Genomic DNA, 63,816 nt, shown 5'->3' on the forward strand with positions numbered 1-63,816 from the left:
TCAAGCCCTATAGGTGTAGCTATTTAGCGGTTTGTAATTTCCAAATAATGCAGATGACCGTGTGTATTTTACTGCAGTAAAATTCGTTTTATTTTGGATATTGCATAAGAACCAGGTTGGCCCAGGATGCGTAGAGTAGTGCGGTCTCGTCAGAGCAGAAGGTTACCAAGTTTGAATCCCGGGCGAGGGCCATTCTGTGTGGAGGTTGCATGTTTTCCCCATGTCAGAGAGTTTTCTCTGGGTACCCTGGTTTCCTCCAACACTCCAGAGACTTGCAGATTAGGAGAGTCTAAATTGTCCTTGGGGTGTGAAAAGGTGAGCGAATGGTGTGTGGGCCCTGCGATGGATTGGTGGCCTGCCCCAGGGTGCATTTCCATTTCTCTATCAGGAGGATGGGATGATAATGAAAACTGTTGGACAGCAAAACAATCTAAAAATAAGTTATTAATAGCAGTTACGTTTTTGAAATGTCACTGTGTACACAAAGGCCATTATTATTTTTTAAAATACCAGATTCCATGGCACATAAATACATATATAAGAATGTAAGGCATGAAATGGTATGCTAAGCTTATTCTGAAATTCTGGGACCAAACTAATTTATGCTCTTGCCCATATTATTAACTGAAAGGCTATGCATGCATGCATAATTGTCATAGAACAAAAGCATTTTTTAAAGGTGACCAGCTGCATTCCAAGCAATAATGTATAAAATGAGCACGTTGCTAAGGTAATCATAGAAAGTCCATTTTCCCCCCTTCTTCACGGGAAGTCTATTAAATTACTGGATATTATTAGCATACATGAGTCTGATTATACCTTACTCAAGTGAGACCTGACTAGAACTTCCCGGGAAACGAATAGAAAAGACTGGATTTCTCTGTCCTCCTTGCTCTGTGTCTGATATGGTCCCACTCACCCTAATAAGAACAAGCTTGGATTAGGAACCATCAGTCATCTTACAATAAAAAAAACTTTCCTTTAAAACACATGAAGTGTAGGTTAAAATATGAAAACTACATAAACAGACATCACACTTGTACTAATATGTACCCTTTTATAAGAGCGTCATACTGAAAAATCCATCTAATATCCAGGTCACCTGCTTTCAAATTGGCCTTCAGTTGCAATTACAATAAAATTAATTGTCGTTGTAGAGGCCACTCATAGATCAATCATTTATAAACCTGTTTTTTGAAAATCATATAAAACACAACCCTCTGCAGCATATTTAGACAAGTCTCAGAAAATGTAATTCACCATACATTATTTATTAACTCATACTATGCCTGCATAAAAATGAATATAAAGTCATGGTCAGCCTGTTTAAAGAAAAGACTAAAGATTGCTAAACGTTTCAGTGAAAATGTTTCTAGGACAACCCAACAAAAATGACAATTTATGCTAACAAATTTTTGACTAGTGACAGTAGGCAAGAATAAAAAGCAGAAAGACAGAATACCAACATTAAAAGTGTAAGAAACAACACAGCATCAGTAAAACTGGTTTTTAAACTTATTTAAAAAGCTAAATGGTATCAGCTGCTCTTTCATCCTACTGGACAGACTACGCGATAAATGTACACAAGACATTAATGAAAACATGAACACACAGAGACAAGTTTCTTTCTATCAATTTATTGGATTTTGCGCATTCTGGTCAAAAATATTTTATACATTATAAGCGTGTTATTCAGATGAAGGCAACTACCTCAACAGATGGCCTCTGCTGATCAAAATCCAGGTAAATTAACAGCTGCACCACATTAAATAGGAACTTAAAACAAACAAATACAGTAAAATACACCATTGTGTAAAACACCAAAGCTTCAGAAATAAAATGTGACATTCTCAATTAAGCCTGGATAGAATGGTTTAACGTTATTGCTGCATCACTGAATGCAAATGATTGAAAAACATTTTATCTTTTTTGCAAGTCTCTCACATTTAAATCCCAAAGCTGGGAGAATGGCATGAGCTTTGCCTCTTGATTGAAATTTGGCTCATTACAATGTACTGTATACTACTGTAAGAATTTTGCTTTGTCACAGTCCCGCTGATACACACTGAACACAAACAGTCTCAATACAAAACTTTACGTAATAAGTATGACTGCAATCAGAAGGGAATCACTACTGATTTAAGGCACACCATCTACCATGTGCTGTACCCCTGACACAGTAACATCAGTTATATTTATAAAATCCCAGGAAGGCATGGCTGCAGACTTCATGGTGTTAATGCTGGCTCCCCTGAACGAGGGAACGATAACCTTGTTTATTACAACACCACATCTCTGAACGTAACTAACATGAATGTGCAGCGTAAGATGGTAAGAGTTATCAAAGTCATGTAACTTGTAATACAGTACAGGAAAGAACCTGTGGACTTCAATATATGTATTATAGGTAGGCAATTATTAACTGGCTCACTAGAGAAGTTTAAAGAGCTGGAAAATAATTTTAAGGGTTGCACCCGAACTAAAAACCCGGCTTTGGTGGTTGGTTCAGTAGGCCTTGAACGTAGACAATCTAAGACATGGTGTGGACATGGCTGTAGACCAGTGCTATACAAAACTGCAATGTCAAGTTAAGGAATTTATTTCAATAATAAAGCTAAATTACAAATCACAAAAACCTTTACGTACTCCAGAGAGTCTCTGGAAGATGTAACTCGCTGCCACTAGAGGGCGTAACAACATTGCTTTTGCTCAAGAAGTTGTCTGTAACCGTCTATGCTGTAGCTGAGAATGCATTTGAGCCAAATAGACATTAACACAAAACTGCTTTTTCAGACGTATTCACATCAAATTAACCTACCAGAAAACTGGATTAACACAGAAGTTTTCTGCCCCCCCACCCCTCTCTAAAAACAGGCTTTTTTAAAATGGTGCTATTCTCAAACTAAGCAGTTACCCCTGTATGGGAATGTTCTGGAACAAGAAAGATAAATTGCAGAGTGAAACTTTGCCATAGCCCATGCCACCGATTCAAGTTTTCTAAGACGTTGGGCGAGACTTCATTTTACCGCTTTACAACAAGCCGTGAACGTGCGGCTGCCCATTAAGAGTGAAACAATTTCCGTTCATTTCATTCTCTACGTAGGAATTAAGACAGAGAGCAGGGACCACACCATCTGTAAGAACGGTATTCTGACAGATAACATACCACTTCGGAAAATTAGAACCCCTTGAGGAAAACAGTTAATTCGAAAGGTTGACGGTAATTCCGGATGACAAACAAGAAACAGAATGTTTAAAAAGTTAAATCATTTCAAACAAGTATTAAGTGGACAGCTTATTGCTGGCTTGACAATTAGCATTATGCGACAGCTATTAAAATAGCAACCCAGGAGTGTTCTTCATGCATTTCATCAAAATAGGGTACACGGCTATGTATTAAAAACGCATCATTGGTTATCTGCTTACAATAACAAATGTTTGCATGATGGCTTTGCAAATATGGCATTAAAATGCTTAAACCTCAAACATTTAGTGTCATCACAAGTTCAGTGTCATCATTGGCCGATTAAGATGCAGGAGATAGTGTCTCGGAGAAACAAGAAATATTCAAGTAGAGTTGTTGGTGGTAACCCGTTAAGCCCCTCCCCCTCAGTCGTCCGCCACAATGGACAGAGCGCGCAGCTCATTGAGCTTGGCCTCGTTCTCCCGCTCCCTCTGCTCGTCTGTCAGCCCCGCCTGGTCGATCTGATCCGTCAGCTCACCGAAGATCTTGTGCATCTCCGTGAAGTACACCACCTGAGAGAGAGAGAGAGAGAGCATGAGCGAGAGTGAGACAGAGAGAGAGACAGACAGAGAGAGGGCATGAGGGAGAGCGAGAGAGAGAGCATGAGGGAGAGAGGGAGAGAGAGAGCACGAAGGAGGGACAGAGAGAGGGAGAGAGACAGAAAGAGCATGAAGGAGAGAGCACAAAGGAGAGGGAGAGAGGGAGTGAAAGAGAGAGAGAGATGGAGAGAGACAGAAAGAGAGAGAGAGAGAGCAGCAGGTCAATGCAGAGCAGCAGGATGCATACCGTGGGACAAACTGGCAGTAATTCCACACAACCACAATTCAAAATCTCCCACCAATTCAAACCAACAGAGACTCCAGCTAAACTCGCACAGACTGAGCAACATCCACTCTCTCTCTAACAGGCCAGAACGTCCGCCTTCTGTGCCCGATCACCCCTTCCAACGAACTTCTGATCGGGGGTAAAAAGCAAAGTTAACCCCACATCAAATGAAGGACCGAGACAAAAAAAAAAAAAAAAAACGGCTTCGGTGGGTAGTGACCCTGCCTCTTCTCCTCCAATCTGTACGAGAGATGGCGACTGTTCTCCGAAAGCTTTTTTGACACATCCCACCCCTGCTTCTTCCCCCGGTCCATGAGTCAGGATCCCAGGAGAGCTGCTTTGATGATTAATAGACTTTAATCACATTACAAGACTCCAGAGGAGTGGGCAGAGAATGAAGGCTTTGGGAAATACAACCCTTGCAAACCCACACACGCGCGCGCTGGGGCTCACATGTTTACTCACGCGCCGCCGCATACGGTGCGGTGCGCTCGGGCGAGCGTTTCACACGTCCGTGCCGCGGGAGAGCGCGCGCGTTCGAAACCGCAGCCGGAGCGCGAGCGGACGGCGCCGTGCGGGGGGGCCCGGGGACGCACGGGGCCGCTGGCTCATCACAGCGCGGAGGAGCCCAGCGAGCGTCTCAGTCATTTAATAATGATGAGGCTTAAACCGTCAACACTGCAGCACTTTGAATGAATCTCGCTTTAGCCGCCGCCGCGTCTCCGGGGTGACCTGGCCGTCCGGCTCGGCGTTTCCCAGCCGGCGTGCCGCGGCGCTCTGGTGTGCCGTCAGGCGAGGTCATTTGAACTTTTTAAATGTTCAAATGAATTAAAAAAACTTAAATGAACAAATCCCATTCACAAAAGCCAAAATAAATGTCATTAAAATGCATGTAGCTTAATTAAAACCCCAAAAGAACATTTAGGCCTACGTGTGTCCGTGTGTGGAGGGGGGCTGCAGGGTGTTTATTTTTTATGCTTTTTGAGAGTGGTGTGCCCTGAGATTCTGTAAATTTGGAAAGTGCAGCGGAAGGAAAAAGGCTGGGAAAGGCTGGTCTAGCTCACTGCAACGTGGGACAGACTGTGGTCCCAAACAACTGCAGATCTTACAAAAATACAAAAAAATAAATAAATATGTATTATTTAGCGATAAATGGAATGTGTGTCTGAAAGTACACACACATACACACAATTAAATACAATAAGTATTGGGATTTGATGCAATTTTTGTAATTTTGGCTCTGTACTCCAGCACACTGGGTTTTGAAATAAAAAATAATAATATGAGGATGAAGTGCAGATTATCAACTTTAATTTCAGTGTACTTACATCCATATTGGGTGATCCATGTAGGAATTCCTGCCCTGTTTATACATTATCGCCCCATTTGAATGGAGCAAAAGTAATTGGAAAATTGGATGCTCTGCTGTTTGTCACTGTCCCAAAATGTTTGTCTTGAACTGTGTGTGTGTATTTATTAATGTTATATTTAACATACCAACAGAAATACATAAATGGACTCAGAATACACAACATTCTCCAATACAATAAGTACTGATTGGCAAAAAAAAGTCTGAACTACTACAGAACTTATCATTTGCATTTGTGATTCTCCGGGCCGATCTGTTTTTGGTATTAAACTGTAATATTCAGATTATTTGTGCACATTGAATAAATATCCACATTTTCAAATAAATAACTGGCAGTTGCTAATAATAAACAGAACTGATGGCATCATACAGCGTTACATAAGTCATTTTTTGTTAGCTAACTAAATCTTATTTTAGCGTGATTCAAATCTCTACAATGAGCTCCCAAAATGCTTACTAATATACCCAACAGACTATGTTGGTAAAATGAAAAAATAAAGAGGCAGTTTGCATATAAATAAAATAATTTGAATCTGGATTGTTCTGTAAAGAACGTAGCGTCTTCAGACTGTGGACAGCTGGCTATATTGCATCCCAGTTAACCGCAGCTTGGTATGATCGCGGTTAGCACTGTTCCAAGAATGAGCAAGCAGGTGTGTCTTCAGTGGCAAATGGTATATCGGAATACATTTTTTTAACGTGTGCGCACTGCTTTGAATTTTTAATCAGCTTGCTGTAACGACAAACGCTGCGACATAGAATCACTACGCGTCAGGCGCCACGATATTTAAACCTACAATTTAACGTTCTGCACAGTTAAAACTAAGCTAGTCACATTACAATTGCTTTAATATCGCGCGCACACACACACACACACAGACATACACACACACGCACACACAGACACATACCATCAGTATGATTAGTAGATAGGAATTCTCCATGCTCTACCCTGAAGCAGTCAATTCTGAGAAGTTTGAAAGTACGGGGCAGGTTTATTGCCTTGAGTGGTTCCTCGAAACCCTGCCAACAGGCCACTGCAGAGGTGGACCGGTCCGATGGCACAACTCTGTCCTGTTCTGTGCAGCTCCCAACAGGGGTGTTAGACATTGAAAATGAAGGGCGGAGGGGGGGGGTGTGGGAGGATGTTCCGGAAAGGGGGGAACCGGGCCTTCGTGGGCACACGCAGCCTGGGAGGGGGGCGGGGGGGGTTTAGGCGTGACGGAAACGCGGAGCTGCTGCCCGCCCAGGACAGGCCAGCGGGCGCGAGCACCGGACCGGCTCTCTCCCCGACCTCGCTCCGGAGAAATCCGCGGTGAGTCAGCCCGCGCTTCCTGGACGGGAGGCCGCTCGCCGTCACCGGCCCCCCGAGAGGGGAGGGCCAGACGAGCAGCAGGGAGGGCCGCGCAGACCCGTCCCCCGCCAGCAGCCGCCGCTGGAGCCACCGCCGGAAACTTCTCCGCATTATCAGCTCCTCTTCAAATGACTCCGCGCTCAGGCCGGGCGCCAGAAAAAATATAATTACTGAGAACAAATGGTTGTGAAACTGCGCGATGACAAAATATTACTTGGAAAAGTGGTAAAGAGAAAATCTCGAGTCGGATGAGATCATCTCCTCCTCACTGTCACACTGGTTAGACTGTTCAGTAGTCAACTTCACTGATTTATTGCCGTTTCTCTGAATAAGATTAGGAGCACAAGACTCTATATTCAAACTAAAAGCTACAAATTAAAAGCTACAAGCACCTTTCTTAATGTGAAAATATATTCCAGCAGTCTCCTGTATTTAAAAAAAAAAAATATGAATGCAAGCTGGCTAGCTACGCCATCACACGCAATTACTTTATGATAGCGTACACTAGCCAATTACCCATTCCTCAATCTCAACTGACATCGCTTTCCTGTGACAAAATCCCCGACAGACAACCCGAAGGTTTACCTCACGGTTGCAATATCGAGTTTCCCCCCACCTCCCCCCCCCCAGAAAAATTGTGTAATCCCCATTCAGGTCATCGCCAAAAAAAAAAAAAAAAGAAAAAGCATGAACGAAACTGAAAAGGCCGGCCGAACCCGTTGCTGTGTGCGTGTGGCCTTAGAGACGGGCGTGTGAGCGCGTGTGAGCGCGTGCGAGAGGCTGGGCTCCGTCGCTTCGCCCGGTGAACAGGCGCTGGGAAAGGTAGCTCGTGAATCACCCACACACCTGCCTCGGTGTCACCATCCCGCTCTCTGATTCGCTCGCGGCACGGCACAGATGGCACGCACCAGCCGTAACCGCGCACTCTCACCTCGCTCTCCTAGCCCTCCTATTGGTGAAGAGACGTGAGGCCCCTCACATGGAGTCGACGGCACCGCGGGTCTCAAACACGCTCCTTAACGCTGTTATATAATGCATTATCGATGAGGCCGCTACGCTACGCCGGCAGGCTTTGCTTCTCCCGATGGGCTCCGTTAGCAAACCGCTACACTGCGTTTACCTGCAGAGCTTTACTGTAAAAGGGACCAGCAGGCTAATCCCAATCAGAGTTTAAAGAGATTACCAGGGGCCTAACAATACATGCTTATATTTAACATATATTTCTGAAACTTATTCCGTGTAGTACTTAACAGCTCAACAATGTCCGATGGATTAGTCATGCGGCAATATGATCAGTGCTCAAAAATACGGCAAATTGTTTGTATAAAGTAAGAACTAAAATTCTCTATGCTGCCATCACTGTTATCAAGATACTTTGCTTCTTGGTAAATCTCTCCCGTGGCCAACTATATGCTAAGCTATTTGTCTGAAAGAAGTACGATGAAAGTTTGGCTCAGCCAGGTGATGTCTGTCAGGCTGGTCTGCCTGTCCCCTGGCCTGTGCGTAGCCCCCCCCAGCCTGGCTAATCGGCCATGGACAAAGTGGGAGGGGCTAATCACATTAGGGCGGGGCAGAGAAAACCAGGGGATAACACAACGCAACGAGGAGGGAGCCCCACACATACACACATACACAAACTCCACTCTCTGTAGGAAAGAAGAGAAACCGAAAATCACATGGACCTTTTACAGCATCAGAGCAGAGCTTCTAAAGCAGACCACACCAAATGACCCCTCTGTTCCCAGCCTCCACTGGGCCTCATGAGCAGCTGTAATACCCGTGTGTGCCTCAGCGTTTTTCCGGAGCCCGAGGGGGATGCCTGGCTCACCTGTGCCCGGATCAGGGCCTCGAAGCTGGGCTGGAAGTAGTCGATGCGGCTGTGGTAGAACTTGGGCATCTCGTCCAGCAGCTGCTTGTTCTTGGCCTCAAACTCCTCCCTCACCGGCCTCAGCTCCTCCCTGGCCTGCGGGGCGAAGAAGGCAGTCGATTGGCCGACCCCACTCTGACGGACAGCCCTATCACGCAACAGGACCAACCCCACTGCCGCAGTTCACTCCAGCTTGCTTTTCCCCTCTGTGGGCCTGACGTACTGAAATTAGCCTGGAGTTTCAGGGCTTTGTAGTTAGCAGAATGCCTGTAACACAGGCTCTGTGCATCACCGCTAGAACTGAATGCTTTCGGGCCTAGCGCACCATATGAGCAAAAGCAAACAAATAAATAAATAAGCGAACGCCAGGAAATCACGACCGCTTGATGGAGGAGTGACGGGGCGTGTGATTTGTGGGCTGCGCTGCGCTCGCCGCATCCACAAGAGTCACCGGTCTGGGGGAGGCGTACGCGCGTTGGCGGGCAGAGGCTATCAGCAGGCGGCGAGCGCGCGCGCCCGCGCGTTCAATCCCATGATTCCCCCCGTGCGTCGTGCCTCTGGTGGGCAGACTTAGCGTGGAAACCTGCTGCCTCAGCTGCGCGTGCGATCGTTCAGGCCTTTTTTTCCCTCTTTTTTTTTTAGTTCCCTACAGTGTCTATTCTTGTATATTGTTTATCCTGGGTCTGTCTGAACGGGCGTGCGATGGCCTTGCTTATAGAACGCGCAGGGGATCATGGGAAAGCCGGGGGGGGGTGGGGGGCGGGGGGGTTGGTGGTCCGTGTCTCAGCGTGGGCGGGTGTGTCAGTTCGCGGGGGCGGCCCTGCCAGTGCCCGCCGGTCAGCGGCAAGTGGTACCCGACTGCGCGTGCGGCTTTCCAGGTTCGAGTGCAGGTACTGTGCGTTCCAGGTTTGAGTGCGGGTGCTGTGCGTTCCAGCCAGCGGGGTGCGATTAGGGCGCGTGCATTCGTGCGGCCGTGCGACTTTTGGAGGGCCCGCTGGCTCGCGTGGGTGACGGAGCGAGTGTGTGAGAGCGCTCGGCTATTTCTGCTCAGAGCCAGTCAGCGCACGAGCCTCGCTTTGGTTTTCCAAACCTGACACCGCACGGGATCCAAGAGGACACTCCTTACTCTGAGGTGGAACTCGCAGTGTCGCTGCTAGTGTACGCTGGTAAACAAGGATGCCAGCACTTAAAGAAAGAGATGGTGAGTGTGCTGTTTCTACAGTGAGTGTGTCAAAGAAAGAGATAAGGAAGAGAAAAGGAAAGTGTGCTGCTCCTGCAGGGTGTGGCTCACCTGGTGCAGTTTGACCACGATGGGCCCGGTCTTCTCCTTCTCCTCATACTTCTCCACCTTGGACTGCAGCCTCTTGTAGTCCTGGAGAGCCTGCTCCCTCCGCTTCACTGCCATGTTCAGACTGGGGAACACACTGCTGTACCTGAGAGAGAGAGAGAGAGAGTGTGAGAGATCGGCACGCAAGCAAACACACACGGACACACACACACACACAGATGCACACACAATGGCAGGTCAGATCAAGCAAGGCGATGGCGGTAAACGATCCGATCGATGAGACGCAGCTCTAAACTTCCACTCAAGCGTTCTCAGAAGGGCCGCTTCGTTTAATCGGGGCTGAACGCAGCGGGGCTACGACGAGCAGCCCTACGAGGAGGAGGAGGAGGGAGATAATATCCGTAACCTCAGACGAAGATCGTGTCCGGGGGGGGGGGGGGGGAACGAGATTATATATGCTTGGTGGAGCAGGACTCCCTGAGGAGAACTATGCAAGGGCACGCGGAAAGGGATCTCGGATCGATACAAACGCAGCAAAGCCAAACTACAAAGGCTCAGCCACCACACTGTCTCTGCTCCTAGCGACGGCCGAAAGACTTTGTGGCGACGGATCGCGCCACACGCTCCATGCATTGTTCCAACGGAAAGAGCCAGAAAGTATTTTCAATAAATAAACTCATTTCATTTATTCAAAAGCAAACATAATCTTTAGGAGACTGTTCTGAACTTCGGTAGACGCTAAAAATAGGAGGCAGTCGTCTGTAACTTAGCAACGAGAGGCATCGCCTCATCCTGGGACTTGGTCTCCAGCGGTCTGATGCCTCGGCTTTGCTGGGAAGCACTGCTGGAAGCAGGCTGGACCTTTATTTATCATGAATTTCAACTTCCATACCAATAATCAAGAGTTTCTGAGCAGGCTCAGGAAACGGAACATCAAACAGACCCAGAAGACCTCATTATTGATGTGTGTGCTGGGTTTTAGGTCAGGGACCAGATGAAGTTGCACCTTCAGATACAAAATGGGACACCATAGTTTTATTCTCAAATAAAGAACTTAATCTCAACTAATCATGTTTACTTTTACCATCTGCTTTAACAATGACACAGCCTCAGTAACAAGAACTACTTTACATGCAAGCTATAGAGTCATCCTAGATAAAATATTTGTTTCATTTGCTTTTATGTTTAAAGTTACGCAGTGCTGTGTTTACTGAATCCATTAATCAGTGTCCTATTCACAACACGAGCCACATGACCGAGAGCCTCCTAGCCCTCCAGCCTGCCGGGAGGTGGGCGTGGCCTCGGCAGGGAGTGGCTGTGAGGTCACGGTTTACTCTCAGGTTGCCAAACAACATAGCTGGCCCCGGTGGGGGGAGGGGCCAGGCCGCTCCAGACGCGGCGCTAAGACAAGCCGTGGATTGTTTCCCACAGGAAGTGGTGGAGGGAGCGGCCCTGTGTCGCCGTGGCGACGTCACGCGGGGGCCCAGCCCCTCGGCCCACGCTCTCCCTCTATTTAAACAGCATCACCTTGGCCCGCGGGCTCGGCCGGGCCCACGCCTCCCTGCGCTATCTGCCTCCCGCTCTGCTGAGCGCGCGAGCTCCGAGCGCCGGAGAGATTACGCAACCCGAGCCTGCGGGCGCGGGCGCGCTCCGACGCAGACCCCGTGGCTGCACCGCGGTGAGCCCGACAGCGCAGCGAGCCCCCCCGCGCAGCGAGCCTGACCGCGCAGCGAGCCCCCCCGCGCAGCGAGCCCCACCGTGCAGCGAGAGAGGCCCTTTCATCACACGAGGTCGCGCTGCGCTAAACTGCGCACGGGGTGCCGAAGAAGAGCTCCTGCTGCTCTCAGACCGGCAGGCAATGCATTAGCGTTCCCAGTGCGTCCTCATCGTCTCCTATGAAGCGCGTGATCTTGAGCAGAAAAAAGGAAATATTTAGATAGAGAAGAGAGAGGGTCAGAGAGATAGAGAAGAAAAAAAAAAGAGAAAAAAGGAGAGGAAAGAGAAAAAGAGAGAAGAAAAAGAGACAGAAGTAGAGAGAGAGAATGGGAGGAATCTTAAGTTGGATATCCTGTTCCATTGGTCACACATTTTCTCACTTTCCTTCCGGCAGTTACTCCCATTATGAATACTACTTTCACCTGTAATCTTATCTGCCGGCTGTAACAGTTCCATCAGTGCAACTATTAACGGGTGATTAGGCCCGAGGCTGCTCCAGGAACGGCAGCCATTGTGTAAAAGACAGCGCTCAGAGGAAGGACGAGGCAGACATGGTACAGGGAAGAACCCTCTGCCCATTGCCCAGCTGCACTGCATGATCCCAGACACTCACACACAACAAAAGAGGGGATAGCATAAACACCACTAAATCAAAGCTCTCGGAAAGGGACGTAACCACTTAATCCTCAAAACGAGCTGACGTCCAGTTTATCCCACAGACTCGACTTCCGCGGCGGGTTTGGAAACCGGCGGGGCCGCGGCTCGCTGGGGCCCCTGCGCCGGCCCCCGTCGCTCGGAGAGCGAACCGCAAAACTGCCGCTCAAGACGGCTGCTCAGACTCGGGTAAGATTTGAACTCAACGAGAGTTCTGGGGCGTAGCGGGGCTGCAGCGAGCGGTTCCCCCAGAGGGTAGCGGGACGCGGCAGGTAGCGGACAGGGCCCAGCGCGGGGCAGGCCTCTGGGAATTCGCTGACCCCGGGCTGACTCAGCCGCCCCGCTGAGACCGGGCGCGGCTATATCTGGGCGCCGCTGCGCGCGCCGTCATAATGACAGGGTCCGCCGCCGCCGCCGTGCCTGGCTGGGCCGAGCAGTCCCGGGACGCTCCGGCCGTCTGGCCGCTCTAAATTTACACCCCGCCGTCTGGAGCGGCCGGCCCCGGCCTGGGACCGGACCGCCGCACGCCCTGCGGCCGCGCGGCTCGGCGGGAAGGCCCGGGCCCGGGCGTGGCCCACGGCGGGGACGGAAATAGCCGCTGGACGGGGAGCGGCGTTCTTCCGCGACCTCCCTCTTGGCCCGGGGAAACGGTCGGCTGTGCCGAGCTCGGGCCCGGATCGCGTCGACCTTGCGCGCCAAGCCAGCCGCCGCCCTCAGAGAACCCCCTCGAACCGGTCGGCGTGACGACGGCACCGCTTCAAACGTCCGCTCCGCTCTTTTGTTGAGCCTCAGAAGCGCGCGCTGCCTGCTTGTGCCCCCCTCTGGTTCCCAGCACTAGCGTCTCCAGTCTGAATGAGCGCTAACCGCTTCATCGCCGGAGCCTCTGAAAGACTCTAACGTCCGCCGCAGTCCCGTGTGATCGATCGATCTCGAGTGCGGGCTCTTTCGCTCGTCCGAATGAAGAGGACGTGCGGGTCCTGTGTGGAGACGTGAAGGATGGGGTTAAGCACTTAGACAGTTCCTGGAGTTTGTGCTGTGTCAGAGCCACCAGAAAGCCTTTGTTTGGGTGAGCTCTGCCAGGACTGAGAGCGTATAAAAACCCTACCCAAAGATATCACAAGTGCTAAACGGCTTTTCAAAGTGGAACGTTCTCATGGTCAAAAAAACAAAGACTATAAAAAAATGAAAGAAGAACACACTTGAGGGATGTACGCTGATAAATCAATCTTTCTTCAATTAGAACGCAAAATATCAGCCAATGCAGCAAAGGGCCATTCTAAATCAGGGAGACAAGGAAAAAGGTGACTTGAAAAGTTATTAAAAAATATGCTATGTGTTTTAGCCCTTTAAGGCGCAAGATGACAAATATGTGATTAGAGTCTTCTTAACTGACCATAATGATGTCTAATGATGACGAAATAGTCACTACTGTAATTATAAGCAATTTTTTTACCCAAAAATCTTCTAAGGGTTTAAAATTTTTCGATGAATGGTTCAGGTATACTAGTGTAGGAAATGCCCACAGCAGAGGACAGTGGTCAGGATGACTGAAGAGTGAAGAAGAGTAGGGCTGAGTTGTGCTTTTCAGCAGGCTTGGTGACGGCTAGCCTCCCACAGAGCAGAAAGGGTTAAGACCCAAGCTCCAGCAGACAAGGAGCAGCTGTGTGCCCACGCTCCCTCCCCCCCCCCACCCCACCCCCCTCCCCAATAAACACAATGACGTCATCCACTGACCTCGCCGACGGGTGGGGGGGGGGGCTCAAGTACTCGGACTTGGGAAAGAAGTTTTACATTGTGGTAGAAATCGACGTTCAACATGTGGGTGTTGATTTGTGTGTCGAAAGTGTGTGTTTGTGTGTGTGTGTGCCGACTCTTGGTCCTGCTTACAAGAGAATACCTGTTTGTCCGTTCGTAGACGCTGGCAAAAACTGTGGCCATTATCAGTCCCTCAACCCGCACTTTTATACTCCCTCTTGTTGAAAGGACTACTCCGAGAAACATCTCGGCACTTCTCAGTGTTCATAAGAAACTGCGTTTCAGCGTTTATATGAAAAGCTACTGTTCGCCCGGGGCCCACAGCACAGAGGGGTGGGGCAGTATCACGGCGACTTCGTCAAATTAGTGATTGCGCCTAATTAGCAGTCAAATGAGCCCATCCATTAACAGAATGCTTTTCCACACTTTGAGCATTTCCCTTCCCATTAAAGATTCTAGACCTTTTCTTGTAGATTGTGATAAAAAAAGAGAGAGACAAAAAGAGTGGGAGAAAAAAATAAAGTAAAACATAATGAGCATTCAGTTATTCATGCGCTAATGGAATTGGAAGCTTGAGTGTTGAGCTTCGGTCGGAATCTTTAGATTCTTTCAAAAGAATTTTCTTTATTGATTCCGATGAAGAGGCAACAGAGCAAGCAAATGGAAGAGTGGCCAGCGTTCGAAGGTCAACCGTGCCATGCTGCACATAAAAACCGCCCGGGTCCGGCAGTCGTAGTTTTAACCCTTTTGTCAGTTTTTCAGAGGCGCGTAAGACCGGCGATTTCCAGCGAGTAGAAGTGAACTACTAAATCCAACAAACAATGCTGAAGAACTTTACAGTTCTGCAAAAACGGCTAGCAAATTTTGCAATAAAAGCAAAATTGATTAAAAGCAATATTGCTTCGTAATGGTGTATTTTATTAATGAGCATGTTTAATCGGTATGTTTTGGGCGGGGGGGGGAGGGTGTGAAGAGTTTGGATTTGGACACAGGAGTGACTCAGCTCTCCTCACAGATACTCTCCTGTTTACGCCAGAGCGCACAAGCTCACATCGAGCAGTGTGTGTGTGTGTGTGTGTGTGTGCGTGTAAGCTGTCCTGGGAGAGTCCTGCTCTCCAGCCAATCCCCTGCTTTGGCCCAGGAAGCCGGGCCGGTTGCCATGTTCTGAGCCTGCCCACACGTCCGCCTGCCGCCCACCAGGAAGAGGAAATTAGAACCAGTCCATCCTGTCACAGAGCAGCCACCAGAACATTCAGAGGGAGGAGAGGAACCACGTGCGTGCGCGTGCACACACACAGAAATGCACATGCACACACACCAACATACAGACACACATACATACACACACACACACACACACGCACACACACACACACCAACATACAGACACACATACATACACACACACACACGCACACGCACACACACACACACCAACATACAGACACACATACATACCACAACAGACACGCATACACACACACACACACACACAACATACAGACACACACATACACAACATACAACGCACACGCAACACACACACACACAACTACAGACACACATACATACACACACACACACGCACAGCACACACACACACACACACACAACATACAGACAGACAACACACACACACACAACATACGAACCATACATTACACCACACACACAACAACACAGACATGCATACATACACACAACACACAGACACAGACACAGACACACACCAAAACAACACACATACACACACACAACACACACATCAACACAACTACAACACAACACACACACCACACACACACAACAACGACAACATATGACACACTCAACACACCAACATACAAGACACACATACACCACGACACACACACAAACAGTACAGACACACCATACATCACACACACACACACACACACACACACACACACACCAACAACAGACACACAACATCACACACACACAAATACGACACACACACACAACACACACAAACATACAGACACACCACACACACACACACACACACACACCAACATCAGACACACATAATACACACACACACACAGACACGACACGACACACACACATACAACAACAGACACCACATACACACACACAACACACACCATACACACACAGACACAGACACTACCAACACGACACACATACATACACACAACACACCACCACACACACAGACACAGACACGACACATACCAACATACAGACACACACACACACATAGACCCATACAGACAGACACACACACCAACATACAGACACACATACATACACACACACACACACACACACACACACACACACACACAGACACAGACACAGACACATACCAACATACAGACACACACACACACACACACACATACCAACATACAGACACACACACACACACACACACAGACACACACACCGACATACAGACACACATATATACATACATGCATACATTCACGCACGGACACACAGACACACACGTACACAAAGATACACACATACTCAGCAGAACTGTACGAGCACAGAGGCATACACACACCAAAACAACCATATTCACGGATTCAGGACATGCTTACTAGAGGCTGCTAGACAGTTAATGCATTCCAGCCCTCACAAACACAAACTGACTATGTGAACACTGTCAGAGACCTCACTGTTACAATGGAAAATACACTCAAGGACACACGTTGACATAAACAGACAAGCAGGCACACGCACACACACACACACACACACACACACACACACACACACACACACACAAACACACACACACACAGACAGACAAGAACAAAGATACACACACACACACACATACACACACACATGCATGCATATGGGTAAACACACGTACACACACAAAGTTACACAGACAAATATAGACTCACACACATACTCAGACACAGACGGGCTCACACACACACACAAAGACACACAGACACACTCACACACACTCATACAGACAGACACACACACACACGCACACACTCATACACACAGACAGACACACATACTCAGACACACACAAATAAAGGCACACAGATGCACTAAGACACACTCACACAGACTCTCACACACACACTCATATACACAGACAGACACACACATACTCAGGCACACACACACACACACACATAAAGGCACACAGACGCTCTAAGACACACTCACACAGACAGATACACACACACACACTCATACACACAGACAGACACACACACACACATAAAGGCACACAGACGCACTAAGACACACACACACACACACACACACACACACAAATAAAGGCACACAGACGCACTAAGACACACTCACACAGACTCTCACACACACACACAGTGCAGGGGCGTTGGGCTCAGGGAGTGGTCAGGCCGAGGGCAGGAATCACGCCCGTCTTCCGAATGCTTGTTAAGGGCCTGCTTCCTCTTCCGGGCCCCTCCCCGGAGGCCCGCTTTTGGAGAGACGTCTGACAGGCCCGGGAATGGAATAGCGCTCACAGAGACCGTGGACGGGGCGAGGGGGCGGAGAGCCAAATAAACTTTCTTCCAGACACACTGCCACAGCAGCGCCATTCACGGACATATTTATATATATATATTTTTTTTTTTACTATCCACTCCGTTTTTTTATTAAACGCATTCCTTAACCCATTGTTTCCACTCTCTTTCTTTCACTCTTTTCATGCCTTCAGAGCCATTCACAAAGACGAGGGAGGAATTTCAAGGGTAGAGGCATTAGCTTTCAGAAAGAAACAAAAAAAAAAAAAAAAAAACATCACTCAAGAATAGGAAAACCCAGACTTACTTTTTAAGAGGATCGATTACGGTCTTCTGGATCTGCATCACCTGTGGAGAAAGGGGCGCGGGAAGGTTAGCGTCTTACGCTGCAGCCGAACGTTCGCCAGCTTGTCCGCCGTGCGCACAAAACGGCGGTTTTCGCAGCGTTCCGACTGTTTACGTTCTGACCTTGTTTAAATTTTGCCTTTTTTTAACGTTCGCCCCGAATTCCGTTCAACAAAGGCTTTTTAAAAAAACGTCTTTCCGAGCACATCTAAAGCTCTCATTTACCTCCGGATGTCACATCCACGCAAACAATCAACAATTACTGGGGCTTTTTATTTTTTTGGTTTCCCTCAAACCCTCACCCATATTCTAACAACAAAAGCACAAATTGGGGTTTGGTGGTGGTGGTGGTGGTGGGGGGGGTCATCTAAACTTTCTTGACGTTGACTCCTTTATTGCACACAAGCCCGGAGGACGGAGCCCTGAATATTCATAGAGGGAGCGATAGTAAAGGCTGATCTGTCAGGGGACGCACATGAAAGCAAAGCCTCACCGATTTCAGATCCTGCGGAGGGTGGCTCGCCTTACAACATCAAAGTTCTTTTGCAAACAAACATTTTAACAATAACAGTTTATATTTTTGTGTACTCTTTCTTGTTGTCTGAGTCTGTGTTTTTTTTTGGGGGGGGTGGGGGGGGGGGTGGGGTGGGGTGGGGTAAGGAAGGAGGGAAAGAGGAGGAAGGTGGGGGGGTAATTTAAATGAAAGCAAATGAACATCATCTCCAAGCCTCCGGCCCAGCGTTGAAGTCTAACAGACAGAAGCTGGCGTGCAATTAACAAACTTTCCAACGTCATTTACATCAGGGCTTGGAGATGTCTTCCGGAGACCTATATCTGTGACAGAACACTAAAGTAATTCTGGCAAACAACTCGAGCTGAAGAACACAGCAGAGAAAGTTTGTCAGCAAACAGACAGAGACGTTCGGATTCGGCTCCAAAACAAAGAGCTGAGTCTTCACCTCACATTTGGCAGATTGTCAATCGTGAGATTAAGTCAAATGTAACGTGCCTGACTGTTTGAACAAGTGACGCGACTTTTTTTCGCAGAAACGAAATTCGCTGAACTACAACAGTCGTTTTTTTTTTTTTTTTTTTTTTTTTACGTGCGCAAAAAAAAACAAGAATTAATGGTTTTAAAGTGCAAACTCGCAATCCTGGATCCTGGGAATACTCGCTAAACGTGGTTCTTTTCCTTAATGAAGTAAGCAGAGCCATTTACATAAACCCCTTCCCAACCCGCCGCCGAACAGCAGCGAATAAACAGCTCAGTCAAACGCGAGTGCGTAAGCGCCCAGCCGGGGAAATCGGCAGCGAGAGGAGATTTGCTTAAGCATGCGCCTGCCCTCTCCGCCCTGACCCGTCCCAGAGCGGGGAGCCGGGGCCCATTCCGGCGAGGCTTCCGGAACGCCGGCGGCCAGCGCCGCAACCGCCAGTCTCCGTGAGTCACGGGGCATAGGCCACCCGGGCGCGCAAGGCCCTCCCAAAAATACGCGCCCGTCCGCTCCTCGCGCCGAGAAATCGATAGCCTCCGCGCGGCGCATCCTCGGCCGCCCGGGGCCCTCGGGGCGCGGGGGGGGGGGGGGCTGGGGGGCCCGGCTCTTCTCCACCGCCGGCCCCTTTCAACAGAAATAAACGCTCGTCAGGGCCCGCTCCTGCCTTCATTATCTCCGCACGTTTTTCACCGCTCTCTCTCTCTCTCTCTCTCTCTCTCTCACCCCCCACTCCCTCCCCCCTCTCCTTCTGGCGCAGCACCGCGTTGTTCGCCGGCGCGGCCGTGAGGACGGGGGGCGCGGTCTCGTGTTTCAGGCCCGCTCGTTCAGATCGCCTTCAGAGGCTGGATTCCGGCGAGCGCTCTCGCTTGTGTGCGATTCACAGGCCTGCCGCCGACAGACGAGGCGTCCTGGGGTGATGTTCCAAACTCCAAATGGAACCGTCGAGAGCCTTAAATGAAGCCTTCCACAGCGCCTCGAGCCGTCTTCGGGAGTCGGCGGGATCCCGTGATCCGGAGCCGCGACGTTCGGCCTGGAGGACCTCGATGCCGGCAGGACCAGGCTCCGCTCAGGCCGGCCCCGCTCTACGGAACCACATCGCAGAATCAAGCCATTCTGACAACAGCGCACAGACATTGTAGAAACACACTATATGGCCAAAAGTATGTGGATACCTGACATCCAATATCTCTTCTAAAATTATGGGCATTAATATACAGTCAGTCCATCCTTTCCTGCTTTTACAACCTTCACTCTCCTGGGAAGGCTTTTTACTAGAGGCTGTAGCATTGCTGCATGGATTTGCTTCCATTCAGCCGGAAGAGCATTAATTAGGCCTGGCACTGATTGGCCGATTAGGCCTGGCTCGCAGTTGGCTTGCTAAATGATCCCAAAGGAGTTGAATGGGGTTGAAGACAGGCCTCTGTGCAGGCCAGTCAAGTTCTTCCACACCGATCTCGACACAACCATTTCTATACGGCCCTCACTGTGTGCCTGGAGGCACTGTCATGCTGAAACAGGAAAAGGCCTTCACTGGAACAAAGGAGCCTAGCCCAAACCATGAAAAACAGTCCCAGACAAAGGGGCATCCAGACACTTTTAGTCATGTAGTCTGTCAGATGTCAGTTACTGAATTTATCACATCTGAGCTCCAGGAGAGAGGGAAGACGGAGGGAAGGAGAGGAAGAGGGTAAGGGAAAGGGAGAGGGATAGAGAGAAGGAGAGAGAGAGAGGAAAGGAGAGGGAGAGAGAGACAGAGCTCAACTCCCAACGGTCTGTTTCTGGCAGTGAGCTCAGGTCAAGAAAAAGTCACTAGTCCGCAGGTTCCAGGGCCGGCCCAGACTCAATCAGATGGCCAAAACAAAAAATGGACCATTGTTTTAACAACGAGATCTGGGGTCGTGGAAAAAACCAGACCCCAATTATCACAGGAACTTAAGTAGTATTTGAACATTTGCTCAAGTACTTCAGCGCATAACCATCCGAGCAGAGCACTGACCTTGAAGAAACAGGTGCGTGTGGGTCAAACATTTGGCAAGAAGCGCGGGTCACACTGAAAACTACATCTTCATCCATCTCGACCAGCAGCAGACGCCGAACAGACCCACACAGTGCGTGACTGTATTGATCCTGGAACGGTGAGAAGGCTAACTTGCCTCGCCTATCGATTCCGCCTGGATTGATGGCTCATGATTCCAAGCGCTGCCTCTGTGCTGGTGACAGCACCGCTAGCATCCCAGCGTGACACTGTCCGGTAGATCACGGCTGCAGACCCCAGCAAAGCCATCCTGGATAGAATCCTCTGTTCTGATGCACGGTACCCACAGACAAAACACGCACCATTCCCTTAGCCCATAGTCAAACATGGAAGAGGCTTAAATTGAGGTGCGTAAATCTCATCAGCGCTCCTCCGCTTCCACGGCGTGACCCCCGGACGCGGGGTCAAGTGCGTTTCACACTGGAATCAAAGGGCGCGATTGATATCTTGAGCGCAGAGCAGCCAATTCCGGAACCGAAGAGGCCGACTGAGGCCAGGCGGGGGGGGTGGGGGGGAGGGGGTGAATGGGGGGCAGCGAGGAGCGTGAGATCACAACCTTTTTCGGGTGAGGGGGAGGAGATTTGTCGGAGACATTTAAAATGCCGCGAGGCTCTGACCCCAGTTAAGCGGGCGAAGAGTCCAGGCTGGAGGAGAAATGAGACGTATGGCGAAATGGGCAGCGGACTTCAGGGGCCTTTCTCCTTTAATAAGCGCCGTTTCTATTTTGCACGAAAACCCGTAGGTGTGCGGACCGCGGTACAGAGTCTTCCTTTTAGCTGCTTTTTTTCCAGATTTTTTATCCGATGAAGCCTGACGACTGCTGATTCAAAAATCTGCTGCGAGAACGTTTACTCATACCCAATCTGCCAAGAAAAGGAAGTGTCGGCAGGGAGGCTTCATTATTTATTTTGAAAATGGACTTTGCATAACAGTATCCCCTGAGGACTGTGGAATCCGACTGCTTTCTCCGCCGTTTCACAGACACGTGTACACACGCTAACTTTCTCACAAAAGATGGCAGGGTCCAAATCCGGCTAACATGCTGTACTTGCACGATGAGGCAAGGACTACCCTGCCAACTAAACCCCCCCCCCCCCCGCCTCCTGGGGTGCCACTGGCCAATTAAGGTCCACATTTGAGTCCTGGACAAAGTTTTTAACTACTTGGATCACCCAAACCTTTAGCCACCATTTTGAGTGGTATTTCTGTAAAGAGCAGCGACTACAGAGAGAGATATGGGGGACTGATCCCCCTCTGTTGTTTCCAATCAGAAAGGGGTAACACACAGACCCCATAACAAGGTCAACTCAGAGTTCACAGAATACGATATGCTTAGTTGAAACAACAGTTCAGTTTTGCCCTTTTGTGATTGGGCAGCACAGTCTAAACAAGTCAGAAAGGCTGTGGGATGGGTTGGACTGGTCGCACAGACAGCAATGCGTCACTAATTGCTCTGGTCAGCATTGGGCTACTTGGGAATTTTAACAGGGACATTATCTGCTTGGGTACTGCCATGAGGTAGAGGCAACAACAATTAGGAATGCCAATCAAGGAGGAAGCATGAGAATCCCAGAACATTTTACTCATATCTGACTTCACACTTCCTCAAGGACCAGCGGCAATCCCACGGTGACTCTGCTGTCTTTAAGGAAATCCACAATAGGATTCCTACAGTGGAGAATGCCCTGAAGGTGCTGTGCTTCCAATGCAAGAGACTCCCTCAGCAATTACTTTCAAATTACTATTTTAATAACATGTACAGAGAATAGGATTTGAAGAAAAATTAACAAAAAAAAGAAGACACACACACACACGCAAAAACACACACATGAATACACACGCGCGCGCACACACACACACACGGAGCTTTGGGGAATGAGAAAAGCGAGTCTGAAAAAGAGCCAGATCCCATTGCAATGGCACGGAGACTGCAGAGCTGGCTCTTCTGTAGTAGGTGATATTTTAAACATCCTGATTGAGTCATAAACACATCCAGTTACCAAAAAAAAAAAAGCTGAATTTACCAATCGGATGTAAATTCCCCCGCACAAGATCAGGAGTAATAAAAAAAAACCAGAGGGAGAGAAAAAAGAAATTCCGGGCTTGAATGAGTAATTTTCCATTTTAGACTTTTTTTTGGGACAGTAATATCGATGATACACAAATTAGATGCAGCCTGAGACAGCAGTGTGAGGGCTCATGCCATTTGAAGAGCAGTTGCATGGAACGGGGGTGGGGGGTGTTAGGAACCAGAGACGAAGCTCTACAGTAAGGCTGCCCAACCCTGCTCCTGGAGACCTACTGTCCGATAGGTTGTCACTCCAATCCCAACACACTCAAAGGCTAGAGATCACAACGAGCAGCTAATTAGTAGAATCAGGTACGCCAATAGGGTTGAAGTAAAAACCTATAGGACGGTAGATTTCCAGGAGCACCTATACTGGTCCTTCTCAAATAAGGCCAGACATCCCTTCTGAGAGACAGTACTTCATTTACAATGCCCCTTGGTCACAACGCACATTACAAAATACTCCGATTAGAGCAGAATGCATCATTACCTGATTTTAAGACCTTAACAGACAATTTTATATGTATGACACCTCTAAACACTGTTTAGGACCAACTTCTCAAAACAACTCAGACTTTCATGCACTATTCAGTCTTTGAGCTGTTTGCATTGTGAATGGCTCATGCACAGGCTGACATGCATTGTCCTTCCCTGCTGACTGTCTGGACAGGCCTCTCTAGAGAAAGGTGTTCTTAACCCGATGGGATCTGCTGCTAGGTTAAGGCCGAGTGAGATCAGCTGGCCCGGTGGACAGTGGACACTGACCTTCTCCTGGTTGAACGAGTCCATCCTCTTCATGGCCGTGTCCAGGGCGGTCATGGAGTCCAGGAAGGCCTGGTCCTGCTCGCACAGCGGGTTGCTGAGCAGGTCGGCCGAGATCTTCACGGCGGCCTTGGACATGGCTGGAACGCAAGCAGAGGGGGGGGGGGGGGGGGGGGGGGGGGTGAGTCTCCACCCAGGAGCGCTGAACGCGGTCACGGGTTGTATGCGTAGGTGCGTGGGCGCGCAGCGCGTTGTTTGTCGAGCGCGTGAATAGGCCCAGGCATGCTCGCTGCGTATGGCCAGCAGCACAGGCGGGGGATGCTGGGAACAAAAGGGAGCCGCGACGCCATTGGAGGGGCGTGTTCGGCACAGAGCTGGAGCTGAGCACCATGGGAGGACCGTGTTCGGTACGGTCAACCGGCACTAATGCTTCTAGTGCAGATGTCAGTTACAGCCAATTGTACACATACTTTAGAACACAATTTAATCTTATAAAATGATTCCACCTTAACACTATATAGTATTACAACTGTATATTATATAACATGTATGTACATATATATATATATATATATACACACACACACACACACACATATACATATATATTAAAAACATATTCATATTCTAAAATTATTAATAAGCATGAATCATATTTACACATACTATATAATAATTACTGTAGTATGTTTATCATTTAGCAAAGCATTTAAAGCGCAATACCATTTCTGTTACTTCCTGTTCTGCTGCTGTTGCTCCAGTGATAAACTATTTGTGGGATCTCTGCATGTTAGTTTCGCTGATCGCGAAACAGATAATCACATCAACTGTAATAAGATCAACATAAATAATACTAATAGTGCAAACGCAGATATTATTACTGATGAAGCGCAGTGTGGACTGTCCTGCAACTGTGACTCAGTGTGTAGCGGTGAGCTTGCTGCATGGGGGATATCCCAGATACCTAATTAGGGGGGTGGGGGAAATACCCATCAGAGGCTACCCTCCCACTCAGCAGCTAAACAAATACTGGGCTCAAGCCAATCCAGTTTGTGATCAGATTCTTCGCTTCGCCTTCTCTCCACATTGAATTTGGCCAGACCCCAGCAAATGACAGACAGGCCTGAATTCAATCTACCCACAATGCACCTTGTCCTCAACGTCTGACTGAAGAATTAAAGCCAATTCTTGGTTTTTTCAATGCAAGGAACTAAATCTTCAACTCAAAGGTTATGTGTATAAGTACATTTTTGTCTACATACTCATGCACAAACCAATACTTCAAGTGCTTTTGTAGACCTACGTGATTGTTCCTTGGCGACAGTATTACATAGCCCTAAGCTGTATAGAGCAAGTTGAGGCACATTATGAGAGAACTGATGTAATCAGAATGCTGTTGCAATGCTGTGACATCACGATAACCACTGAAGAACAAGGAGAGAGGGTAAGAAAGTTCCAGACGTTCTGGATTTTCTCTTTTGATCGTCTGCATTTGAACTACAGCAAGAGCATGTTGTGTGCAAAGAAAAAACCCATAGGTCCCTGTCAGTGACTTACGGCGGTCAGTAACTTACATTGAGACATCTCCTTTTTCCTCTCCCGTTGCAATATCCATTTAAAGAATATAAAAGTATGCGTTTGTATCGATGACCTCATTGAGATTATATATTAAAGAGCATCTTTCCAGATCACAAAATGGCAGCTAATGAAAAAGAGCTCACTAGAACTGGTCTGGTGTGTGGCCCACCACCAAGGTCTAGATATAACTCTTTAATCAAGGGAGTGAATGCAAACATCCCAGCTCGTTCAGTGTTCAATGGCCTAAGCATGACCATCGCTGATGTATTTTCTTGTTGCTCTGATCAATGCTGATGAATTACGCTAGTTTCAATCAAGTAGTTTCAGTTTTAAGAATAAACGGAAGGTTTCTCCTGGCTGACACAGTTGTTTTGACCCGATGTCTTTGTGGGCTTCTGGTCATGTACCATAAAAGTGTGGACTTGCTCATGATATTAAAGTTACATTTCTCTACAACTCGCCCAACAAAATGAACAGGAAATGAACACCGGTTCTCTTCTGAAATGTACATCACACTTCCATTTTCCTGCTCTAGCAGACCGTGACATCAGCGCTCATAATGGTGAGAGGCAAATGACCTGACTAATGCAAATAAAGGCTAATGAATCATGCCCTATACCACACCTCCACTTGAGCCATTTTTAGCATGGTATGCGGCGGGGACTACGATGAGTCAAGGCCAGTGAAGCGAGAATCCCAGCTGAAGGGGGACTCCGGCGAACACAGACAAAGAGCATATGTACACGCAGCCCCAAGACGCGAGCCCGAGAAAGCCCTGAGAGGCTGAGCGCGAGGGAAGCCCTGAGAAAATGGCCGCCGAGGTGCTTTGTTCAGGGCTGCTCGCGGTTGATTGGGAAGAGATGTGCAACAGATGGGCTTCATTAATTAAAACAGAGAAGCCGACAGCTCCGTTACTTTGATGAGGCTTCCCGTACTCCGGAGCACGAAACAAAGTAAATTAAAAAGCCCCGCACCCCAACCCACCCAACCCCCCCCTTCGCGATTACCCCGCCCTCCACACGGGCGACTGATGTACCGTAGGAACCGGGGGGGGGGGGGCGAAGCTGGTGCTCAATTTCAGAACTCATTTCCCCCTCTTGCCTAAACTACAAAAACACAATTAAGACTAGACTTTTCCAAGCAGATCAAAAAAAATGCCTAAATGCAGCAGCAGCAGGAAGCACGTCATCGCAGAGTGCGTATTTTAATCACAGATTACACTAAAATGGCAACTTTGAGCTGAAGGGCTGACCTGGGGGGAAAAAAAGGGAAGGCGTGAGCAACGTAAGGTTTTAGTGAGAAGGTCGCTTTTGTGTGGCGGGACAACAGGGGGCGATCCCAGCTCCGTGTCCTGCGTGCGCGCAGCAGACTGGGAACAGTTAGCGCCAGCGTCTCGAACCGCGCGCCAGTGAAACGGGGTTAATCAGATTAGAGAGAGAGACGGCGGGATCCGTCACGGATCCGCAGGACCCCCCGCGGAGCGCCCCCCGCAGGCGTACACACCTATGTCGGCCTCCGTGCTTTTCTTCATGTCTTTGTGCAGCTTCTTGGTCTGGTCTTCCAATCTATGGATCAGAGGGAGGAGAGAGCGAATTACAAACCCAACGCACCTTGGAGCGAGACTCAGTGAACGTGCCACTATCGAAGCGCTGTAACTCGGGGAAACGCGATTGGCCGGCTACGGAGACTGGCTCGCAGGCTGCCCCGGCCTTGGCACAGAGAGAGAGAGAGAGAGAGAGAGACAGAGAGAGAGGGAGAGAGAGAGAGGAGAGCTGGCAGGGAGTGTGCATTCCACCAGCCAGAGGCCCAGACAGACACCGCACACTGACTGACAGTGACCCAGACCTCTACTCTATACCGCACTCTCAAAACACCTGACTGTTTTTCTCACTTTGGGTGGTCGATATGGGCCAAAGATGACAACGAAGATATTTCTATACCCTTGTTAAGATAATTATATATATCACAGAAATCTTCGTTTTATGCAATTAAATTGTGCTCGAAATATCGTCACCGTAAGAGAGAGCTGTGTCAGAGGATTTATATATATCACACTATTCTTTGTTTTATGTAATTAAATTGTGCTTAAAATATCATCACGGTAAGAGAGCGTTGTGTCAGACAGATCATTTAAAGGAACAAGCTTTCTGTGTTGTATCACAGTAGCACACGTAAGAAAAGCAACAGCTCAGCAGACAGAACAAAGCAGGCAGCCAATAGAAGATCGGTATATTGCGAGATGAAGAAAATAGCGAACGCTCCAGTAGCGCCGCTAAGCTACCAGTATTTTAGAGACGTCTGGCGCCAGCATATCAGCGTCCTTCAAACGATATTGCACGCAAACTACAGCCGGCGTATCGTGTATGAGAACTCCACCTCCCACCCCTTGTCCCTGGGCCTTGCGATGAGGTTTACAAACGGCCCATAATGCCGTGCTGGTGAGGGGGGGGGGGGGAAGGCTACCGAGGGGGGGCGGCGCGCGGTTAACTAGCGACAGAGACGTTCGGAACCCAAGCGCGATGCGGACCTGTTAACAACATAAAAACTGTCACGGCTAACGGCAGCAATTACCGGACTGTGGGGACAGCTTCGTGTGAGGCGCCAGGCATTATATCAATTAAGCGAGCGGCAGAAAATTAAGAGGCAGATTAGATTCTCCGCCGGCGACGACGATGAGGTGTTAATCCTGAGCGTTTGATGAAGTGACAAAGACAAAAAAAAGGGGGAGGAGGAGGCGTCTCCATTAAATGCAGTTGCGCGTACGAGACGGACCGGCGGAAAAAAAAAAAAACAGGAGCATGTGTGAAGAGTCTCTCCCCGCCGGCGCCAGGTGAACGTGAGGCCCGCTCCGCGCGGGGTGTTAATGGAGACGCGCTGCGCCAGCTGCTCCTCTCTCCTCGCGGCGCGCGCGCGGCGCTCAGCCTCTGCGCCAGGCGACGGACCGCGGCCCAACACTCCGGGCTGCGAGCGGCGTCGCGCTAATGCCAGACTCGTCAGGGAGGGCACTTTGTGGACTGCCTGGCGTTTCGCGCATCCAGGCTCAGTCAGGGGAATCGCGTTTTAATGTTCTGAACAAGGAAGTAAAATAAAATAAAATGAATTATATAGATTTAAAATATACATACTTTTTTCATAAAATCATATATTTATATATACTTATTTTACTTATTATACTTTTTATTTTTATGTATGATTTACCTATTTTAAACGCACATGTGAACTTCTATGTTTGTGTTGCGTGTTTTACCGTGGAAAAATAGAAACCGTTTTTCAGGTGACACAACTTCACGCTTGAGTGAAAAAGCTGAATCAGACCATTGCGTCAGATCATGGGAGAGTTCCCCGCGTAGCCCACAGGTGCTGTCCAACCAAATTGTTCTTACATGCCTGCTCTATGCAATTTTCAACACCCCCCCCGAAAAGCCCCATAGCCTCTTACTCATCACGGTGTCTATCTGCAATGGTTATCACTTTGCGTGTGGGCCCGCCCACTCAGTGAAAACCCAGGGCACCGCCCACATGCCCGGGCCCAGCTCACAGCCAGTCTCCTTAACCTGAGAGACCGCACTTCATTGCCACAGATGCTTTTGTTAGCAAGCGAGGATTTTGTGGGCTTTGTGGTACGTCTGCAGCAGTCAAATGTACACTATTTCACTAAACTTTTTGGGTCTTGTAACTTATGCAAGTTTAACACAGGAACAAAGGACTACACCAAACTTGGATGATTGGATATCCAACCCTCTTAGTGATATTGTCATGCCATTGCAGAGGACCAGTTATTTTTAACTGTCAACTTCAATTGTGGATGCAATTAGGCTGAAGAACTTTACATGAAGAGGACAAATGGGCCCAAGATTAAATGGGTTTTTCAAGCGCTCGCTGTTTTTCTGCAAATGAAAATGTAGCGCGAGATTGCGGACGCTCTTGCGTTCATGTCTTTTCTCTATCGACCCAAAAGTTTGAGTGCTTAGAGGGCTTAATGCAAAAATTTCCTCAGCTATGGCAACCGTGCCCAACAATAACGACGTGGGCGCCCAACGACAGAAATATATCATGGAGAAAAAAAAAAAAGCTGTCGAACACACACAAAAACTTACTTTTGGAGCTTGTCATATTCTCGTTCAAAGTCTCTTTCAACCTGTGAAGACAGAACACACATGCCAGAGAAATGAGTGCATCTGATGGGAGAAGAGCAGGCACTGGGCTGGTTTTTGAAAAGCAACGTGTGGGCAACCCGCTCCATTCCATCACTGGTCACGGTGGCACCCGTTGAGGGGGAAGAAAAACATGCCAGGCCGGTGGGAGTTTGAGCCAGCGGCCAAGCCGCACCTGCGTTCTGTGCACAAATGCCCACGTCGGCACCTTAAGCCTTCTGCGGGCCAAAGATCCTGTCATTTCCATTAGGGAAAATAAGCACTGAACCAACAGTTGTCCATTTTGAAGAACAGAGAGATGGACATTTAAAGTAAGACTGACGTCATTATTTCAGAACATGGACCCGCTCTGAAGAGGGGCATTGTTCAAAAGGGGGAAAAGAAAGCCCGGAGGGATTCCCTTATACTTCTATCTGTGTCATTTATGTCTAGAACATCTAGAAAGTTCTGAAAACAAGGAAGTGATGAAATGAAGACAATGACCAGTGTGCATGAAGAACATACAATATCTCGGAAGGAATATCGTGTCCCCTTAATGGAAATCCCAGTCTGTTCTGGTGTTCGTCACTGTCCTTGTTTGCAGAGGTCTAATCCCTCTCTGACTGCATCCCAGTGCATCTCTCATACACAAACACACACACACACACACACACACAGACATACACTGTGAGTGCACTGTGGTCCCCCCCCCTTGTCTCTTCCACAATTAACAACTAACTCCATCTCCTGTAATTTGCGCAATGCTGTTTCAATTTAGGCCGGTAAGGTTTTTGTGGAGCCCCCGTCTTGGGGCTCTGGCTGCTCTAATTGTCCCGGGCCGGGCCGGGCGGAGGCAGCGGGGGTTCCTGTCTTGAGGTTGCGCGGGCCGCCGCGTAAACAAACAAGCGCGGCGGGAGGAAGCGGGCAGCTTGTCGCTGGGGAGCCTCCAGCCCGCGGCCGGCCCCCCCACCCCCACCCCCCCCGCCCCTGTGATGTCACAGGGAGACGGGAGACGGGTTCCTCGCGTCCGCCGCGGGGCCACAGACAGATTACAGGGGAAGCGGTTTCCCCCCCCCCCCCCCCCGGCGGAGGCGGCGCCCACTCTGCCGGCGCTGCCAGGGCTGTCCGTCACGCGGCCTCCGGAGGACCGGAGGGCGCCAACAGCGCCAGCGAACCCCCAGCTTCCGGGCCCTGCCCGGTGCGGTGCCAGTAGGGATGCCAGTACGATGCAGGGCACCGAGCCTACTGCACTGCCAGTCCACAAACAGCTCCACGCGCACACAAAATAAAGCCTGTGGTAAAGCTAGCTGGCTATGCTTACACTGATATAAATATCCAGAAAGAATGCAGAGGAACAGTTTGGCTGCGTTTGGTTCAGCAGGTTAAGGCAGTTCCCTCTGGTTTACACTTGGAACATGTGAATTTGTACACTGTTCTTACTCCTTTTCATCTTCATTGAACATGTTCTCCCCGCCCCCACAGCTTTAATCTCACTCTTCTCTTTGGAACGGGAGTTGAAAAGTGGGCCCTCGGCTGTGGCACGGGCCCCGGAGCGCAGCCCGTGCGGGACGGAGCCGGTCTGAGGGCCACACAGGCAGTGGTCAGCACTGGAGCCCTTTCATGTAGACCAAGCGCAGACGGCAGCTCTCTTTGAGTCTGATCTCTGTCTAACGGGCAAGGCCGTTTCCACGGCCACCACAAAGCCAACGCCATTGCCAGGCCGTCTCCGACGTCTCATTAAAGGCACCGGACGGAACTTCCGTGGTTTACGTTTCAGGCAAACTCATTTCACCAGGAGTCTCTGAGTTTGCAACAAGGACAGGCCTCCCCTGGAGCTGATGGCTCCTCGACTTTCCCACCCAGTAAACATGGAGAAGAGCTAGAGCTCAGGAAGTGCACTGCCTGTCTTCTGTAAGCCTTCTGTAAAACTTAACCACACTCGTGAACTTAACCACACCCTACACCCAGTGTAGTGCGGTTATGCCATTGTTCTGCGTTGACTAAGCATTAATAATAGGCTGTACAAAACTCATTGAAAACAGCTTACCGTTTTTGAAACAATCTGCTTCTTTGGTTGTCCAATCTTGAAGGGAATCCTGAAAGAAAAGATTGTGGCAAACAGGAGTAAGTACACAGCGGGAACAATAAGACAAGTATTATAGGAGTTAAGTCATACAGTATTTCAGGAAGAAATACGGAAGCATTTTTACCAGTTCTGTTCAACTAATCATGCTAGTTAGCCAATGGATAACGGATAGCCAATGGTAGTAGTCATGCAAAACCAGAACAGGAGAAATGGACTTGTAACTGCTTTCAAGTCCAGCACTTAGCACCACAGCTTGGTATTGATTCTGGTGAGTCAAAACTGAGGGATATTGACACGAAGGTTGAAAAAAAGTGCAGTACCCCACTCACTTTCTCTGATGGAGTCACACTTATGTACCTTTAAGAGCGCCCGGCACGCGCCTGACTGCTGTGACTTCAGCAAGTCAATCGTTAGCAAGGGCTGTGGAATCTCAGCCATCAGACAGTCGTTAGACTGAGGTCAGCGCAGTCTGGGCCTCAGTGTTTGAGGTGGGGGGGACGGGGGGAGCTGTATCTGAAGTGTCTGCTCGGCCGGCTCGACGGTCCCGTTAACCTCTGCCCTGCCGGAGCGCACTTCAGAGTCCCCCCATCAGCTTCCTGTCACCCATCTGCACATCTGGGCCCCATTGGAGGCGGATGTCCCTAATTAGAAGTGCCTGTCCCCTCCGTCCCAGCAGCCTCTGCTCCGGCTCCCCCTCAGAGGCCACACGCTGCCGATACTGGGCCCGGCTGATTACTGCAGCCCCAAACCACAGCCCTGCCCTGCTCTGTGCCCCCCCACACCCCTTCAGGACAACCGCCTGGATCAGCAACGATACCCTGTCCCCCACCCAAACACACACCATTACCGTTACAGTGTCTTTTTACACTACGAGGTCAGATATGAAGACTGGTATCATTAAATGCTAAATCCAGGCTGTGTTATTTCAGGGTCAAGCTCTAAAGCAACCATAATTTTCACTTAGTGCTGCCAATGGTGGAACAATCTAATAAAGCTCTTCCACATGGACAACAAACAAATCACCTCCCTTCTGTTGATTCAGATTCAGGACTATGAATCTGCATTTTAGTGCAAACCGAACGCTGTGGAAACTCTATGGTACAAGGTGGTGCGAGCAAGCACCGTTAGAAAGACCCATTTGGCAGGCCTGAAGGACTGGGTTGCCATGAGGACGCTCTGGCCCAATCGAAACACGGCAGGGAAAACCCACGTCTCTCACGAGCTGGCAGACTTCCTGTTTCTCCGGGCTTAAAGCTAGCTGGAGGACCTGCTCCTGTTGAGCAGTGGCCGCCCGCTTTCCAAAAATAAGGCCTTCCGTTTAAAATGAAGGCGCATTACCAGTTACGTCCTGCCCGTGTTCACCTCGCTCCTGGCCGCTCAAATTATGTCATATTCATAAATATCCACTCAAATTGAGTTGTGTCACAGTGTAAAAAAAGACACTTCTACAGGAAGGTGCAATTAAATTTAAACTGGGCAAAATGCCGTCACCTGTCCTATTCTAAATTTCAGAAATGGTAAGGCAATGTGGTTTTAAACGGGGGACAAAAAATAAAAAATAAATGATATGCCCCAGAAAACTCTCTTTTCACACTTCTACCCTTGTGATAAGTTTCTTTTTTATTTACCGAGGTGGCAGGGGATCCGTGAGAGAAAAATGACCCTCCTTATTGTAACTGGATCCACCCCCATTGATGTGACACTAATGATATCCCATCCGCGCGCGGATAGACGGCGGCTCCTGGCAGGCGCGGGGAGGAAAGCAGCTGCGTCAAAAGCAAGGTGTGCGGACTAATGAGATGGAGAGGAAAAAGGGGCGAGAGGCAGGGCCACGTCGAGCGACGACGAAACGCCGTTGACGGGTCTGACAGCTCGCGTTACTGACAGCCCAATGGAGAGCCCCAAAAAAACCCGCCGCAGAATGACCCCAATCCACAAGAGCCAACATGGAGAGAGAATGTACGCAGTCGCCGAAACGCGCCTGTGTGCCGAGGCGACCCGCGCGTCTCGGAAATGAAATGAAAAGTTTAGCAACCGAAAGTGTCCGCGGGGTGTTGGGTCTCGCTGTTGTTCCAAAAGGAGCTTAACAAATAAATATTTTGTTCGTTTGTTTTGTCTTTGTTTCCGAATTCGACCAATTAAGTTCTTTGAAAGAATATGAGCCGGGTGTGGTACAAGTGTAGGTCACATGTCAAGCAAATCTTCACTCCAGCAAAGTCGGTTAGGAGTGAGCCAACAGGAAGAGCCAGAGCCCGTCAGAGCTCAGCCAATCAAAGAGGAGGACATGAAACTGCCAAAAAGCTTTATTCTTCACTTCTGTTTCCCCCCTTGCACATTCACAATGCTTTCTTTCAAACTCCGATCTGTTGCTGTGCAGTTGGCTGTACTTCAGAACAAACTTAATCACAACTTTTCATGACTTTCCCATTTTTTATCGGTTTAATTTTGTAACACATTCGCCTCTCTGATGTGATCCTTTTACATGTGGGCTATACAAATTCACACTGGATATGTACATGGCATACCATTTACGGTCCCTTTCATTTTGCTTTTGCGGTTTTGCTGATGCGTTTCAAGCATCCGCCGTCAATCACGTAATTGATGGGCTATAACTTATCCGCAAAAATTTGGCCGACATATCAGAAGCATCGCACCTTCATGTAGGAAAACTGCTTTTACTTGCGTCACACCTCATGCCCTCCAAAGACATCATGGAAAACTATGTGTCATCACACACTCAAATTCCTCAAGTGCACCAAGTGAGTCATGTTACAACTAATGTAATGCATCAGCAGCAAGCAACAGTAATGACTCTGATCTGCAATCACGGGAGACTTTTTGGCAGTGGCGTAAAGGCACTGAGGTAATTACTTCTGTTACTTTGCAACACAACACGCTAACATTTCGGTGGAATTAGAACTAAATACAACCGAGTGTATAATGAGAGGGTGTTGCGATCTAAACAAAATATTTTATTTCTATTCAAAAAATCAAAGCTCTTCAGGCTGCGTGTTACTTCAGTAAAACCAAGCGAATGAGGAGACAGCTTTTTTAACAATCCTGGAATGAAGCCACGAAAAGGGTCTCCGTGGATTCACAGAACAGTCAAAAACGAACACGAGTTACAAGACCGCCATTGGCAGCACCTCAAGCCTACCCACAATGCCCCAGTCACGTATTAAGGATCACAGAGGGGCCAAGGAGACATGGAGGTAAGATGGCCTGCTCTGTGGGAATCTGTCCGGAAGGTTCTTCACATAAAAGTCACATTTTTTCTCGACCCCCGCACAATACCGAAGTTGGTTTTTTTTTCCAATCTGATTGGTTGAGAGTCCCCAGTCCCATGCCCTATGCCTCAGGGACAGGCTGAAAGCACCCTCTGAGTGGGCCTGGTGGACCGCAGTGGGGTCAGAGGTCACGGAGCCCTGTGCCATCCCTCCTCAGTACACCCCAAACCGGGGCTGCCCAACCCAGTTCATGGATATCTGTTGCCCAGTAGGTTCCCACTCCAACCCTAATTCGGCACACACGATTCAGCAAATCAGCATCTCAATGAGACCTGTACCAGTTGAATGAGGAGTGCTTTGTAAGGCTTTGAGGGAAAACCTCCAGGTCCAGGAACAGGGTTAGGCAGCCCTGTCCTACACACACAGAGCCCAGAACAGCGCCCGCTTGGAAGCCCTTCCCTTTGTGCACACGCTCCGATGGGGTCAGGAATGCCACCCAGCCGCAGATGTGTCGCTGGCACTCGGGATATGAGCCTAAATGAGAAGCACGGCTAATTGCTGCTATCCACTGACACGACGGAACAGATTATGAAACGAATACACGGCGAGCCGCGCTGCTTTTAATACTAATCTTAATCATTGTACTTTAAGTAAGTACATCTAACGAATTTCGCCGTAACGAGCGAAGCAGCCCTGAATGTTTTTACACACAAAGAGGAAACAAAACTGTAGGTCCTGCATATCTGTCAGACATAGTGTTTTTTCAGTGAGGACTGAAGACTTCTTGGAGATGTTCTATTATAGGAGAGCATAATTGCTTTAATGATGCTATAACCTATTTTTGAGAAATATTCCCTCTTCCCCCAATTTTCCTCACAGCAACTAGGCTTTTAAGCCATTTCGTACGGGTGTAATTACATCACATTATCATGGAAATACCTGTCCCAGCACATTAAGTAAAGGCAGGGACCAAGTTTCTAAAACTACACCTCTAGTCATTTCATGGCGCCCCTTCCCAAAGGCAAGAGCAGGTAAACAGGATGTGAGCTGCAATTTCATTCCAATTTTAATCGGGTAATCATAGGTGGATGGACCGTCTAGGATGTTTACATCAGAGACAGTGTTTAAAAAAAGAAGAAAAAAAAAGACAGAGGGAAAAAAAAAAAGAAAAAGCACACAAACAGACCTGCTCAAACTGCAGAACTCCCGAATCCTTCCCTCCCTCCCGCCCTTACGAAAACATCAGAGCTCGCAACTCGGTTCACAGCCTGCGAAGACTGAGCGCTACCATTAAAATATCAGAAAAAAAAACGTGTTATCTGGACGTGCACCATAAGTAGCCCTTTGCTACATTTAGACAGTAGAAAAACCCCCAGAAATAACAGATTAACTTTTTTTTTCTCTGTAAAAAAACAAAAAAAAACGAGGCATTATTTTCATCTTTTCACCGGCGGGAACGCGTGCGGCTGTACTAGCCTCTGCCACTGAAACCGGACGGTGCGCGTGCTCTCCGCTGACTCGCAGTGTGGCACAAAAAAGTGACTCAACGGCTGTAACTCCACGCAGAAGGACGGTCATTCACAAATAAGAGGAGCAGAAGGGAAGCCCAGAGTGGCGAGGAACCTTTGGTCGGTGGTGGGTGGACTGGAATCGCATGCTAATTAGTCTACTGAGCAAACAGATATATCGTCTAATTCTTTTTTTTTTTAATCCTGGAAGGCATTTCTCCGCAGTGGCAGAACGCACTTCTGTCTGCTCATAATTAACCCTTTAACCACGACGCAGATGTTTACTGGAGGAGGGGGTCCGCGATGAGGGTAGTCAGCTCCTGACCCCCTTTATTTCAAAATGGGGGAAGCAGACAACCGAGCGTGCGCTTCTCGGTCCTACAAAGAGACTTTGACCGCAGTTGATGCTGTTGATAATCGGAGGGGCTACAGGGAAGGCTTCAGGCCGCAGGCTAATGATGTGGATGCTGTAACGCTTAATATTCACAGCCGTTTAATAGCTTCATATTTAGAGGAAACAAAGGAGCTGTCAGAATGTAGGCCACTGTACGAAGACAAACGGCTCCCGAAAAAGCAGCGTCTTTCACGGAAATTGGCGCGGCAACCAGCCCAGCCCGCCCGTGACAAGCCGACGTTACACGTCACAGATTATTCTGGGACCTGGTTCAACTCCAGCAGTCACTTCTTACAGAACGGAATCGGAACGTGAATGGATTTCAGGTCTGAGTAAACCAAGGCCCAGTTCAACCTGAAAAGGCGACATAACTACACCTTTGCCCCACATAGGACAGCATACTACATCCAAAAGACTAAAGACAGATTGATCAATTATGTTGCATTTGCAGAAACTGAGCATCTGTAGCCGTGTCTAATACCCTTCCATCCCCATGTACTTTCATTGTAGAACAGAATAAAAATATCAAACCCAACCCTCTACCAAAACCCCCGAACATATTAGCACACCCATACTAAACTATCAGCCAGTATCCATATTCATAAATACGAAATAGAAAGAAATAAACGGTTTACTTCATTCTGTTTTAACCGTGATTAACACTGCTTGTATTATGACACTGGGTGAGCAGGTGATGCATGCACTCTGAGAACAGCAATGCTGGGGGTTACGCACCAGCAGTGGAGCGCACACACGCCCGAGGAAACAACGCTGAGCATTACAGCGAGGTCAGTGAGCCCAGCAGCACCGCAGCGTTCATCAAAACGTGCCTGGGAGGTCAGAAGCACAAGCGGTAGCCTGCGCTAAATATGGAGCCTGCACTCAGTGGCGCGCTGCTGACTGTGATGCAAGAATTCACCAGATGTACACGCCGCAGTACAGCAGTCAATGTCAAAACTGCTGAGGGTGAGCGGAGAGTGCGATCTGCGGGCCAGGAGAACTTGTACCATTACTGTAGCCCTCGTCACACGGACTGTGTAGGAGAAACAAGATAACACTTAAATGATGCAAACCTTGTCTTTTTTTTAAACTGACATAGGCCTAATATTACTCAAATTCTAAAGTACTTAGCAATGCGCTGCCTCAAACTGTCTAATGTTAGCCAGCTGGAAAATGAACATGTATGCCATATTGTAGAGGAAAATCTGAAATAGCAATCCAACATTACCCACATCAGTTTACAAGGTAGCTGGACTACACTGGTCAACCACGAAGAAATCAAACTTAAAAAAATAAGATGCCCAGGTTTTAATTAAACAGTAATTTTACAGTAAAAATGTTCATTTCATGGAAGCAAAATTCCTACCAACAATACTTTCATAAGGCGTTCAATGGCCTTACGTGGTACACCTCATTGATTGGAATTTCCAGCCAGAAATGGGGAAATCTGCAAAACGCAACTTATTTTTGCTTGAGGAATACAAAGTCAGCCCTTGACACAAAGATACCCTTTGGAAACCAAACAGGCATTCACTTAAAGTGAGGGGAATGGAAGAGAAGAATTCCACAATAGACAGCAGAAAAGAAAGCGAACACGATTTGAACCCTTCACGGTAGGTAGCCTACTTAGACAAAGATACGGGCTGTTCTCTGGCATGGTGCTTTACCCAAACAGATATGACACAGGACATATGGGAAAGACCTCAAGCAACAATGCTCACATTCTGCAGCGCGGCAGCGGCTGCGTAGCAGATTGACGGAAACAGGTCACCGTAATGACGCCAGCGAGACCCTTTTCGGATGGAACTGCAATCTGACTGACATCAGCATGAGGTCGTATCACAGAGAGTCAGTCACTGGAGTACAGAAGCATGGTTGAAGTCACTTGGGGAGGGGGGCCCATTGTTCTCTTCGCTGACCCCCCTCCGAGCCGAACCACCCTCGTCATGGATGCACGCGCAAAAGCCCGGCTGGAATTTACCCATCGGTGGATCCCATAAAGGGCTCTTTGACTGGGCCCAGCGCCCCGCCCGTGACCCTGTATGCTGGCTGTACGCATTAGCGGAAGCGCCTTTTGCCAGCCATTGATCCTCCGGACTTTGGCCGGGTGTCCCGGCTCTTGCCTCTGGTGGTCCCTGCTGCTTTCTGGACATGCAAATGGGGGTCAGCGGCAGACGCACGCGCTGACGGGATGGAAGCAGGCGAGTGTGACCGGCGGAGAGTCGTCATTCCCCGCCCCGTTGCGGAAAACGAGCTGCCGGTGACGCAGCTCGGGCCCAGCTGCATTGTCCAGCGCACATCGGAATGTCGGGATGAATGCCCACCCTTGTATGATAAAATTCTGCTGCATTCACAAAAAAATGCGCTCACACACAGCCTGCAGTGACCTACCTCTCGGTTGTAAATAGCTGAGAGGCCACTGCAACAAAATACCAAGGTGTGAGCTGGGTCAAAATCAGTTTTGGTCCTCTGTGAATGCAGTATTTCCTTTTGCAGAACAGTGGACTCCATATAACTGGACATTTAACAACAGCATACCATAGACTATAGAATAATATCTGCATACTCTATTTTATGGCACAGAAAGTCACTGGCCCAGTTCTAATTGCTTCACTTACTCCTACAGTTATGAATGTTTGTACAAATCTGTACAAATCAAAACCTGTACAAATTTGTAATCTGAGCAGTCCACATAACTGCTTAATCCTCGGTTTACAGAATCACACAAAAACAACCACAACTTTCAAATGATAGCCACGCAATACACAATGAGCGCCCCAAAACTAAGGACAGCAATATGAAATTGGAGCGAGATGCAACGCAGATCATAACTATGTAACGAAAAAAGCAAAATTTTGTATCAAAATACAAACCAGAATTTGACCGTGTACATAAATCGGCTGTAGCACAGAATGTCTGAAGAACTGGGCCTGCTTTACAAGTTGGTTACATGTTCTTATCAAAACTACAGATTTGACTGTGTTGTTTCCAAGTCAACATTGATGTAATTATGTGAGCTACTGTTTATTTAAGACAAAATGGCAAGACAAAAATCAACCTGAAGGGTATAGCTCGGGAAGAAGTTTATCCAACTAGTTGTGGAACTCATCTTCTCGCGGCTACTACAACAACTACAGTATCACCACTGCAGGAGTTCATTTTTAAAAGTCATAATTACTGGTCCTTTTCAACAGTATTTTCCGTCAATCAACGACTAAGTTACTTTCGATATACCAAATCCTAGCTATATAACTCTCTCGTCATGACCCTGCGATGAGGTTGATGGGTTAACGTCTTAGCATGGACAGATATAATATGATTTTAATCTGATTGCCTAAAAAAATAATAATAATTTGAGGAACTCAACCAGTCGAGACACTCAACCAAGGCATGCCCTAGACTAACTAGCAGCTTCCAAGTTAACTGAACAGGCTTGCTAATGTTCTCAGGTTCCAACTCCCCACAACAACCAACAACACACGTCTAACGAATCGTTTGTATATGTTAAAATGAATCAGATGCACAAGGCTTTTTGGTAATTCACAAACATTTAACTAACCAAGCGTACCAACTAGCAAACGACAGATTATGGTATTTTAAGCATGACTTAGTTAGAACTGGGAACGGGAAGTTTAGCTAGCTAGCTCCCTAGCCGGCTATGCTAAGTAACTGACTGGAATTGGCTAGCTAACCGGAAAAGCAAGTTACTGATCGATTAAACATTCTGACCAGATAGCCATCAGACGTTACTCTACAAATATCTCCTAGCGTCCAAAAGCTAGATGCTTTAGCAATGCGAGTGCTGACATAATACTGCCATAGATCAAGATAGATAGTCTAGCTAAATCAGCAAGCATAGCTAGCTTGCTAAAATACTACTGAAAACTTGTTTGCCAGCTGTAACTTAGCTAGCTTTCAAGGTAGCTCGTGAAATTGTTTAAAATGTCATTGATCAACCCCAAAGCGAAAAATACGTACCAACTCATGTTTGCAGAAACCTTTAATCCAATTTCATTCCGGAGTTTTACTTTTACAATTGCCAAATCTAATAAACTACAAAACGAAAAGCATTTTCTCAAACTGCGTCCAGGAAGTAGAGAAGATAGTGTTCATTCAGGGGTCAAAGGTTAGGTTGATTTAAACTACGGAAAGCGAAGGAGTTCCGGTCAGTTTCATTTGTCGGACAAAACTAGAAGCAACCCCAGAAGTTCACAAAAGTGTTTTACGTGCGTTTTACTATAAACAATGTTTCCCAATTTCAAGCCAAGTAAACATCTAATACGTTATAATTACGAGCATGCATTATTCATTATTTGTGATCTGTACATTTTTGAAGCTCTGCACTTTATGATACCAGTTGCAAAATGCACTTTAGAATGCGTCGTTTTTACTCCTGATTATTCAGATATTTATTCGGGTATTTAAATATGTTGTAAGTATTAAGGTGTCTTCCTTCATTTGTATCATCCCAAAGTTACTAGACTCAAACTTTATAAACAATTTTTTAAATCATGCACCAATCCTTTGGGCTGGCATTTTACTTGTAATGTGGTTTGAAGTGCTGAAGGAAGTAAAGGCACTATATAAATCTATTTTAATCATATAGCTCAGAGAAAATCCATTGATGGATATTCCATGTTGCAGGTGAGATAACTAACATAAGTTGCCGTAAGGTCCACACAGAGAGCGTAGAGTACCAACTGTACTTCATAAGCCATAAGCATGCATGGTAGAGTTGGCCTAAGTCTGGATCTGAGATTGTGTAGGACAAAAGAAGTCTTTGATTTCCAATCTGGAGAAAATAAATGTATGGTTTTCAAGTTTGCTCTCTCCTTGTAATGGTTATAAATATATAGACTACTTGGGCATGTTAAATATGTTTTACTAATGAAATTTAATTTCATTTCATTTGTGGTGCTTCATGTAAAAACATTATAAACATATCTCCCTCCATACAATAATAATTCCTAATAACTTAATCAGCACACCCTGTGCTATGATTTATAAATATTTCAGTGTAAATGATACCGGGCTGTTTGTCGAGACAAAACACATAAATCACACAGAGATTGTTGATTGTCAGCAACACAATATATTTACTTCCGTATTTTTCATTTTTGATCACAGTGCAAATGGTACACAAATACAACTTTTTTTTTTTAATTCAAATGCTTTATGCATTAATAACAAAACATTTGCATTACAACAAACTGAGGAGCCAAGTAAACCATGAGGTGAAAAAATCACCTCTGCACAAAATAATGGTAATTATAATAATTTCATAACAATATTCAGAACTTATTTTAGCACATAGTACCTTAGTATAAGGTAATAGAAAAAGCCATGAAGTAAAAACATCCACAAAATATATAACAAGACCTTTTGTTTTCTTTCAAAAACAAAACAAACAATACTTTAGAATCTCAATGAAATGTTCCCAAATTTCCTTAAAAAGTAAGAATTTCTTGTTAAGTATTTGTCCCCTTTTCCCTTTTCTGTAAACAATGTTTGTTTTTTTTTGTTTTTTTACTGCCATGCAAATTCAAATAATCAAGATCAACCTTTGATCCCACTGGTTGATGCTAAAAATGTCAAGATTTCGTGCAGCAACATGCAAACAGGAAGATATAATTAGACAATGTTTGGAAAAAAACTCTGAAAACATTGAATTAGAAATAATCCAAATTATGAATATATGAAATACAGCACAGAGCTGTATTGAGGTGCATGGCATTGCAGGGATAAACTCTTGTCAGTATCAGTAAACTCAATGATTTCAAATGGTTGACACCACCCTCTCCAATGCAGAACTTTGGGGCCTAATCTTTATTTGTCACCATGCTATAGGTTGAATTGGACAAAACGAGCCAACTGCCATTTACACATTTACAAGAGGAAGTCAAGGTTATGAGAGGAATGTTTACTCTCAGTCTTTAATGACCAAGCACAAAAGTGGCTTTGCAGAGACTGAATTAAATGAGTAAACACAGACATCAGCATTGACCTGGCTAAAGCTGTAGCCTGACTAAGGTCACATTTGCGTTTTTGTTGCTTCTGGGGAGCCTCGAGCGCATATTGTTCCTAATCACCCGACCCTGCAACCCAATTTGGCACAAACGTGGCTGGTTAGTTTGGGCTCAAGTCCAAGGCTGAACAGCATAGCCACCAAGACAGGAAGGCAGAGAGGCGCAAGGCTGTTCTCTGGGGAGGCCCGTCTTCTTTCAGTCCAGAACTTCAAATCCAATGGGCTCTAACGAACCAAATACACATGCTCACTCACACATCAGCAAACAGACATGAGCACACAAAGCATTCATGCTACCAAAGACAAGAGTTAAGTAATTATAAAATATTAACTCTTGGAGTGCAGGGAATCTCTGTATGTAATCATGTATGTACTGAACACAAAGTGAGCTTAGCGGAAGCTTATTATTTTTTATGATTACTATTTTATATAAAATCAGCTAAATTTCAGAACAGCATCATTTGTTGGCAAAAACAAATTCAGTTAAAGCAAAAGAAAAAAAATACCAGCATAGCATTGGAAGAAACAGTGTTTTTTTCCCTCAAAGAACGCTTGTTTCCTTATTTAAATTTCCCTATGTCTTTCTTCAAATAACATAATCATCAACATAATTATTATTGTCACTGTCATGAGTCTGATGCTAGAAAGTCTGATTCAGAATCACTTTACAGCCCTGTGTGGGAAACATCTACCAAGCTGTCTCTTTACTGTTGGGTATAACCGCCTTCACTTTCTTAAGGCTGTGCGTGCGGGTTTGTCTCAGTGTGTGACATGGATGGTGATAAATGAGCATTCGTCAGTCTTTTTCTCCAGCCAAAACCTGGAGGTACCTTCTCAACAACACTGGTGCTGGATGACTGAGCTGAAAGACTGCTGAGTGTCTCACTGCTGCTATAATTTGACACTAGTCAGGACTGCCAGTGTACCCCACCCTCTTGTATATAAGGAAAATCATCTCTCAGGGCAAAATCTGTCATTGCAAATATCCACGACATGTTTGTCACAAACTGGCATGTTGGCAAAGCTGACTCTAATCTTGCTGTCTAATCATTCACCTCATACTGTATATCAGTAACGGATATCATTAGGAGGCTGATGAATGGAACATTATTCAGAAGGTAATGTTCACAAATCGAAAAAATAACGTGCAGATGAACAGACTACTGAGATCTAAAACAGATGTGATGTACAGAATCATTTTTCATGCAGTTAACAAAATACCTTGGTATATTTGTACGTCTTTAAACTGAACAATTTTCATATTTGCACAATCTCACTTGCAGTTAGGTTGAACAAAACAAAACAAAAAAAAAAATGAAACAATGAAAAAACAAGCACTTTGTTTTAATCACCTGCTGTGTGTGCATATGTCATTAATATAGAGGGCGTCTTCTCAGTCACATATGCTTTTTTTGCATCTGTAATTACATGGCAGGTGCTTTTGGTGCCAGACGGAATTATTTTGGCATTTTGCTTTTCTTTTCCGAGAGCAGCTTCCACCCTTTTCACGAGCCTTAGCTAAACACAGTTTCACGTCCAAAACCAAGCCGCATTCCATTCCATAAATCAAAATTCATGCTCACACCAGCTAGCAGCAAATCTACTGGGCCGACTGTATTATCTGTCAGATCTGGCCTTGCTATTTTTATTGCCAGTGCTTGGCCTCAGCTTCTCAGTCTCGTTTTTGGCTGAATGAGATACAAAGTAAATAGATAAATAAATAAAATAAATAAAAATTAAGCCAGCAGCTATTTTTCAAGTGGGCTCTAGAATTTGGCATATTCTGCACCATAAGAGCAGCTGAAATGAAGACATCACAGCAAAACAGAATCGGCTGGAGCAACATTGCAAACCTGGCTTGATAATAGTCAGCATCAAATCTGTTGAGACACTGAAGTTTTACAGATATAGATTATTTTTGCCCTTTCTACCTAAGAGCCAAACCTGTCTCAGCAGCTCAGTATTTTTTCTCCTCAGTACCTCCATGTTCCCTCAGTGCAGTCAGATATGCTCACTAATGTACACAGTTAATACGTTTAAAAAAAGGCTGTGATTGTGCATAAATTCAGGGCCATATTTGGAGAGAAATTTAAAATCTTTGCTTAGCTTGAAGCAAATAACAGTGCAGAGGATTGATTTAACATTTCAGGTCAATAGAGGCATTTATTGCTTACCATTTCTTTCCAGCATAAATGGTTGTTATAGGGTGACTGAATTCTGAAAATATGATACCATCTCACAAACAAGAACTGGAAAGTAGGGCTTTTGAATCATTTTCAAACTTCCATTAAATGTGATTTATTTACTTCATCTTTATTTAATGCTGTAACAATAAAAGGAGTTGCTATAGACAATGGATTTATATGGCCATATGCTGTAATTAAAATATAATCATTGGTTGTCTTTATTGTTGTTATTATTATTATTATTATTATATTGCAATATAATGTTAGGTTTAAATGAACAATACATGTAACGATGGATCTTGGATCTTGTTCTAATTTTAGTGAATTTGACAGTTACCGTTTTCTGGCTTTAAATCAATATTATGCTACGGACAAAACAAGAAGGCTACAAGCAATAGGCTATGACATTTTTGAAAAACCGGTAGTTTACATAACCGCAGTAAATCGTGTTAACGTCGAAAATATAGAAGATGCGATGGGTTATTCATTTATCTACTTAAACAAAGTGGAAAAAAATACTTTCTGGAGCCATCGGGCGTCTAGTTAATTGGAGACAGAATGGAGGCCTGCCAGGAAACGCAATGAAGGAAACCGGTTCGCGCAAGCGAGGGTAGTCTTTAGAGGCACGTTTTTGATTGTGCTCTCAGTGCCCTCGCCTCGTCTCCAGTGCTCCTCGTTCCTGCAGGGGTTGTTTTACGGTACAAAGCCACCCGATTGGGCGAGGTGTTATTTTTAACATTTCTTGATAGAGCACAAGAGTTGAGCGAACAGCGAAATTCTAACTGGGCAAGCAGCCTTGGTAATCGAGAAGGCTATGTTCATACATAATAGATTCTAAATCGAATGTACATGATAGCACACATTTCTACTGAATAACAAAATAACAGCAGTTAGACACTTTAGTGTTCAACAAATTACAGATGTGTGCATGATGTGACTTTTAATGGGCTCACACAAAGGTTTCCTGCATCAAAACTGCATTCAAAAAATAAAAAAACGGCTGACATTTTTAAAGAAAGGGGTATTTTTGAGCGTTTTCCCCACAGAAGACTTGCTTAAAATGTAGTTCATGAAGGCCTATGCATATCCAGCACCCAGAGAATAAGAACATTTTGTTTAGCATATTTGCCCTTCAGTACTCTTGCAAGCTGTACCATACTCAGACATTCATTGAGATCCTGGCCCTCCATTCAACACAAATGTCAAGCACAAAACACAAGCAACTGAGACTAAAGAGCTAGATACAACTGACCCCAGTAAAAGACAAGCACAATTAGAGCAGTGATCTCCAATAACAGCCATACTGGTGCGATGGAGCATTGAGTACAGCGTAGCAAGGTTTTTCATCTTATGGTAAAATGTATTTTTGTCGATTTCTAAAGAAATCTCACAGGTCTTGCATGCTGAATGTGTGAACCCATATTGTGTGAGAAAAACAGGCACACTATTTATGTGACTGTCTATCAATAAAATAATCAAGTAGCCTGTTTCAAGAGTAATATGAAGATGTCTCAGGGGATCACTTTGTAATAGTCCTGGGAATTGGTTATTATACTTGTTATAGTCAGAATGATTCACTTCATATTTTTTAGACAGAGTGATTTATGACAGAATCCAAAAAATCTGCGAACTGTTCTCAGGATATTTAACAAAAATTTGGTGCATGTGCCGATTGCAGGAGCATGCACAACCAGACCTCAGATATGTAACATTTCATATGCGTGTATATTCCCATGTGTAGAATGGAAAGCTGTTAACTGAAGTATTATAACGTACCCATGACAGAAAGGCCTACTCTTTAAGAAGCATGCAATTAAAATACACAAAACAGTTTTTCAAATATCTTTTCTGTTTATTAATTTTTATAAACACCTCATTCAGTGTCTCCAGGATTTTTTTTCTTTCCTTTTTATATTTACATCACGTATAACATTTGATATTTTAAAAATAAAAGAAATGGAAAACGCACCATGTGCGACACTGTCTCAATGCTCCTCTCTGGGCTGCACTCAGCTGTCCATCCCCACTGGCTGTGAACACAGACAGCCAAGTTCTCCGCGCAAACAGTCTAATCACCATAAAACATTCTGTACTGTATATACAAATAGTCTGCTTCATCAAAAAAGAAAAGCATCTTAAGAAATCCTCTGTATAAACATTCAGTCAATTTCGTTGTGCTTGCGTATATAATTTATATGTATAATATATACTATATATTATACATACATATTCACACATACACACACACTCACAACATTTAATACTGAAGACAGCTACTGCGCTTTTTTACATTCTGGGTATAAAAGATGTAGTAATATATGTAAATTTATTTCTGTACAAAATTTCTCAATCCCTCAGTTAGACGGTTCAAATCTCCCATAAATGTTTCCAGTATGAATTGTTACCGTGACGATACTTTTAAAAACGAGTCCTATCGAACTGTGTTTGGAGCTCCTGCAGAGCTTAGAGTGGTATGCAAAATATTTGAACAGTTTTCATTGAACAAGGTCTCACTAGGCAGGCATATAGCTGGCAGGCTTCAGTCAACAGTTGCACAAGTAAAGGCTTTAAAATCCAACCCTAGTCAAATCCAGAAATGATGTTACAATAGAGTGGCAAAGATTCTATTTTCAGACAGCATACGAAGGTGATATTAAAAGGCATATGTCAGTGCAAGACTGGATATGTAACAGCATTTCATCAAGAGCTGACCAAGTGACCAAAAACCAGATATAAAAAAAAACAAACAGAGCAACAATTTTGTTTGTAAAAGGACAACCTATACATTCAAAATGTTTATGTGTCATTATTTTCCACTGTTCCTTGTTGGTCTGACATGAATTCTCAGATACATCCCCACTGCATATATTTACAGTGGAAGTTCTATAACATTTTTTTCAATACTTTTTGTGATGCACCTTGTAAGCTATGATACAGTGAGATATAATTTAAAATATCCAGCCTATTCGATTGTATATGCTTTACTCAAAGATAGCTGGTGCACATTGTTATTCAAAACCATAAGCATTTTACAGTATGGACAAATGAGAAATATCAAGCTCTTTCATTTCAAAGATACATGTGTGAGCTAAAACAATAGCAACGTGCCACAACAGCCACCATTTTAACATCTGAACAGCAAAGAAAACGAGCCTTCTGACATTTTGAAATCGGGCCAGATGGAAATCCGACCACATTCCGATGGAGAAAGGAAACTATTTCCTGTCTTGATCAATGCTGATATATAAAACAAATAGCATTTTGCTATTGATGGATGGTCTGCAAGTGTTTAATTGAGACCCAAGGGTTCCCCATTCAGAAATACAGCATCCTCATCAGCATGCCTGACATTGTTTGGAATTTTATACTGCCTAGCAGCAGTAAATGGACGCGACACTCCTTTGTGAAGTACGTATTTGAACTACGTAAGATTAAAACTACATCTGTAGTTGGCATGGCGTTGGACAAATGACACAACATAAAGAACCTGTGAATACTTTAAGGGTGAAGGCAACCAAATCAGCCATGCAATGAACACCTGAAATGCTATTCATATACCTGGGATTTTCTCTCAATCCCGGGGAACAATTTAGAAATCAAGTTGGCCATCACTTTCCATTTTTGGCACATTTTGTAGTACAATAATTCAGTATATGAAAACATTACAGGTATAACAGAAAGATAGGCAAACCAAAGAGCATCAAATAAGGTATTACCAACAGTATGCAAACACTATGCCTCGTACTGTTAAAACAAACAGACACACAAACGAAAATACCAAATAACCCTGACATAACCAAGAACAGCTCACTTGTTTCGCAGACAGCCGTATTGTAAATTCTGCCCGTTTCAGCCAAACCTCAGCCTAACCCTGGCCCGATATCCCTGTGATATCCCAGATTCAAGGAAGATTTTTTTTACAGACTCAGGAAACAAAAACTGCTGGAATTCGGATCGGCGATTCCACAGTTTATTCAACACAGCCTCACAGAAGTACCACGGTCGAAGGGACATCCCGCTCCTCCAGGCTTTGCCCCGTGCTGCCGATAAGGGACCAGCACCTGGGCCCTCCAGCCTCTCTGCGCCGTACGGACGGAACCCGTGCTCTCCCGCTTCCCCTCCGATCTCAAAACAAAAAAGGAGTCCGTCTTAAAATTAAGGGAAGGGTTTCCCATCTGGAAACAAAAAGGCAGAGAGAGGGAAAGAGAGACAGGGAGAGAGAAACAGAAAGAGATAGCACGAGAGTCCTATATTTCTTCTCATTGTGAAAAGCAGGCCTCTCCTTTTTTTTTTTTTCCCCCCCAGTCTCGTCTGAAGCGGGGCGCGGCCGGTTGCTAAGCGCAGGTGGTGACAGTCATGATGGTCCCGGCTCCGCCGCCCGTGCTGCCACAGGAGCTGGGGGGGGAGCTGTGGCTGCCGCCGCCGGCCGCCGCCGCCCCGCCCGCCTTGTCCGCCAGCTTCTTCTCCTTCTGCTTGAGGTGCACCTTGGCGTGCCGCTTGCGCTCGTCGCTGCGGGCGAACTTGCGGCCGCAGAAGTCGCAGGAGAAGGGCTTCTCGCCCGTGTGCGTGCGGATGTGCGTGGTCAGGTGGTCGCTGCGGCTGAAGGAGCGCATGCAGATGCGGCACTGGAAGGGCTTGTGGCCCGTGTGGATGCGCAGGTGGCGCGTCAGCTCGTCCGAGCGCGAGAAGCGCCGGTCGCAGTTCTCCGCCGGGCAGGCGTGCGGCCGCTCGTGCACGGGCGTCTTGCTGGGCCGGTTGGGGTACTTCCGCGGCCGGATGGGCTTGAGGGTCAGGGTCTGGGGGGGCTGGTGGTGCTGGGCCGCGTGCTGCTGCCCGCCGATGAAACCCGGGTGGATCTGCTGCTTGTCTTTGAAGGCCCGGATGGTCTCCAGGGGGGTGATGGGCGGAGGGTTGACCCGGATGGGGTCCATGGTCTGGAACGGCTTGTGCTCCATCACGCCCACCTCCCCCTGGTGGTGGAAGAGGTTGTAGTCGGGGATCATGGAGAAGAGGGTGCTGTCCATGGAGGGTTTGGAGGTGGTGTGGTAGTCGGTGCCGGGGTAGGGGAGCGGGGTGGTCGTGGTGGCGGGGCTGTGGTGGAAGGAGACCTGGTCCTGGTACATGTCGCTGCAGGTGGAGTAAGGGGGCAGCGGGGCTCCGTACACCTGCTCCATGTCCGAGGACTGGCCAGCCATAGTGCCTCCGGACGAGCTGGTCTGCGTGGTGATGGTCCCGGGGGACGGGGACACGCCCAGGATGCCGGCGCTCACCAGGCTAATGATGTTGTTGTCCGAGCACCAGCCCGAACCCCCTATCCCACCAGAGGGGGGTGCGTCGAAGGCAAACTTTCCCAGGTAGGTTACTGTCTGTCCGCTGCGGTTGGGGGGGAAGCTTGAGCTGTACTGGAGCTCTGCACTGCCTTTTTCATTTCCCATCCCCAAGTCCATGATATTGTCTAGACAACAGGGAGAGATAAAAGATACAAATTGTCAACAAGCAACCATGCACACCCAGCCATTCAACTAAACCTCCAGCAAAGTACTGGACATCTGTATCTCATGGAAGAGAAAGTATGAATGACCTACAACAAGAATATCACAGATAATAATCGTCAGCCATACAGTTTGCCATACTTTTCTCCCAAATCTTTACACAGGGATTCCGTGTTTTTTAAACCCAACCCTTGAATCGAAAGCCAATTGCAGCCTTCCGTTTTCCTCAATCTGAGCTTCAACGTATATTTCTGCTCACCAGATTATCACCAGAAAGACAGGAAGCAACAATATCTTTTCCGAAGCATTAGAGAATTTCAATCATTTCAGTCGACAAAATATGAATGCAGACAGACCTGAGAGCGTACGTCTCCTGACTTCAGCCAAAGAAACAGCTAACACTGCTGAGAAAGTGTCCTCCCTCAATTCCCACAAGCTCTCATAAATCAGAGTCTAAGCACCCCCTACGATCCAGTCACTGCACTTCCTTCAAGGGAACAGCCGCACACTACAGTGAACTGTGATTCCTTCACAATGGAGTGCCATGCGGACACCACTGCCACCATTCTGTACCATGCATTTTTGTTTGCAAGACTCCAAGGAGAAGGTATTTTTCAGCAAAAAAAAAAAAAAACAAATAAAAAAAAAACTTAAGCTGATGAAAGTGAACCCTTTAAGCTTCCTATCTAATAGTAAGAAGAAATGTCCAGCATTATGCATTTGGAGAAGTGTTTCCAATAACTCCTGTCTTAACACTGTATGAATTAATCTGCTTTGGACATACAAAATTAGAAGAAAAAAAACTAATTGAATTATATCACCGGGCAGGAATAATTTTATTTTGCCTTTTAAGGTATTCAATGTAAATACAGTTTACATTAAGATACACAACTGTTTCTGCAATTTGCCTCGATGACAGTACTTCACTTAACGTGTTCTCACATGAAATATCTTAAAGATTCAATGCACTTGGGGATAGAAAGTGTGAAAATAAGATCTGAACAGACGAGAACACAAGAAATCCACTGTGATGTTCGACATAGGGATACAGAGTGTCTCTTTGTTTGCAAGATTTTTACAAGTCAGTATTTTTCGCACTCAACAGCAAACGAAATCCACAACTCAACAATAACCAAAAAGCCCATATATTACATTGCAGTAGATTTTACTCTGACAGCACTCATAATTCAGTCAGGGTAATTATTGTCTGTATATTGAAGCTTGGCTAAGTGGAAAGTAGAAGGAAACAAACCGAACCACAATTACATACAGCGTGCAGATTTATTCAAACATACGTGATCTGCAAACTAGACGTTCCAAAGATTTACATTTTAGCATTTTTTTTAGCATAGCATTTTTGACTCTTGAGCGAACAAAGGTTTTTAGACAAGCAAACATATTCATCTTTTAGATATGAGAGCAGCCCAGAAACGTCTGCACAGACAGATAACATGTAATGTACACCTTGTATACCCTCAGCTTCTCTAAGTACATTTATGTTAATAGGACATATGGGCAATTCTAATTGCACTGGCCCAAGGAGTTAGATTTAACCCCAACGTTAATTAAAATGTGTCACTTACACAAATCTACAAAATCAGTAATGGAATTTCAGCGCTTATGAGCCAAGGTTTAGAATGGACCTGTGTTCTTATTTCATTCTTCCAATTTATGTTTTTGATAATGTATGTAGTAAATGTTACACATTATTATGAGTCATGATTCTTAGTATTCTTAGTATTCACCACAAACTTGTTAATTTTTTTTTTCATTCCTCCAGATAAATAGGTGGACTGTCAACCATGAGAAACATGGATGTGTGTCATATGTATCAGCTACATACACTCATACATACATGCATACATATAGCTGGTACATATGTATATAATGAACACCACATTTGAAATGACTCATACATTGGACTGAGAACTGAATGACAACAAATTTGAACAGTACATTCCGATAAACACAGCAGGGGTCAAAAACCTGTTACCTTACCAGTACACTCACACTGAACAACTGCTTAGTAGGCAGCAAAAATAAAGGAAGACTACTGTCACATAGCAGAATTACTGTATGGTATGATTGGGACTGAGTGAACCCATATTATGGTGGAGAGAACAATCAAAATTTTTTGAAAAATCAGGCATATCACGTACATGAGTCATAAGGGTTACAGGCTTGTGCCTGAACTCTTTTAAAATGAAATTACATTATTTGAACTCATATGAATTGCTATTCACAATGGGGAGACAAAATAAGTTGACATTTAAGCCAGTAAAATACATGCATCTGCATCTATAGCAAGTATTGATCACTTCAATAGGCTACTTTAGATATATATTCTCAGAGGGGAAAATTACAGAAAAGGTTTTAGTTGGGTTATAGTATCATACTAGTTCAGTTTAGCTCTAATAAAAATAATAATCAATACTAGAGTCTTACTATACTAATGCATGCACAAATCACGGAAATCAGGAGAGCTGTCAATATCACTAAATGTCGATTTCTGTAAAATCTCTTGTGGCAGATTCTATTCGTTTTATTTTATTCACTGATGAATTTGGGTTTGCGAATCTGAGACTTCTAAGAAAATGTTGAAAAACTTTACATGGACAGGTGTTTGCATATCATAAAACTTCTCAAAACAGACGTAGTGTTATTACGTACAATTTTTGTGATATATTTCCAATAGAGCTTGAGACAATGCAGATCCTGGGTACCAGCAGTACTTTTGATCACTATGAACGAAGATTGAAATCATTGCGATTTTTTAAAACTGAAATTCCCTTTCATTGGAGAGGGAGGAAACAAAGGGGTTCGTTGGTTTGCTTTTACGTTTCAATGTGTTGATATAATTTGTGTAACATTTTATTCAAATAAACACAGTAGTATGTAAGCACTTGCCCGTTTGCACGACAATACATCAAACATTTGAGGTTCTTGAAGTTTTATTGTGTAGACATATACGTTTTTCCTAATTTAATTGGACTATTCAGATATTGCCTTGTTTCTTTAAAATCGCTATATTTTTGACAAGGCCGAAACTGCGGAAACCGTCAAATTTTAAGGTAATATAATCAGCTAATAAGCATAATAGAAGCAAATGCCAGGCCATCGGACGTAGTTTAATTTAAAAACACGATTCGAAACAAGATTTGCGTAAAGAACAGCACCTGCGTTTTTGTTTGGTGACACGTTGTTATAATGCTCATGCAATGCAAAACAAAATTTGAACTTACTTGAACAGTACTCCATTTCCAAGTAAGGACAAACAAAAAATCCATTGTGCGGCTTTTGTGACAATCAAATATAACTCACGCGGTATCCATATGGGAGACATCATACAGTGTACGTTAACACAGTAGGCCCATTCTCCAAATTGTACGTGTCTAAAGCGTGGCTCTTAAGTTTGAATTGGGCTTACCGCCCGCGCCGATAGTACGCCCACTAAGCTGAACAGGAAGGAGGGACAGGTATCAGAAAAATAAAGTCTGAGAGGTGAAAACAACCGCGGTGTATCGATGCGAAACGCAAAGTGGAATTAATATTTTGTAACAGGCTGAACATTAACACTGCTGTCGTGGACAAATGAGAGTTTATGCTCCTATACTATTTTAAAAAGCTCCAAGCTTTGTATGAATGAACTAAATTTAAACCAACTTTGCATTTAGTTACATTAGACATTTCACAAATATTTCTTTGTTTTGTATGTTTTATTTTTTTCATGATCACATTTGAACAAAATTACAGCTCACTGTTGATGTGACCCATATCAGAGGTTATGGTTAAGAAAATGTCATGATTCTCGGCGTAATCACGTGTATTCTGTTGCAATGGCAGATTTCATTTTTGCAATGAGCTTAAACGCAATGAGTTTTTGTAATGAGCTGATTTCGTTTTTTGCAATGACACACGTTGTACAGTTGTATGTGCTTTGAGAGAATGCAAAACAATTAATGCACATTAGGAATGAAAGGGGATAACAACGAGAATTTAATACGTGTTGGAGGAAGAGAAAATATCTCCTGATATTTAAATCTGAGGGACTGCCGCAATGTGCTGTTACACAATTTGGAGAACGGGATACACTAGTACCCATTCTGCTGCGTTGGTAAAACGTAATCAGCTATAAATTAGTTAAATTGTACATGCAATCTAAAAATGAAGCCAAGTTATGCCGCAATGTGTTTTAGTCTACAATGTCGCGTATTAAGTGTGTGCGCAGCACGCGCTGGAGCGCAAACAGGTGCCTGATACAGAGACGCACTTTCCCGAAACAACTGTTGCCTCCGCTCACAGCTGAGACGCGTACAGTAGAGTTACAGTAAAGCGGTACGGCGAGCCTTGGACATAGCACGCAGATGAATTTCGCAGTGTTACAAAAAACATTTTCGCCTTACCTGTGTTCATCTGGGAGTAGTGGGAAATAGAATCCGTGCTGGTGAAAATGTTCATAGACGTAGGAATGTCCTCTTCGGGGTAAAGACTTTCAGGAATGTTTATTAAACTGCTCATGGTAAGAGGGAGCTTCTCCGCTAGTTTCCCTGTCATAGCAGTTATTCAGTCTGTCATAAATGGCAACGTATTGGTATCCGTACCGATACGCCAAACGAGTTTTTTTTTAATGACAACACGGTAGACGGCGGTCAGTAAGAATACTTGGAGAAAACAGAGAAAAAAATCCCAGGTATTTTGTTGTATCCAACAGAAGTTCCCGACAAATGCAACGCTGATTTATCTTGTTTGTTCAAGAAATATTTGTTGACAGGAAATTGTTTAAAAGTTAATTTGTTGAGAAAATATTCGTTTGCGTGTTTGGATTAGCTGAGCGTCTGAATAAATGAAACGGTGGCGCTGGCTGCGCAAGTGTAGCGCAGCTCGATGTATTGCTCAGACAGGGAACTCCAACGCTTACTGGTATTAAATAGGGGGACGGAACAACGCTGTGACGTAGATGACCATTTAAGGACACACAAAGCAAGATGGTACACTATACGTCACCAATGGAAGCACCTCAGTGGAACATTAGAGTCGGTAGCAGGAAGACAGTCTGAAAACGACTGAGCAGCTCTCGGAAGCGGTGCCGCTGCCTGCAACGATCCGCTAAGATATTTATTGTTTTCCGTTTTCACTGTATGCACTTGCCTGCACCTGCTTTGCCTGGTATCTTACCTCGCCTTCCGTGTCAATGCTCGAACGCCTGGCGTAGCCAGTAATTAAAACTACGCGTGATAGGCTGTTCACTTGCGAATTTCTTGTGACCATGGCGAAAGTCGGTAGAAATATAATGTAGCCGTGTGTTAGGGACACGCGTCCTGCTTGCGAGCGAATTGCATGAACGGTAATAAGCATGAAATTGTCTGGGCTTTGCACATTGTCTTCATTGTAGCGCACAAAACACATTTCCACCGTAAAACAGCGACGTACTAGTAAGCATTAAAGCTAGAAGCTAACTTTTTACAATAGTCTAAATGATACTCCACATGACTTAATAGAATGTGCTCGTGGGAGTGACAATAAAATAATTTAGTGTGGCATATCAGCACAGGCTAAAAATATTTCATCAAATTGTGTGCTCGGAGCTACATCAGAATGTAATAGCAAATTAGAATGTGTGTGCAAATAAATTCTATATGTAATGAATTCCTCTTACCCATAAGTCGTTGAAGCAACATGCGTATAACGTGACGTGGAAATATATGAAGGGAAACCTGGATATATAAATTATCGGAAATAATTATTTTTCTTCTTGGAAAATGTAATCAAAGTCCGTTATAAAAAGTTCACCAATAATGCTAAACCATTGTTACACTTCCAATAAAGAACAAAATAAAAACTGAAATGTTACCTTCTTGTTGAAGTGGTTCTGAAGGCATAGGCTACCTATAATAGCCTACAATCACTCAGATTTCCATTGGTAATGCCATCTACCATTTTCCCTTAAAGAGGGTAGGCTTTTGTAGTACATCGTCGAAAGGTACAGATCTTCACACCCATACGAGCGGAGTAGCAGCAGAATGCGTTTATTCTTAAAATATTATCTTAAGTGCTATATTTTAATATATTCTGTGTGCTTGCATACATATTTCATATATGTATATCTATAGATGCTTACAAGGATGCGTGTCTGTAACCTTAATAATTGCTATGGTAGGCCTATATGTACCTTACAGTGTATCTATGCCCGTGATAGGCCTTGCAAGTAATTAATTAGACGCAAAGCTAATGTGCTATTTTTCTGAGACTGAATGACTGGGTCGGAATTAATAAACAAGCTAAATAAATAAATGTAATTATTAATGAGAAATGATTGTGTGCTGTCGGGGCTTGGCTATCAAATGGGACATGGCAGCTTCGGTGGGAATATGCCACAGCTTTTACGAGCACAACTGATACTTCTGTGATTACCACCAACACCACTACTGCTTTATATCCACTACCACGGTTATCACGGTTAGCACCGCGGCTGGAAAATGTGACGGCAACTGTGCTGTCTGAACTTTAGTTTTTATGTCCATTTAGACCACACACTGCAGATGTCACATTGAGCTATGTCTTCAGGGGTGGATCTCCGGGCCCACCAATCTGCTTACTGCACACTTAATTCCACTTTGCACTTTCAGTCACAGCGGGGGCACTCTCACAGTGGCCCGTACACAATGCAGTCTCAAGACATGCTAAAGAAGAAAGGCAAATACTGGGTAAGATCAAATCTAAACCCTTTTTTCCCCACAGGAACAAAATGAGTTTGCTGAAAATTATAATCAAAAGTTATTTATCAAACCTCCAGACATCAAGGAAATAAGAATAAACACTGCAAAAATCAAGATCAAGAAATGTGTTTTTAATACATTAAACCTACATAGAAAATGTTAAATAGCATTTATTATAGGTGCATAATGTGTTAAAGGGCATAAAGGGTTAAATTTAATATACAACGCAGAAAAACACAAAGTGGCTACCACCCACGCATAGCGGCTCAAACTGAGTTCACCTGGCCTGGAAATATTCCGAGGGCACCTCTTTCGAATCAGTCAGAGTTCACAAACAATATAATTTCCTGATTTCAGGCATTCTGATAGCTCTCATTCCCTTCTCAAACTCTGTTGCATTTCAATATGAGGTCATAATCCTTTGGCCCAGTGACATTACAGTAGACAATGGAAAAAACAGTCCACGCTACGCTATTCAATAAGATCCCCAGATCCTGAATTATAAACCCTCATAGGCATGATTGTCAGCAATGTTTACAAGAAAAACGATTTCAAAACGTCCGTCTATTAAATACATGCAATGAATTGCAGTTGGAGCAACAGTACTAGAGTACAAAGACCGTAATTGCCTAACTTAATCGCTTGTAGATATTGCAAGCCCTCCGCAGATCCGCAGACTTTGGCTCGCGCACTCAGAGCTGAGCACTGAACGCACCACTGAAGTGGAAACTCCAAATAAGGCATTGATCCGGCGCCGCCCCTTGCTGTCTGTATTTGGTTAGTAAAGTTCCGGTTAAGCAAAATGCAAAGTGGAAAAGAGATCGGAACCCGCAGCCATTAAAGGAACCGCAGAGGGCGAGACGTCATGGATCCTATTTCACCAATTTAGAAACCAGAGTGAAAAAAATATCTTATCTGTTTCTTTTAAAAATAATACTGTCACAAGGGAAGAGATGTCCTTTGGTTGTAGCTATTGACTGTGTTGCTTATCTTGACCTATTATAGCACAAGGGGAAATACACCAAAGCTTGAGGCTTGGAATGGTTACTGCAATACTAAAAATATTCACAACAACAACAATAATAATAATAATAATAATAATAATAATAATAATAATAAACAACAATAAACATTTAAAAATATTTATTTACTTATTTATTTATGAAGACAATTATTAAAGTGCTTTACAGTGAAGAAGGGGTATTACCCCAGTCACTATCAATGTGCAGCACCCAAAATTTCAAATCATTTTAAAAACATGCATAGAACTTTTAAATGAAGGCCAAATAAACACACACTGAGACAATGTATATTTCAAAGCGTATTCAAAAACAACTCGGTCCTTGCCAATTTTCCACTGTGGTCTGAAGATGCATCTCTTCAGACTGTACCTGGACTAACCATCGCTACTCTGCAGGGCACTCCCAATCTAGGATCGATTTTATCACTTGTATGCTTCTATCGTGTTCCTTTAGCACATTCATGTTGCACTTGCATTTCCATCCAGCACTTATATTGCACACGTAGCGTTATCTTGATGTTGTAGCTCGTCGCCAGGCCTCTTTTTAGTTTGACTTACCATAACTTTCTAACCTAACCTATGCTTCCTGTGTGAACTGGACTTGATGATCATGACTATGGATAACAGTTGCATTACAAGCATTGTACCTTATCGGGACTGTGTTCAGTAGTTGTTTCAATGACCTTCAGTATGCACTTATTGTACGTCGCTTCAGAGAAAAATGTTTGCCAAATAATGTAATGTTAAAAGTTACTTAAATATAGTTTCAGTATGGCTGGGAGTGATATCACAAACAATCCCAAAAAATCACTCTGAGCACTAAATAGAACAAAAACAGAGAGAGCGCATTAATAATGAAAAGAAGTTAACATGGCCTGGCCTTTCTGTTTCTTTTCAGCCACAGGAAGTAGATGCTGCAGTGCAAAGTGATTAGATCACCCTGTTGACACTAGTTCCCCCCGGCCCTCCAGTTTTCAGTCTTGGCCAGTCTTGAGTCTGGCCTGAAACTGTTTAGTTAACACCAAAATATTACAGAATCTTTCATATAAACTGCAGATAATTCGTTTTTTTTTAAACCCTGGACTTGTGGAAATGCCACTTCTCATTACTGTCAAAGCATGTATTAACTTCATTTGATACTTCAAAGAAGTACAGAAGGTTGTTATGCTTGTCATGCCAACCACCCCCCACCCCCCACCCCCCACCCCCCAAACCTGATGGCTTGTTCAGCCACAAATGATAGGCCCAGCAGTGCTAACATTGAGATTTCCCTGACAGACACAATTTCTTTCAGAATTCATTGTGTGGGAGACAGCGTGACTCATACTGGGTGTTTTGGGGCTTTGACAAACCGAGCTATCAGGGGTCCCCTGAGGCTTACATCTCTATACAAGCTGGTGGCACTGAATGCAGGGGAGCCAGGGGGGTGCAGAGGCTAATTTTTCACTTGGGGATTCCACTAAAACCTCAACACAGAGGTCAGGTGGTAGTTAATCAGGGCTCACTAAATCGACTGTGGTGTCATCAGAGTATGCAGTGAGCGCAAGCCTTTTTTTCTTAAGAGGAACAGGGCAATTCTTTTCAATTAAAAAAAATGTACATGTTTCCTAGCCATCAGTTACCCTTCTATCAAAATTTATTCTTACTGTACTTCAATCCTACATAAAAATAAATTTAGAGAAATTGTGGTTTAGGGGTTATTACTTCCTCCCAACATTTGCCACTTAAAAATGATGGGAAGATTTTAAAACAATGTATTGGATATTATCACACTGAAGACAAGTCTATGTGCACTTCCGCAGAAATATGAAATATGTAAAACAATTAAATATAAGCTTCTTGTAGCCTGAGAACAGATAATTGCGAATATTGCCAATAACTTAAAGCCAAGACACTCAGCCCAGCAATTAGACTGGAACAGTTTTGATTCAGCATGGACAAAATCTCTATTAAATCCATTATTGTCACACACAAAAAAAATAAGTATAAGCAAACTGAACATTCTAAACAGTCCCTATTTATGAGTAAAATAAGGATATTTTGTTCATTTAACATTAGTGACATACTAAAAATAAGACTGGGGTGATATTCTGCCAATATGTAAACCCATCCAGTAGCGTAGGCACAAATACATCACATACAGTAGCTATGCGCACTAAACAGCTACTCCATGACAAATATTCCATTACATTTTTCTAAATTGGCAGTGTACACTGCAATGAATCATATCAATAACCAATAATCCCGATCATCTTTTAAATACGTCTCGGAATATTAGCCTTTAAGGTCCTTTTTAATAATATTCCGTCGAAATACCTATCAATATTGTTTTTAGTACAGCAACACCTCTTCATTGATGTAAAATAGCCCGCAGTTTGAACAATAAAGTCAACAGTATTTACGAGAGGTGTGGGAATTCGATCATGGCGGGTTCCATTAGTCTTGCTGGACCGAATCGCATTCAGGCCCCTGAGTGCACAAAGCGATTAGCTGGTGCCATTCCTCACATCACGGCAATGAAATTTAAAGAGAATCATAATTTCTAACTTTTTTCAGCGGGCATAAGATAATTCCTCTGTAATGCTCTTTCTGATAGGGACACTTGTAGCTGCCAATAATCCATGAGAGCAGACACATTTCATGTACGAATGTGTAATGAAGATATTTGTGTGAATATTATTATATACATTTATATAAACACATACCTGTATCTGTTTTGAGAGGATGTGCATCCTCTTTCCAGGAAGTGGTCAATGCTAGTGGAAGGTAACATTTCACTCTGTCCTTCCTGTTCAACCGCAGAACAGAGAGGGAATTCCCTTTGTACCTGGAAAAAGTGGGAAACATGAACACCCTCATCGTCAGCACGGACTTTTCCCTCGAGGGAATCCCTCCCACGATGCTGGGAGGGGTGGAGTATCTATAAAGATCACATTATTATTATCTGATACGCACTGTACTTCCCCCGAATCTTCAGATCGCAATCAGAATGCCAAAGTCGGCGGTGTAACTGTCCATCCTAGAGAAGCAGAAGCAGGAGACTGTAATGGTGGGTGGGTAGAAGGTCTAAGGACAGACAACTATCAGTCCAGGCATTACCACTGGAAGCCCTTACATGCCTGGCCTGTTACATCCCCTGGCCTGGAGCTTGCCTGCTCGTTTACAGACAGGGATTCCATGGAAGCAGCGGCTTGTCCTAGATGGCTATCAGGATAATTTTAATAGAGTGTGGAAAAAATACAAGGCCACTATGAGTATCTAATCAAATCAGTTTTTTTTCCATCTGCACAGAGGCCAATTCAAATGGCTGTTCCTCGTTGTTATTGTATCCGAAGGCAATGTACATTACTTATTCCTTACCGGAAGGGTTATTACAAGATTATACGTATATGAATTAGGAAACAATAATGAAATGATGGCCACTGTGCTCCAGTCATCACGAGGGCATTTGATTTTAAAGGACGGAATATGAGTTCTCTCCGCATTAGTTTTATAAGACTGAAAAGTTAATACAATAGTAGAGAAAAATAAATTATTTGCATGACTGAGTATCATAAAACAAATTTTAAGAATCAATATTAAAGTCTTCGGCAAAGAGCCAAGGCCTTGTCAAATAACTGGCAAAACTGTTCTTGAAGGGACATACAGGAAACAAAGTTGTCCTTTCTAATTAACTCACTATCCCTCTCCTAAGAGTAAATCTGGGCACCCGTGTTGCCATGTTGAAAAACAATGACTTCCTGTTTTCAGCTTGAAAACACCAGACAGGGTACAATTTAGGCCCCTTGTATGTGCCAATACCATGCCATGTTAAATGGCAAAGGACAAAAGCCTATTCTTATCATGTCAGCCTGTGAAGAGGGACTGTAGATGTGAAGGCTGTTAGGGAACACAACGAGGGGAAACTCCGTAATATCAGTGGCTGGTGTAAGACTGTAGGCCGGCCCAATCAGCTACTCCTCCCTCCCTGCCCACCTATTTCCCCACCCCGTCCATCTGTCACACAAAGACAATTCCTGCTCTGTACTGCTAGAAAAACAGACTATGTTTTTCGAGGAGCATTGTGTGTGTGTGTGTGTGTGTGTCCACAAAACGTGGTTTCTATTTCTCACTGACTGCATGCGAGGAACACCTTGGACTCACAGACCTGAAATTCTGCGAGAAAGAAGCCATCTTTTTTGTTGGTCACATTTTCCTACAGGGCTGCAGGCTATCAAGAGGAGTCTGAAATTGAATTTATGTAGTTGAACAATAGATAGGGGACCTCACAAATCACTTAGTTAATTCAGGCTAAGAAGATGGCACTTTCAGTTTCACTCTATTCTTAACGCTAAATCTAAATGAGCTGTTTAAATAATATACCGTATCATTAAAGATGCTAATTTCATATTAAAGGAGAAAAAACTTACCAATAATCCTTTGCGCAAATTAAATCACAAAATACCGTTAGGCAATTGAAGAAATTATGCTGCTTCATTTTAATTACATTTAGATTGAATAAATTAAACAGTTATTAAATGCTGTTCTCGTTTCATCAAGGGACATAGATACTGACTTTTAAAAAAATGCAATGCACAATCCATCTGTCTTTTGAACCAAAACTGTCATGCATCCTTTCTCAAGATTTGACATTGAATTCTAAAAGCTTTTCAATGCCAGAGAGGGTTAAGAATTCCTCTTTTCCCCTGTTGACAAATGACTTGTAAAATGAAAGTGAATTAATGTCTCATGCTGTACCCAGTGAGATTAACCAGCCAGTCATTTTGGTGTGTCTAAGGTGGTTACTCACTGTACATTCCAGCCTAGCTCAGCTCAGCTACAAATATTTCACACACACACTCACCATCGCTCTCCTGAACAGGCAGATAATGCTGCAGAGAAGGAAAAGGCATACAAATGTGACACATTTGGATAAACAGTTTATTTTAAAATTCAGTGTATATATACATCCATTCATCCATCCATGATCTATACGCACTTATCCTGGTGAGGGTTGCGGGGGGCGCTGGAGCCTATCTCAGCGTGCATTGGGTGAGAGGCAGGAATACACCCTGGACAGGTCTAAGAAACTATCCAAGATCCAAAGCACCCTCCTCATCTGTGAACCATGGTAGCGAGGGTGTTACCGTTTGGGCAAGTATAGCTACTGCATATAATGGCTCACTTGTGGTCATCCTTTCACTTTCTTTTTAAAATTGTGCTTACCATGATTTTATGACTCAGTAAGTTGATTGGTGATGGTGGGGAAGCAATTAAAAAGTAGGACACAATTGCATTTGTGATTCGAGAATTTTGGAAGTATTTTTGTTGTTTGGCTTATGAGGTAAACACCGCTTAAATCCTTGAAACAAACAAATGTAAATATCAGGAAATTGATCAGTGATCTTCTGGAGTTCACCGAGAGGGTAGCCAAAGGTTTACCAAGGATGGCTTAGCCTTCGAAGGAACAAAGACCCCCATTACCTACTGCAGCCCTGCCGTCTGATGAGACACCATAACAAGGTCAATGAAACCACCAACGAGACATTGATCACGGGCACATCAAAGACCTCTGCGCAAATCCACCCTTATTTCAGACAGCGGCGGTATCGATGCAAACTCTTCCTCGAAGGAGAGGCTTCAGGTTAGGAACATTAAAGCACCGATATTCCATACAGGGTGGAA

General features: G+C 45.2%; 2 protein-coding genes across 4 annotated transcripts; both read right to left on the minus strand.

Annotated features, from left to right (window-relative positions):
- Positions 1-1,621: 1,621 nt before the first annotated feature.
- On the minus strand, positions 1,622-40,848 carry bin3 (bridging integrator 3). Its single transcript, XM_064347353.1, has 9 exons — positions 40,691-40,848; positions 31,545-31,593; positions 29,462-29,502; positions 26,868-26,929; positions 23,790-23,926; positions 17,892-17,932; positions 9,951-10,092; positions 8,621-8,755; positions 1,622-3,756 (listed from the first exon to the last, which is right to left on the minus strand). Exons 1-9 carry the CDS (start codon positions 40,696-40,698, stop codon positions 3,610-3,612), a joined length of 762 nt encoding a protein of 253 aa, XP_064203423.1. The 5' UTR covers positions 40,699-40,848; the 3' UTR covers positions 1,622-3,609.
- Positions 40,849-41,804: 956 nt separating this feature from the next.
- egr3 (early growth response 3) lies at positions 41,805-55,300 on the minus strand. 3 transcript variants are annotated; one of them, XR_010331861.1, is made up of 3 exons: positions 54,819-55,300; positions 47,797-50,378; positions 41,805-47,739 (listed from the first exon to the last, which is right to left on the minus strand). XR_010331861.1 is itself a non-coding variant. In XM_064347354.1 (2 exons), exons 1-2 carry the CDS (start codon positions 54,967-54,969, stop codon positions 49,258-49,260), a joined length of 1,272 nt encoding a protein of 423 aa, XP_064203424.1. In that variant the 5' UTR covers positions 54,970-55,300; the 3' UTR covers positions 41,805-49,257. The 3 variants fall into 3 exon arrangements, 2 of the variants coding, with proteins under 2 accessions (XP_064203424.1, XP_064203425.1); XM_064347354.1 differs by having other exon boundaries at positions 41,805-50,378; XM_064347355.1 differs by lacking the exon at positions 54,819-55,300 and adding an exon at positions 53,658-54,772 and having other exon boundaries at positions 41,805-50,378.
- Between the last annotated feature and the right edge of the window lie 8,516 nt (positions 55,301-63,816).

This window comes from Anguilla rostrata, chromosome 8, assembly GCF_018555375.3.
Source record: "Anguilla rostrata isolate EN2019 chromosome 8, ASM1855537v3, whole genome shotgun sequence".
Lineage (NCBI taxonomy): Eukaryota > Metazoa > Chordata > Actinopteri > Anguilliformes > Anguillidae > Anguilla > Anguilla rostrata.

Excerpts from the sequence above, each read along its gene's own strand:
- egr3 (XM_064347354.1), bottom strand. The coding sequence starts at position 54,969 with ATGACAGGGAAACTAGCGGAGAAGCTCCCTCTTACCATGAGCAGTTTA. Across the intron at positions 50,379-54,818 it reads CTACTCCCAGATGAACACAG|ACAATATCATGGACTTGGGG; the intron begins GTAAGGCGAAAA and ends CCTGTTGTCTAG.
- bin3 (XM_064347353.1), bottom strand. Across the intron at positions 10,093-17,891 it reads GTAATCGATCCTCTTAAAAA|GTACAGCAGTGTGTTCCCCA; the intron begins GTAAGTCTGGGT and ends TCTCTCTCTCAG. Across the intron at positions 8,756-9,950 it reads TCGTGGTCAAACTGCACCAG|GCCAGGGAGGAGCTGAGGCC; the intron begins GTGAGCCACACC and ends TTCGCCCCGCAG.